This window comes from Apium graveolens, chromosome 10 (genome assembly GCF_009905375.1).
Source record: "Apium graveolens cultivar Ventura chromosome 10, ASM990537v1, whole genome shotgun sequence".
NCBI lineage: Eukaryota > Viridiplantae > Streptophyta > Magnoliopsida > Apiales > Apiaceae > Apium > Apium graveolens.
Genome location: NC_133656.1, coordinates 144,661,249 through 144,733,337, shown reverse-complemented (window position 1 = coordinate 144,733,337; position 72,089 = coordinate 144,661,249). Strand labels below are relative to the sequence as shown.

At 35.0% G+C, this 72,089-nt stretch overlaps 5 protein-coding genes across 8 annotated transcripts; 2 read left to right on the top strand and 3 right to left on the bottom strand.

Moving 5' to 3' along the window:
* The first annotated feature begins 35,844 nt into the window (after positions 1 to 35,844).
* LOC141690356 (uncharacterized) lies at positions 35,845 to 41,033 on the top strand. Its single transcript, XM_074495151.1, has 4 exons — positions 35,845 to 35,975; positions 36,352 to 36,489; positions 40,345 to 40,532; positions 40,631 to 41,033. Exons 1-4 carry the CDS (start codon positions 35,917 to 35,919, stop codon positions 40,822 to 40,824), a joined length of 579 nt encoding a protein of 192 aa, XP_074351252.1. The 5' UTR covers positions 35,845 to 35,916; the 3' UTR covers positions 40,825 to 41,033.
* Positions 37,677 to 38,474, bottom strand: LOC141689551 (LOB domain-containing protein 41-like). Its single transcript, XM_074493893.1, has 2 exons — positions 38,285 to 38,474; positions 37,677 to 38,209 (listed from the first exon to the last, which is right to left on the bottom strand). The coding sequence occupies exons 1-2, from the start codon at positions 38,472 to 38,474 to the stop codon at positions 37,677 to 37,679; spliced, it is 723 nt and encodes a 240-aa protein (XP_074349994.1).
* A 3,914-nt stretch (positions 41,034 to 44,947) lies between the features above and the next one.
* Positions 44,948 to 49,508, top strand: LOC141689569 (auxin-responsive protein IAA12-like). 4 transcript variants are annotated; one of them, XM_074493911.1, is made up of 5 exons: positions 44,953 to 45,466; positions 47,520 to 47,842; positions 48,197 to 48,332; positions 48,916 to 48,977; positions 49,064 to 49,508. In XM_074493911.1, exons 1-5 carry the CDS (start codon positions 45,099 to 45,101, stop codon positions 49,111 to 49,113), a joined length of 939 nt encoding a protein of 312 aa, XP_074350012.1. In that variant the 5' UTR covers positions 44,953 to 45,098; the 3' UTR covers positions 49,114 to 49,508. The 4 variants fall into 4 exon arrangements, with proteins under 4 accessions (XP_074350010.1, XP_074350011.1, XP_074350012.1 ...); XM_074493912.1 differs by having other exon boundaries at positions 44,954 to 45,466; positions 47,523 to 47,842; XM_074493909.1 differs by lacking the exons at positions 48,916 to 48,977; positions 49,064 to 49,508 and adding an exon at positions 48,620 to 48,884 and having other exon boundaries at positions 44,948 to 45,466.
* Positions 49,509 to 56,991: 7,483 nt separating this feature from the next.
* Positions 56,992 to 62,622, bottom strand: LOC141689567 (uncharacterized). The gene is made up of 2 exons (XM_074493907.1): positions 57,761 to 62,622; positions 56,992 to 57,536 (listed from the first exon to the last, which is right to left on the bottom strand). The coding sequence occupies exons 1-2, from the start codon at positions 60,420 to 60,422 to the stop codon at positions 57,130 to 57,132; spliced, it is 3,069 nt and encodes a 1,022-aa protein (XP_074350008.1). The 5' UTR covers positions 60,423 to 62,622; the 3' UTR covers positions 56,992 to 57,129.
* A 314-nt stretch (positions 62,623 to 62,936) lies between these two features.
* On the bottom strand, positions 62,937 to 65,973 carry LOC141689568 (xyloglucan galactosyltransferase MUR3). Its single transcript, XM_074493908.1, has 2 exons — positions 65,821 to 65,973; positions 62,937 to 65,421 (listed from the first exon to the last, which is right to left on the bottom strand). Exon 2 carries the CDS (start codon positions 65,362 to 65,364, stop codon positions 63,334 to 63,336), a length of 2,031 nt encoding a protein of 676 aa, XP_074350009.1. The 5' UTR covers positions 65,365 to 65,421; positions 65,821 to 65,973; the 3' UTR covers positions 62,937 to 63,333.
* Between the last annotated feature and the right edge of the window lie 6,116 nt (positions 65,974 to 72,089).

Here is a 72,089-nt window from a genome sequence, read left to right as displayed (position 1 = left end):
AGTCCCTGCAATAAATTACAGATTTGAGAACCACAGGCGGTATCTAATACCCAAATAGAAATTTGATTTAATGACATATTCACTTCTATCATGAACATACCTGAATCAGAAGCGGTAGTCTCACTACCCTTCTTCTTCTTCTTCAATTCTACAAGGTAAACCTTGCAGTTTCTCTTCCAGTGCCCCACCTTGTTACAGTGAAAGCAAACAACTTTGCTTTTGGGGTCTTCAGCTTTTGGTAGAACCGGTGTTTTCTCACCTACTATCTTCTTCTTGGAAGGGTTCCTCTTCCTTTTCTTAGGATTGGAACCTTCACCAATTAGAAGATCATAACTCTTCTTAGGGGAAAATTCGATTCCGCAGTCTTCAACATGTTATGAAGTTCAGGCAGGCTGACATCCAACTTATTCATGTGAAAGTTCACAATAAACTGCGAGAACGAACTCGGAAGCGATTGCAAGACCAAGTCTTGGCTCAGCTCCCCATCCATGGCAAAACCAAGTTGTCCAAGACGTTCAATCAAATTGATCATCTTAAGTACATGGTCATTCACAGATGATCCCTCAGACATCCTACAACCGAACAGCTCCTTCGATATCTCATATCGAGCTGTCCTCCCTGCCACATCATACAACTCTTGTAGATGCATGAGGATAGTGTGAGCATCCATATGCTCATGTTGCTTCTGTAGCTCAATGTTCATGGAAGCTAGCATGATGCATTGAGCAACATTTGCATCATCTATCCACTTACGATACACAACATGTTCATCATTATGCGCATCGCTAGCAGGTTCAGTAGGCTTAGGTGAGTCAATCTCGTATTCCAGCTTCTCAATCCTGAGAACAATTCTCAAGTTTCGAAGCCAGTCAGCATAATTAGGACCAGTCAATTTGTGAGCATCTAGTATGCTCCTGAGTGATAGTGCAGAAGACATAACGTACAAAGTAAATCTGTAAATGATAAACATATAACAACACTTAACAAATATTCGATTTCATTTCAAAACACTATATGAATCGGGTCTTTATTCATAAGTGGCTCCCACTAGTTTACCTAATTTATTCAACCCCCTACGTGAAAAATTAAGCATTCATAATGCTAGTGGGAATAGGGATCCTACATTCCATTACACAACCCCGGCTGTGGCACGAAACGCCATGTAATGTTGAATAGGCAGACAACTCTTGTCAATTACATCTAATGTTATTCCCTAATCAAACTTTAGCCTCTTGAATAATTGAGTCACGGCTGTGGCACGACAAACTCAATATTCTAAGTCAAGTCTAACCCAACATTTCGTACAATTGAATCAGTCCCCAAAGGCCCACGGCTGTGGCACGTAACGACCTTTAGATTCTTATTCAATGTACACATCTCTATTTAATAGACAAGTATTTCTTATTTCGAAATCAAAGCCCTAGACTGTGGCACGAAACGACAATGATTTAAAAATATGAACTACTTTCTATCATGTTGGAAGGCTATGACCGACACAAGCCCGTTGTGTCATTGGCCAATTACTACTTGATATTATTTAATTTTAGAGGGATTATATTACGTTACAATCATAATCATATTATAAAGAGATTCTCCCTTTTAAATTAAATATTTCAAATCAATAATCGATAATCAGATGATTCCCAGATCGGGTGGAGCATTGTCAAGAGGCGTCACTTAATAACCCTTTCTTACAGATAGAAATATGTTGTTGACAGAATCATCCTTTCTCTCATATCGAAAATTCATATTCAATTACGTGTTTCATAAACACAAGAATCTCATGATTGTATTCATAATATTATTATTAAGGTTATGAAACAATTTTACTATACTAGGTTGTTTAACAAACGCCTTATGTTCATTTAAGTTCACCTAAATCTATCATCGCATGATAAACTAAGCATATATCACATATATAAACATGAATAAATATCAAGGTAGACATGTTACATCATCTAGCATATTAGTCTAAGCATTATACATCTCTATGTATCACATGAAGCATTTAAAAGCAGTTAAAACAGTTAAAAACAGCTTTAAAACACTTTCGGAAATATAAACAGTTCAAAACTTTTATATAATCTAAAATTGATCACTCCATTAGATCCGTCTCGGAAAAATGAATCCAACGGTATATTGCACGCCTAAAACGGAGTTACGAAACTCCCAGAAAATCAATTTTAATTTGGACAGTCGGGCTGTAACGCATTACAGGAACGCGTTACAAGCCCTGTAACGCATTCCGGTGATGCGTTACAACCCTTTTAACCAATTAAAAGGTGTAACGCATTCCGTGAATGCGCCACAGGGTGTAACGCATTCCCAGAATGCGCGACAACCCTCCGCGCGCGCGTGCACCCCACGCGCCTGCAGCAGCCGCCGTTGCTTTCTTCGCACGGATTTCCGCGCCTGATATTCTCTGCCGTACCTGTTCCTTGCTTTGCTTCCCGTGCCTCACCATCACATCAGTACAGCCAAGCAGCAGCAGCAGATATATATATATATATACATACTTACAATTCATATATATATATATATCTTTATTTAATTACGAATTTAATTGCAAGAACTTCAAAAAATTCATAATAAAAAATCTATACATCATAAAATTATGAAAAAAATACCCAGACGATCTACAACACTTGTAGAACCCCGATCAACATTCAAAATTATTCTGAGAAATGATTTCTCATCAGACAAAATTAAACAATGATATAACTTGTAAAAATCATAATTAATTCATACAAGCACATAAAATTCTGAAATTTTTACCACAGATCTATATGCATACAACCTATGCTCTGATACCAATGTTGGAATTTAAGCGCAGCGGAGGCATGGTAAAACACTTTTACACATATAAAATCCAAATAAAAGCATATAAATCGTGGTAAGAACGTAGGGATCGATTACTAACCTTTAATATGCGATCTAAAAGCAACGATCGGAGATCCTTAGCAGCTGCTCCTCAAACGTGAAGCACTCCACCGGTATCCACCAAGAAAATGACATTAAGGAGGAGAAGGAGGTGGAGAGAATTAGGTTTTATAAAATTTTGGGGTTAGAATAAAAATGGGTTTATAATAGTATATTTATAGGCAAAATTTTCAGCTGAAATTTTCCCATAAATATTATTATTATTATCCCATTTATTATTCTCATTAATAATTAAAACACCTTTTAATTATTAATCCTTTTTCTAAACACTTTAGAAATAATTCTCTCTCTTGATTTAATTTCCAAAAATTAAATCCTTAATTAATAATATTAAGAACTTTTCTTAATTAATTTATAATCAAATAAATCTCATTTAATCAATTATTAAATTTGCCAATTAATTATTTATTTCACAAATAAATAATTATTAGCCATTATTAATTAATTCCTCCACCATTAAATCATTCTCTTTTTTATGGTGTGACCCTGTAGGTTCAATATTAAGCCGGTAGTAGAAATAAATAATAATAAAACTATTTTATCATTATTTATATAAATTCTCTAATTTATTAAATATGATTAATTAATTAATCACATTTATTCTACATCGTGAGGGATACTTCTCAGCATATCGCGACTATCCGGATAATATGAATTCACTGCTTAGAATACCAAGAATATATTCAGTGAATAATTACCGTACAATAAACTCCTTCTACCCTACAATGTCCTGATTAAATACAAGGCATGGATCTCGTGTCAAGCCTATCTAATTTAATCACTTGCTTACCATTTACTATGCTCAGTTCTATGTAAATTAGAAACTCCTTTCTAATTTCATTCACTCTGGCCAGAGATTCCTGAACTAGCATAAGTGGATCAGCCTTGAACATTCGCTTCCTTCACTGGAAGGGGTAGATCCTTTATTGATCATACACTATCTTCGTGTACAAATTCCTATACCCAGTAGAGCCCTAATAATTGTCCCTGGAGACTAAGAACTAAACCAAAGCATAGTTCAGTGTACACAAGATGACTATAATGACCTCAAGTCTAAGGATACTTGTACAACTATCACTATGTGAACAACTGCTGACACGTGAGTGAACTCCATCAGTTGTTCAGCTGTGCGAGTCATGTTCAGTGAACTTATTCTATAATAAGCACCTACATACTAGCTATAGTGTCACCACACAAATGTCTATTAGAACAGACATCCTTCATAATGAAGCAAGCATAGTATGTACCGATCTTTGCGGATTATTAATTACCAGTTAGTAATCCTATGATCAGGAACTATTTAAGTTTAGAGTTATCATCTTTTAGGTTCACTATTATGATCTCATCATAATCCAAAAAAAGCTTTACTCTAAACTATGGTATATCTTATTTAAACACTTAAATAGATAGAGCCCGTAATAAAAACAAAACAAGTCTTTTATTAATATCAATAAAATCAAAACATATTACACAGGAATTTATTCCTAAATCCTAATACATGATTGGACTTAGGACATATTCCTTTTAGGAACAACCTCCACAATATTGATGGGTAGGAACCGTATGCAGTTTGTGTTATGTACAGGCCTGTACAAACCAGTTGTAGGCATGATACTTATGTTCCTTATACGGTATAAGGTTCCTGGATTCAAAAGTCCGGCAAATTGATTTCAAATAGCATGTGACACAACTGCAACCATGTGCGTATTCTGTAATCGAAACATAATATATGCATGAATAATGTATATGAAAATACAAACATATTGCACTGAATTACTTCCAACAAATTAAAAGCAATCACACCTCACAGTCGAGCAAAATAAGATTGTGCCTCGATACCTCTCCATGACCATTTAGTGACCTCCACATTCTTGTCACCCTAACTTTCAACATCCATGCAATTTGAGTGGCATTCAGATCGGACAAATGTTGATGGTCATCCATACTTGGATGAAAGATGATAAATGTTTATAGGATGAATGTATTATGTATGGTATTTTTTGTTGAAATTGAAGAGAATGTGTACAAACATGTATGTTCTTCAACAATTTTAGTGTAGAACAACTATGAAAGATACTGAATATATAGTACTGTCTAAGTAGAAGTGGATCGATTTTGAATATGGTAAAGATACTCAATCACACCAATTTTTAAGGAAGATATTGTCATCTTAATTGTAGGCAGTTAGGATAATTTTAAGAGGCTGTGGTATTCTCTGCAAATCACAAACAATAAGCACATTTTATCACAATCCTAAACAAACCAATGATTGAATCAGGATTGACATAATTAAAGTACTGATTTATATTAAAATTAAGGAGCATAATTTGAGTTTATTCACGGGCAATATCATGGAAACTTCTATAATGATACGACAAGTAGTTAAATTTGGTAAATTTCCATTTTGAGCAATGCAGGAAATTTAAAACATATAGTCTGACACTTTACTATGAATTTAAAGTTGCTCATCGTAAATGTTTCGAGTCAAATTAAAGAATCTATCTTCTCTTGAAAAAATAATCTTTTTGCTATACAATTTAAAATTAAACATTTCTTTCCTTTACAAAATCTTATGTCCATAAACAACATTGAATGTCAAAATAAATGGTGTATGACAGGGTCCTTGATAAATAAATACTACAACATAATAAAAGTAGTGCTTCAACCATGCTTCATTAAACGTAGATGATCAAGGTAATATTTAAATATTGTAAACCAAACTTTTATTTATGTGTGATGATGTTAATGACATTTATGAAGGATTAAAAATCAAATACATAGATAATAATTGATGGAAACAGAGTAAAAATGATGTTATGCAATCGAAATTACAAATACTGTCACGTGAACGATAACTCTAAAAATTAATTCGGCCATAAGCAATATGAAAGTTTTGGAAAATCCTCATAGTTGAAACATGATATCAACCTTCCTACAAGCATAAGTCACATATTCAGTAGTTAAATTAGGTGGAGATAGTTTTAGAGTGATAAATAAGTTAATTAAATGGTTAGCGAAAAACACTTTGGTATATAAGTACATAGGATGTCTAACATAGGATGATAGTATTGTCAGTACCTTTTTTATTTTTTTGGTAACAGATTTAGCAGATCCTGGAGTATCATTAACGTCATCACCTTCAGAGTACTACACATGCAAAGACCGTTAATAAGAAAGTCTGCAATATTTATTATTTAGCAAGGAATACTAAAGAAAGAGCAAATGTAAAACCACATAATTCACTCACTTTAAAACCCATGTTGATGGAATAATCTTCGGACAGAATTGGAGATTCAGAAGGAGTTGGAGTGTTCATCGTTGGTTCATATAAATCTTCAGCATTAAAGAGGTTGTTATCCTCAGCAATGTTTGATTTTGTCAGACCGAGTTCAACTGAAATTAGTCTTTCGACTAATGATTTAATCAATACTGGAAAGGCTTTGGAGGGATCCTGAACACAGTTATAGAAAATAAGAATGCATATGTGGTATAACATGGTGACAGTACAGCTGTATTTGGATAACAGTTCTTTACCTTATCGTAATTAGAAACCACCTTTGTAACACTTCTTCCAAGAACTCTTCTAGAAACTCGATCATTCAGAACAACATTACAGGCAAATCTCTCATCCTCGGCAAGGACCATGATACGGAACCTTGAGATAATAGCTATTTTTTTAGGCTTTAATTTAAAGTATCACACCTACAAATATTTTCAACAAATTCAAATTGTTTAGTTACCTCTTCGGAGACACGGGAATATTTTGAGGACAATGGGTACATTTAGATACTGTGCCAATGCGCTCAACCACATGCAGATATTTGTTATAGCTATAAAACCACCAATTTGTTTCCTCATCGACCTTAATGATCTTAAAGGTGCAGCAGATTATTTTATGGGTTACGATGAAAATGTAATATTTAATAATAAAAGGAAACATATATAAAATACTTTTTCTTAAAATTATATAAAGGCAATACCTTGAGGTGATCGTATCTCAGATTCTCATTAAAGACTTTGAGTGACAATTTTTTAAATAATGTAGGAACCAGTTGATTTTGTTTAGCTTGGAACAATTTACCTCTTTTCATTATATAACCTTCCTCAAGCAACCTAAACATATAGAAGAAAATAAAAATAGAGCAAAAGGTTAATGAGTTAATTTTAACTTTATATTTACTTGTTACCTCTGCCTCATATCAATCACAGATTCATCATCTAGATTTATATATGGATGAGTAGATGATAATGTACCAATCTGAACAGAACCTGGATATGGGAATAAAGTTAATTATTTAATCAGCAAGTATATAATTGTGTAATAGGTTTGCTTGCAGAACTACTTACTCATAAACGTAGTCACTTTTGTACTTGTTATAATAGCAATGATCGGTTTTTTGGGATTTCCACCCATCTTGTCTTTGAACGACACAACAAGATCACCCCAAACAGTTACTTTGTGGGAATTACTACAAAATAGGATTAGATATGAGTAAGGTTAATAATCTATAGAAATATGCGATGTAGATTTGTAATTATACTACTGATTAAATATACTTATGCACACAACCTTGAATCACATATTCTAAACTTCACAATGTCCCAATCTTCGTATCTAGTAGAAAGCTTGTCCAAACCTTCATACTCCTCCACAACTCCAATAATATATGTTTTACACAAAATTTATTTACACAATATTAAAGTATAATGTCTTATAATTGTATCATGCTTGTTTTATATGAGTAAATTAAGACAATATTGAGTTAATAGAGTGTGTTACCAGACCTATTGCAAATTCAGGCTGCTGTTGAGGAAGACATTTATTTGCTTCTGCAAACAAATCTACCAGGTCCAAAAACTCAAAATTTTGCAACGGAATCATGCCATCATCATCGGCAGTCCTAACAGTAGTGGAGCATGTAAATTTGATGCAGAGCGTTGACTGCACAGGTGTTAGGGCGAAAACACGCGCTAAAATTCACGCAAGTATACGCGTTCGCAAGTAGTATAAGATATAAATCAGATTCGTTCCCACAGAGACTGGTTTAGGTTAAGTTCAATTTATGCACCTATGCAACAATGTATGGTTATCGCTCAATGCTAAGACAAATAACAAATTGGGTTTTTATTAAACTAAGAGATTATACTAAATAACATTAACTAAGAGAATTGAGGTTGAATTACTATATATGACAAACATGGGATCCTAACTTCATTACTACTTCATTCAATAGCCTTTTCGTTCTTAACCTTAGCATGTGATGGTGATGACACTAATCACATAACACGAAACTGATAAACGCCAACTTTCGTTGCACGAGTACCATTCTACCAGACATCCACAAAAGAGATAGAAGCTGAATAGGCACCAAATATATTGAGACCCTATATGTCTATAGAATTTGACAACATAACGGTTTAAGCATAAGTTATCTATCTTGATTACATAGGGCAAGTAAAACGGTTAGAATTACCCACGAATCATGCATAACAAATACATGAACCTATGCTAGCATGGCAAGTTCTAAACCTCTATATTCACTGTCGCTTCAATAGAGATTAACACGCTATCTTATATGTTAGCTATGCACATAAGACGAATAAGCACAACCAATACTAGGATATCAATCAATCACCACACACCAAGATATCAAAACAAATTAATTATTGAAATCCATAAGTAAATCCGCTAGAATCCCACGATAACGATTAGCCCATAATTGAACTCATCGTCACCATGGGTTCCAATGAAAGCATGGTATAAAACAAGGTCTTACTAAACTGAATAATAATCAAAGTACGAATAATCGAGATCTAGGTTCAACAAGAACGAAAACGAGCATCCAAAGTTACAACTAATTCAAAGAATCACAAGTTGAAAATAAGATCTTCTTCTTCGGAGTTGTTATGTGCTTCTAGGTCTTCTCCTTGGTATTCCAATCTTCCCGGATGATGAAAACCTTTTTTTCTAAGTATATATACGCCCCTAGTGGACCTGGACCCTTAAAATCGTCAAATTCCACTCAAAAAAGGCTTTTCAGTGAAATCAGCGACCAGCCGCGCCTTGGGCGGCCGCTCAGCTCTCCGGGCGGGCGCTCAGCTCTCTGGGCGGGCGCTCAGCTCCTGTCTGGAAAAATTTCTGATGAATCTTGTTTTGGCCATAACTTGAACTCTACTCGTCAGAATTAGGCGATTCAACTGCCCACACGAAGCTATTGAGATTCTCTACAACTTGACAATGGCCTTGGCTTCCAATTCTGATCACTTTTTATCATATTTCCTTTAAAAGCTCTTTTCTTCATATAACTGATACCTGAAATGCAATAACACAAAAACACATCAAAATACCAACAACTTGAGTCCAAAACACCAATTTAAGCTTGTAATAAAGCGTTCCAAGTGGATATAAAATCCACTTATCACACCCCCAAACTTGAATCGATGCTTGTCCTCAAGCATAAACAGACTCAAAACTACAAAACAAACCTAATGCATGAATGCAACTACGTGAATGCAACTAAATGATAATGTCATCGATCCCCTTAGAATAACCATAACCAAATGAATAAGTCAATGCCTCTAAGAATGCAATAACTTGAAACAGAGTTCGAATAAATCTCACAAACCAACTCACAAACCAGAAACGTGCGTGTGTGGATGCTTAACAGATATACTCTCGATACTAGATCAATAACCATAACTTATCTATCATCGAAACAATCAAAAGTTTATAAACAGAATAGACAATAAACACATTATGACTCACAACACCTCCTTTCTACTAGAGTTATACAAGGATTCACACTATTATTGAACACATAGCAAAGATGCTTATTTGACCGTGCAATGAATGAGGTCCCAAAAGACTTATGCAATAATACCCATGTAGCGAGCGTTAGGTTAGCGGATCCCAGACTATAAAAGCCTTAGGTCACTAGGAACAAAGTCCCCAAGAACTTAATAACTTGAGTATTAAAGAGCTCACTCTTGATCAATTATGCATAAACACATACTTTTTTCTTTCTTTTTTTTTCTTTTTTTCATTTTTTTCTTTTTTTTTCTTTTTTTTTTCAACAATTTCTGAATGAGTGTGTTTCGCTCCAACTCATTCAACCCTAGACTACTCATAAAAATATGAGATGACTACTAGACATTTGACGCCTAGCCTTACAACAACTAGCAATGAAATCCAAGTTTTTCTCCAGATAAAAAAAACAGTATTTTTACGTCATTACGAGAATATCACAAATTCTAAATATAACCAAGTGATTAAATCTCAACAACAAACAAGTATGATCATGATCTAGATCAAAATCAACCCTATAAGACTTTGTGAAAATATTTATTTCTGGCATGCAAATCAATTCATTAAGACTTAAACATCCCTCTATTCGTCATCACCACACTGAAATCAACATCAACTTATCAAATATCATAGTTCATCTTAAGGAATCATGCTAAATATGCATACAAATACAACTATATGAAATCACATAAAAATAAACAAATATGTCCTAGATGAACAATCATGCAAAAATAAGAATGAACTACAACTAAACATGCAATATGAATCTATATGAATCTATATGGACACACACTACTAATTCTTACATTATCACCCCCAAACTTAAAAATTTCAATGTCCTCATTGAAGGTAATAATAAGGATTTCAAGCATACCTAGTTAGCGGGAGAGTCACCCTCGTCGGATGGAGGATCAGGTGGCCAATCAACCTCGCCACCAGTGTCTCGAACAACAATACCGAAAGTGTGTGTCAAATCTACAGCAAAACGACAATGAATGTCGTGCATGGCCTCCATACGCCTAATTACTCGCCTGTACTGCTCATCACCAACACCAGTCCTATCAACTACCTGCTGCACATGAGAAGAACCCTCTATAGGCACTGGAGGATCCGTTCGGCTACCCTCAACATCATCAAAGATATATCCCAACCCCTTGTCAGGGGGTGCACCTAAGGATGAATAACTCAAGTGATCTGGCTTTTGGTTGAGCTCAAGTGTTGGAGCTTCTTCACTAGATGGTTCAACACGCTCCTGAGATATTTTCAGCTCTGCTAAACCAAGAGAATCGAATGGCATATCCAACTTCCTCTTCCACGGAGGTGCATTCAAAACCTGCAGTTGCTCTACTTTAAAGCACTCCTCTTTAACTGTGGGTAACTTTATTTCCTTGAACACATTAAAAGTGACCTTTTGATCGTAAACCTTCATCGAAAGCTCTCTTTTTGCACATCGATCATAGTTCGACCTGTAGTCAAGAATGGTCTTCCCAAGATGATGGGAATCTACTTATCTTCCTCGAAATCAAGAATTACAAAGTCAGCAGGGAAGAAGAGTTTATCCACCTTGACCAAGACATCCTCCACTATACCTCGTGGATAAGCGATGGAACGGTCAGCTAGTTGCAATGACATGTATGTAGGTTTCGGATCAGGCAGACCAAGCTTCTTGAAGATAGATAAGGGCATCAGATTGATGCTAGCTCCTAAATCACATAAACACTTGTCGAACGACAAGTTTTCGATGGTTCAAGGAATAATGAAGCTTCCAGGATCTTTAAGCTTCGGAGGCAACTTCTGTTGCAGCACATCACTGCATTCCTCCGTTAGAGCAACGGTCTCTAAGTCATCGAGCTTCACTTTCCGAGAGAGAATACCTTTCATAAACCTCACATAGCTAGACATCTGTTCAAGAGCTTCAGCGAAAGATATGTTGATATGAAGTTTCTTGAACACCTCCAAAAACTTCTCAAACTGCTTATCCAGCTTTTTCTTTTGTAGCCTCTTAGGAAAAGGAGGTGGAAGATAGATCTGTTTCTCCCCTGTATTACCCTCAGGAGGAGTGTGTTCCACAGTGGTCTTCCTTGGTTCCACCTCTGCTTCCTTTTGCACTTCTTCTTCAGCCACAACTTCAGATTCTGGAACTTGAGACTTTTCAGGCTCTTCGTCTTGCTGAATTTGGGGGCTTGCGTGTCACACCCCCAACTTAAATAGCAAAATAATTATAGCTATTACATCATTTTAAAGAGTATTACACAACCAAAATCCAAGATCTTTACAGTTTAGGGTTTGAAACAGCCCAACACTACCAACTATTACATCTGATTACAAATACCGAGTCCTCACACAACTATTATTACTTATTCTACCTGAGCTCGAACATAAGCGTCAGCATCACAGATCTTACGGGCAGTCTGCTTGAATCTAACCATGGCTGCTAGCTGTAATATCAGGGTAAAGCAAGAAGTGAGCCAAAAGCTCAACAAGTGCAAACAATACAGCGCAAAGCATAAATCGAGATATACCTTTAGGAATGGCAATGGAATGACATAATCAATGATAATCGAGAGATAAAACTTACGTGAGTTGGCATCATTTTGCTTGCATCAAAACAAATTTTAAAACCATTCTTAATCAAAATCATTTTATGACGCTACGGATTACAGCCGGTGATCAGCCGCGAAGTAATCCCGAACCTCGCTGGGTTCTAAAACATTATTGGGAATCCCTAGGCAACTTTTAAGCCTAATATAAGTGTGGAAAGGACTCGCGTCTCAGTCCAGATCCACCATTCAAGAAAACATTTGTCCCCCTTTGGGACTGAAAAATCCACCTTTTATTCATTTTGAAAACTGATGCCGATTTATGACAAAATCTCTTTTGACTGAAATCATTTTTATCAGGGGATTATAGATCAACTTGAAACACTGGAAATATGACACTAAATCTCAGGGCCATGATCCACTAGACTTTACTATATTAGGGTAATCGAGAGATTTCCATAAACAAGAACTTTGACAAGGAAATTAAGCAAGGCTATTGGATAATATGAAAGAGTAATGCCAAACTAGGCTTAAAGCAATGGTTGTAGACAAGGTATAGGTATTAGAACATCAAGAAGATAAGCATCACTGGTTCCAATAGGATAGAGGGGTTAAAATATAAAGAAAGCGATCATCAGCTCAAGATATAACAGGGTATCAAGCTTTTAGGGTAAGGATAGGATTATCAAACAATCATGAATGAATTTAAGAAATGATTGGCTTTTAGGTATCAAGATAAAGTTTCTATCGAGGTTATTTCAAGAGTTGAATCAAAGCATCAGGGTGCAATATCAAGATTTCTCAGGGATCAATAGCATGATAATCAAAAGGATCAATAAGGTATTATAACAAATCTCTATTTTATCATGGCATTAAACTATCATGAAAGACTTTTGAACTACTTGCAATACGTACTCGAGGGTTCATGGCATCTCTATGTAATTCAAAGATAAACAAAAGATACTCTTGATTTAAATATATCAAAATGACTCAGGATAATTGCATCGATATATATATATGAACTGTTTACAGTAAATGCGAAGGTCAAGTTGAATCACTTGCCTTAAGATAGACTGGTCTGGTCTGACTGGTAGGAGCAACAACTGGAGCTTCACTCGACTTTTAAGGCAAGTTTTCCCTCGTCTCGAGATCCTACATAAATAATAATAATCCTCATTATAATATATTCCTTCCATCTTAACCTATTTACAACCCGAAATTAAACATGGATGGCACTTAGGCCTATACATACTTAATTCATATCCAACATTTATATTTTTAAATGTACACACGTAGCCACATAATCACATATCGTATATTAATACCAAATAACATCATATACACCATAATGCCACACTAGGCTTGGATGATCTCGACTCACCACTCAAGTTACTTGGTTGCTAACTAAACGAAGTCTTCGAATTTGGGCTTCCTAACTCAATGTGCCTTTCTTAAATTATCCAAAACCTATTGACCCTCACTTGTGCCTTTTGTTCTACTGACCTTACACTATCTTACAACTATGGTGGTCGACCTAATACTCACTTCTAAGTGTCCTAAAACTATGTGATAAGTGAAAGTGCTCACTGGTGCAAATTTCAGAATGGTAACTAAGGTTTCTTGAGTGCATTAGACACTCTTAAACTACAAGTTTTTCTTCAAAATTTTTACACAAGACTCTCCTGACCTAAGGGCATCTCACAAGCTTGATGTGGCTCAAAGGCCTGGCTTGGGCCTTCTTGGGCCTAAGCTAAAAGTCCAAGGTTCCCCTGTTTTTCTGGGCAGAAAATGCCCTGACTTGAATTAACTTGTGACACATGGTTCTAGCTCATATCCTATGAACTATGGTTGGAAAAACTTCTCTGACATACCCTCTAACTAAGGCCCAATTGGGCCTAATGAGGGCCTACCCATGACATGGCCAAATCTCCCTATTTCCAAGTTGCAACAAAACTGTCCCCTGCTGGACAGATTTTGTTATTCTACTTGTGCACCTAACCAAATGACATGCAAACCTCCAACCAACTCCTAAAACCTATTATATACTCCCCATACTAACTTCTGGTGGCTTGGGCCTCAAAGTGCCCATCAATGACATGGTCAAAACTCACTCTAAACTCAGGGTACTAAACTGATTTTTCTGCAGAAACTATAACTCTCATTTTCCAAGGTTTTGACTTGACAAACCCAATTATCAACAACTAAATACTTAAACCAAGACCTATACTTGGTGTTCTACTGAACTAACTCTTTTTTTTCTCAAAATACCCTTGGTGAGATCATCCTTACCTATGGTGCAACTATGGCAAAATAAAAGAGACTACTCTTTACAACTCATAAACCTTTATGCTTTTGAAACAACATGATATATATTTTTATAAAAGATAACCACAAATTATTACCATGCAACAAGAAGCATAAATCCATATTATCACATTATTCCTACTGAAATTAAGGCTCACTAACAAAATCTTTTCCAAATGATCAAAATCTTACAACAAACTAAGAGAATTCCACATGCATGCATGCCTTCGGGTTTTTCAACCCAAAACAACCCATTTTCTACATATATTCCATCTTAAAATTGATATGCAAGCCTAGCATAAGGTATACCTAGATGATCACTTAGCATGCAAGGAGTTTTATCAAATTATCATCACAAAATTTAAGTCATTATCACATAAACATGCAAAAATTGATCAAAACAACAAGAATGATTTCAAGGACCATTCATTCGGCTCCCATATGGTCATGGCCGAATGAAATGGATGGAAATGGCCATTAAATCATCAAGATTTTCCTTCTCATGACTTGGCACTTATCCATTCATTGTAGTCCTCTCAAAAACAACCTTAAATCCATAAGAATCAAGATTGTATATTTGAGTTTCACTAAAACCTTAACATGCAACTTTAAAACTTAAACTTTTTACTCAAAACTCTTTGGAATATAAATGATCATGATATAGGAAGTAATATTTACTTGTATGGGAGGTGGAAACTTGAATGTGGAATGAAGAAAAGGGGAGGGGGTAGGGCTTCGGCAAAAAGCCGAGAGGAAAGGTGGGAGGAGGGAGAGGAGAGGGAGAAAAAAATGTAGAAATGGTGGAGTGATCATCTTGATTGTTTGGTTTTTATTTGCCCACAAGTGAGTGGATGTGAGAAATTACAAGAGTAACCCTCTAGCCAAAGTTAGGCAAGTTTGCATGCAAGGTCAAGGAGGTAATTTGGCTAGCAATTTGTGAGTTAGTGGGGTGGTTATTGACTCTTTAGCCCTTTGGTTAAATAGAAGAGAGTTTGCATGCAAGGTTATTCATGTAATTTGATAATTATTAAGCAACTAATTTCCAAAGATTTATTTTTATATAATAAAGTACAAGTTCAAAAATTATAAAATTTATACCATAAAATAACTTGGATTTTTAGAGACTTTATAAAATCATTTTCAAAATTTGTGTACAAAATGTCTTTTAAAAGAAAATTTTTCCAAAGCTTAGAATATTCCTTATAAATCAAAAATAAAGAAATTAAATAAATTCTTGCTTTGAAAAATCATATACTACCCAGAGCAAATTTAAAATGCAAAAATTTTCACTCACACAAACGTACAAGCATTGAATATATTTTTATTTAACTTAATATTATTCACAAATAATATTTCATAAAATGCCGGTCGTAACATCCTCTCCCCCTTAAGGGATTCTGTCCCCAGAATCTAAGAGAACAGATGAGGATACCGGGAACGCACATCAGACTCTAACTCCCAAGTCGACTCTTCGACCTTAGGGTTCCTCCAAAGTACTTTCACTAACTTTACTGATTTATTTCTAAGACTCTTTACTTGCCAGTCGAGTACTTTAACCGGTTGCTCCACAAATGACAGGTCTGCCTGAATTTCTACAGGTTCATATTCTATCACATGGCTAGCGTCAGGATTGTACTTCTTAAGCAACGACACATGGAACACATTATGCACATGCTGATACTGAGGTGGTAAGGCCAACTCGTAGGCCACCTTTCCTACTTGACTCAAAATCTCAAAAGGACCTACGTATCTAGGTGCTAACTTTCCTTTCTTGCCAAATCTTATCAACCCTTTCCTAGGTGACACTTTTAGCAACACAGCTTCGCCAATTTGGAATTGAACATCCTTACGCGCTGGATCCGCATACTTCCTCTGTCTATCTTGAGCAGCAAGCAACCTTTTCTGAATTAACTTGACTGAGTCATGCAACTGTTGTACCAATTCTGAACCGAGAATTCTTCCTTCTCCTACTTCATCCCAACTTGTTGGTGATCTACATTTTCGCCCGTACAAAGCTTCATATGGTGGCATGCCGATACTGGAATGATAGCTGTTGTTATATGAAAATTCAATTAATGGCAGGTGGTCGTCCCAACTTCCAGCAAAATCGATTGCACAACTGCGCAACATGTCTTCAATTGTTTGAATTGTTCTTTCACTCTGGCCATCAGTCTGCGGGTGATACGCCGTGCTCATATTCAACTTCGTGCCAAGACATTCCTGGAATTGCTTCCAGAATCTTGAGTTAAATCGGGGATCTCTGTCTGAAACTATTGATACAGGTACTCCATGCCTTAATACGATTTCGTGCACATACAGATGAACCAACTTGTCCAGTGACGACTTCTCATTTATTGGAAGGAAATGCGCCGACTTCGTAAGACGATCAATTATAACCCATATTGCGTCATGTCCGGATTTTGTTCGCGGTAGTCCTACTATAAAGTCCATAGCGATATTTTCCCATTTCCATTCTGGAATCTTCAGGGGCTGAATTAACCCGCTTGGTCGTTGATGTTCTGCCTTTACTTTCTGACAAGTATAGCACTTCGCAACCCATTCTGCCACGTCTCGCTTCATATTTGGCCACCAAAAGTTCTTCTTTAAGTCTTGATACATCTTGGTGCTTCCCGGGTGGATTGAGAATTTCGAATGGTGGGCTTCATGGAGGATCTCATTCTTTAATTCAGATACATGGGGAATCCATATTCTGGATGAAAACCTTAGTATTCCTTGCTCATCCCTTTTAGTATTAATCTCTTCTCCAGATAACTGATTTTTCTCTTTTTCCATTACTTCCTCTTGATACTTCTTTATCTTTTCCAGTAGTATTGGCTGAAAGGTCATTGCATGACAAACTTCTTTGACTTTCCCATAAGCACAAAGTTCCAGTTCAAATTTTCCGATTTCTTCAGATAACTCTTTTGATGTTATCATTGCATTCAATCTTTCCTTCCGACTCAGCGCATCGGCCACTACGTTCGCCTTTCCAGGATGGTAATTTATCGAACAGTCATAGTCTTTAATCAATTCCAGCCATCTCCTCTGCCTCATATTGAGCTCTTTCTGAGTAAAAATGTACTTTAAGCTCTTGTGATCCGTGTAGATTTCACACTTTTCTCCATAGAGATAGTGTCTCCAAATCTTGAGTGCGAACACTATGGCGGCTAATTCCAAGTCATGCGTCGGATACTTTACTCGTGCGGCTTCAACTGTCTTGACGCATATGCTATTACCTTACTGTGTTGCATCAACACACAACCCAAACCCTTATGTGAAGCGTCGCTGAATATTACAAAATTCCCTTGATCATCTGGAAGTACTAACACCGGAGCTGTTACCAACTTTTGTTTTAACTCTTGAAAGCTATTTTCACATTCTGCACTCCATTCAAACTTTTGATTCTTTCTGGTTAACTTGGTCAATGGTGTGGCGATCTTCGAGAAATCCTTGACGAATCTTCTATAGTATCCGGCCAATCCTAGAAAACTTCGCACTTCCGTAGGAGTCCTTGGCCTCTCCCAACTCATAACTGCATCAATCTTCGCCGGATCCACTTTAATTCCATCATTTCCAATAACATGCCCCAAAAATTGAACTTCCTTTAACCAAAACTCACATTTGGTAAACTTGGCATACAACTTCTCTTGTCGGAGTATCTCCAATGCTATCCAGAGATGCTGCATATGTTCTTCTTCCGATTTAGAATAAATAAGGATGTCATCAATAAATACCACGACAAATTTATCCAAATACTTCTTAAATACTCGATTCATCAGATCCATGAATGCGGCCGGGGCGTTGGTCAATCCAAACGGCATTACTAGGAATTCATAATGCCCATATCTGGTCCTAAATGCGGTCTTGGGAATATCTCCTTCCTTGATCTTTAATTGATGGTATCCCGATCTCAAGTCAATCTTCGAAAAACATTTTGCTCCCTTTAACTGATCAAAAAGGTCATCTATCCTTGGTAGCGGGTAGCGGTTCTTGATCGTTACTTTATTCAACTCCCGGTAATCTATGCATAGACGCATACTCCCATCTTTCTTCTTCACAAAGAGAACAGGTGCTCCCCATGGCGACGTACTTGGTCGTATCACTCCCTTATCCAATAATTCTTGTAGCTGGCTCGCTAACTCTTTCATTTCTGCTGGTGCCATCCTATACGGAGCCTTTGAAACTGGTTCCGTGCCTGGAGCAAGGTTGATCTCGAACTCAATTTGTCGATCTGGTGGTAAGCCTGGTAGTTCGTCGGGAAACACATCGGGGAACTCATTTACTACAGGAATATCCTCCATGCTGGGGCTGCCTCTCTCTGAATCCACTACATATGCTAGGAACGACTCACAACCTTTTCTAAGTAACTTCTTAGCCTGAATAATTGTAAGAAATAGTCGCTCTTGCCTCTGTCCCTTAAATACTACCTTCTCTCCACTCTTCGTCTTTAAATTCACTCTCTTGGTCTTACAATTTATCTGCGCGCTATTCTCTCCTAACCAATCCATTCCTAAGATTATGTCAAACTCTCCCAGCTTGAAGAGTATCAAGTCGGCTGAGAACTTATATCCCGAAATATCAATCTCACATTTTGGACAAAATTGATTCACAGGAATCTTCTCTTGGTTCGCAATTACCACATTTACTACCTCACTCATAACCGTTTTATCACATTGGATCTTATCAACAAAGGATTCTGATATGAAAGATCTTGTGGCTCCCGAATCAATCAATACTTTGGCTTTGACATTATTGAGTAAAAGTGTACCTGCTATCACCTCAGAATTCTGAACAGCATCTTTCATCTTCAGGTCAAATGTCCTTGCTGTTGCTTGCGGGGTTGGTGCGGGTGGTGGAGGTAATGCCAATACCTCAGCTGGCACGCTTGCACTGGTACTTGCCACGTTCATCAGAGCTCTGACTGGTCCTGTTGCCTTACACTCCCTAGCCATGTGTCCAGTCTTCCCACACTTGTAGCACGTAACTCCTGGCCTCGGCATCTTGCACTCATTTGCCAAATGTCCCTTCTGATTGCACCTATAACAGGTCATACTCAGCTTATTGCATACTCCGGGGTGCCTTCTTCCACAGTGCTTGCATTCTGGCCTCTGGAACCTGTTTTCTCCAACTTGCCCTTGGCTTGCCTGATTGTTCCCTTTTGATTCTTGCCTTTTGCCCAAATTTCCTTTCCTTTGAAAATTTCCGCCCTTCTGGAAACCAATCCTCTTTACATTCCGATCTTGCGAACTTCCAGCTTCAGACTTTTCTCCATAAAATGGAACCTTCCTCTTCTTGTTATCCCTCTCTTTCCTTGACTGCATCCCATTATTCTCAATTAGAGCAGCTTTCTGTACTACTCCCACATAAGTCTCAAGCTCAAACATAGCCACCCTATCTCTGATCCAAGGCTCCAATCCTTGCTGAAATTTCTTTGCTTTTTCTTCCTCAGTGCTAGTATACTTTGTCACAAATCTTGACAACTCAGTGAACTTCTTCTCATATTCCAGTACAGTCATGTTCCCTTGTTTTAACTCAAGAAATTTTAGCTCCATCTGATTCTGCATGTACTTAGGGTAATACTTGTCCAGAAATAACTTCTTAAATCTCTCCCAAGAAATCTGCTGAGTGACTTCCATAGCTTTTACTGATTCCCACCAATAAATGACTTCTCCCTTCAAGAAGTAAGTGGCATACAGCGTCTTCTGATCGTCCCCTAACTGTACCAACTCAAAAGCCCTTTCCATCTCCTTGATCCATGTGTTTGCTATCACTGGATCAGTGGTATCATGAAATACAGGTGGATTCACACTCTGAAAAACCTTGAAAGTGACAATTTGTCTTGGTGGTACTGGTGGTTCAGGTGGTTGATATGGCTCACGGTTATCTTGGTTTTCAATTCGTTGTTGAAGAGTTAGTTGTTGTTGAGCTATAGCATTGGTTTGCTGTTGCAAGGTTTCCAGTAGTTGAAGAATGTTTGGGTCTGTGGTGAAGGTGGTTGTTGGGTTCTTCTTTTTGGGAGGCATGATCCTGAAATAAGAGTTGTGTTATAACAAATATGAATGATAAAATGATTCGAGGGTATCGCATGGCATTCTTGTTTACATATGGGGTCACGTTTCCAAATTAAGCAGATATGATGATAAAAACATAAAATAACAGTTGAGAGCAAATGGAACAATAGCACATAATTATTGAAATTTTTAAAGGTCACAGTACATAGGATTGGGACATAGTCTGATTCTAGAAATAACAGGCTTATTTAAAGGAAAGACAGAAACAACTGGGGATTCCTTAGAGTTTGATAGTACAACAACATGAAAGGTAAATGGAAAGAACTAAGGCTCCACTCCATCTGAACGGGGCTTGGTAGACTTTTCCTCTCGAAGTGTCTTCACAATGCTCTGGAGCTCATCCGCCACCATCTGAATGACATACTGGCTGGTACGGTCCCGGTGCGCTGGCATCTCTTCAAGCTTAGTGTTGACGTACCCAACCAAGGTCTCAAGTCTCGCAATCATCTGCTCCTTGGGCTTCCCTTCGTAGTTTCGGCTGTCCGGATACACGTTCTTCAGTCGGTCTATCAGTCGGTCGTACTTGCCCTGAAGCATGTCGAACTCGCGCCTCAACTCAGCATACACGGAGAAAGCAATAGTGTCGTCCGACCCAGAGGATGACGAGGAATGCGCCCTTTGCTGACAACCAATAAGAGGAGTATTAATAATAATTTACTTTACCTACTCTCTCGCATAGTATCTATAACCTACTCACAAGTCCTATAACCTATTTGGGCTGTTCAGGGACTCTAAACCGTAGCTCTGATACCAAAACCTGTCACACCCCCAACTTAAATAGCAAAATAATTATAGCTATTACATCATTTTAAAGAGTATTACACAACCAAAATCCAAGATCTTTACAGTTTAGGGTTTGAAACAGCCCAACACTACCAACTATTACATCTGATTACAAATACCGAGTCCTCACACAACTATTATTACTTATTCTACCTGAGCTCGAACATAAGCGTCAGCATCACAGATCTTACGGGCAGTCTGCTTGAATCTAACCATGGCTGCTAGCTGTAATATCAGGGTAAAGCAAGAAGTGAGCCAAAAGCTCAACAAGTGCAAACAATACAGCGCAAAGCATAAATCGAGATATACCTTTAGGAATGGCAATGGAATGACATAATCAATGATAATCGAGAGATAAAACTTACGTGAGTTGGCATCATTTTGCTTGCATCAAAACAAATTTTAAAACCATTCTTAATCAAAATCATTTTATGACGCTACGGATTACAGCCGGTGATCAGCCGCGAAGTAATCCCGAACCTCGCTGGGTTCTAAAACATTATTGGGAATCCCTAGGCAACTTTTAAGCCTAATATAAGTGTGGAAAGGACTCGCGTCTCAGTCCAGATCCACCATTCAAGAAAACATTTGTCCCCCTTTGGGACTGAAAAATCCACCTTTTATTCATTTTGAAAACTGATGCCGATTTATGACAAAATCTCTTTTGACTGAAATCATTTTTATCAGGGGATTATAGATCAACTTGAAACACTGGAAATATGACACTAAATCTCAGGGCCATGATCCACTAGACTTTACTATATTAGGGTAATCGAGAGATTTCCATAAACAAGAACTTTGACAAGGAAATTAAGCAAGGCTATTGGATAATATGAAAGAGTAATGCCAAACTAGGCTTAAAGCAATGGTTGTAGACAAGGTATAGGTATTAGAACATCAAGAAGATAAGCATCACTGGTTCCAATAGGATAGAGGGGTTAAAATATAAAGAAAGCGATCATCAGCTCAAGATATAACAGGGTATCAAGCTTTTAGGGTAAGGATAGGATTATCAAACAATCATGAATGAATTTAAGAAATGATTGGCTTTTAGGTATCAAGATAAAGTTTCTATCGAGGTTATTTCAAGAGTTGAATCAAAGCATCAGGGTGCAATATCAAGATTTCTCAGGGATCAATAGCATGATAATCAAAAGGATCAATAAGGTATTATAACAAATCTCTATTTTATCATGGCATTAAACTATCATGAAAGACTTTTGAACTACTTGCAATACGTACTCGAGGGTTCATGGCATCTCTATGTAATTCAAAGATAAACAAAAGATACTCTTGATTTAAATATATCAAAATGACTCAGGATAATTGCATCGATATATATATATGAACTGTTTACAGTAAATGCGAAGGTCAAGTTGAATCACTTGCCTTAAGATAGACTGGTCTGGTCTGACTGGTAGGAGCAACAACTGGAGCTTCACTCGACTTTTAAGGCAAGTTTTCCCTCGTCTCGAGATCCTACATAAATAATAATAATCCTCATTATAATATATTCCTTCCATCTTAACCTATTTACAACCCGAAATTAAACATGGATGGCACTTAGGCCTATACATACTTAATTCATATCCAACATTTATATTTTTAAATGTACACACGTAGCCACATAATCACATATCGTATATTAATACCAAATAACATCATATACACCATAATGCCACACTAGGCTTGGATGATCTCGACTCACCACTCAAGTTACTTGGTTGCTAACTAAACGAAGTCTTCGAATTTGGGCTTCCTAACTCAATGTGCCTTTCTTAAATTATCCAAAACCTATTGACCCTCACTTGTGCCTTTTGTTCTACTGACCTTACACTATCTTACAACTATGGTGGTCGACCTAATACTCACTTCTAAGTGTCCTAAAACTATGTGATAAGTGAAAGTGCTCACTGGTGCAAATTTCAGAATGGTAACTAAGGTTTCTTGAGTGCATTAGACACTCTTAAACTACAAGTTTTTCTTCAAAATTTTTACACAAGACTCTCCTGACCTAAGGGCATCTCACAAGCTTGATGTGGCTCAAAGGCCTGGCTTGGGCCTTCTTGGGCCTAAGCTAAAAGTCCAAGGTTCCCCTGTTTTTCTGGGCAGAAAATGCCCTGACTTGAATTAACTTGTGACACATGGTTCTAGCTCATATCCTATGAACTATGGTTGGAAAAACTTCTCTGACATACCCTCTAACTAAGGCCCAATTGGGCCTAATGAGGGCCTACCCATGACATGGCCAAATCTCCCTATTTCCAAGTTGCAACAAAACTGTCCCCTGCTGGACAGATTTTGTTATTCTACTTGTGCACCTAACCAAATGACATGCAAACCTCCAACCAACTCCTAAAACCTATTATATACTCCCCATACTAACTTCTGGTGGCTTGGGCCTCAAAGTGCCCATCAATGACATGGTCAAAACTCACTCTAAACTCAGGGTACTAAACTGATTTTTCTGCAGAAACTATAACTCTCATTTTCCAAGGTTTTGACTTGACAAACCCAATTATCAACAACTAAATACTTAAACCAAGACCTATACTTGGTGTTCTACTGAACTAACTCTTTTTTTTCTCAAAATACCCTTGGTGAGATCATCCTTACCTATGGTGCAACTATGGCAAAATAAAAGAGACTACTCTTTACAACTCATAAACCTTTATGCTTTTGAAACAACATGATATATATTTTTATAAAAGATAACCACAAATTATTACCATGCAACAAGAAGCATAAATCCATATTATCACATTATTCCTACTGAAATTAAGGCTCACTAACAAAATCTTTTCCAAATGATCAAAATCTTACAACAAACTAAGAGAATTCCACATGCATGCATGCCTTCGGGTTTTTCAACCCAAAACAACCCATTTTCTACATATATTCCATCTTAAAATTGATATGCAAGCCTAGCATAAGGTATACCTAGATGATCACTTAGCATGCAAGGAGTTTTATCAAATTATCATCACAAAATTTAAGTCATTATCACATAAACATGCAAAAATTGATCAAAACAACAAGAATGATTTCAAGGACCATTCATTCGGCTCCCATATGGTCATGGCCGAATGAAATGGATGGAAATGGCCATTAAATCATCAAGATTTTCCTTCTCATGACTTGGCACTTATCCATTCATTGTAGTCCTCTCAAAAACAACCTTAAATCCATAAGAATCAAGATTGTATATTTGAGTTTCACTAAAACCTTAACATGCAACTTTAAAACTTAAACTTTTTACTCAAAACTCTTTGGAATATAAATGATCATGATATAGGAAGTAATATTTACTTGTATGGGAGGTGGAAACTTGAATGTGGAATGAAGAAAAGGGGAGGGGGTAGGGCTTCGGCAAAAAGCCGAGAGGAAAGGTGGGAGGAGGGAGAGGAGAGGGAGAAAAAAATGTAGAAATGGTGGAGTGATCATCTTGATTGTTTGGTTTTTATTTGCCCACAAGTGAGTGGATGTGAGAAATTACAAGAGTAACCCTCTAGCCAAAGTTAGGCAAGTTTGCATGCAAGGTCAAGGAGGTAATTTGGCTAGCAATTTGTGAGTTAGTGGGGTGGTTATTGACTCTTTAGCCCTTTGGTTAAATAGAAGAGAGTTTGCATGCAAGGTTATTCATGTAATTTGATAATTATTAAGCAACTAATTTCCAAAGATTTATTTTTATATAATAAAGTACAAGTTCAAAAATTATAAAATTTATACCATAAAATAACTTGGATTTTTAGAGACTTTATAAAATCATTTTCAAAATTTGTGTACAAAATGTCTTTTAAAAGAAAATTTTTCCAAAGCTTAGAATATTCCTTATAAATCAAAAATAAAGAAATTAAATAAATTCTTGCTTTGAAAAATCATATACTACCCAGAGCAAATTTAAAATGCAAAAATTTTCACTCACACAAACGTACAAGCATTGAATATATTTTTATTTAACTTAATATTATTCACAAATAATATTTCATAAAATGCCGGTCGTAACATTGCGACCTTTCCAGACCTTAAGGTGATGGCGTTCACCTGTTCTTCAACTTCCCTCTTGCCTGGATTGGCTTCTGTATCACTAGGAAGCATTCTTGGTGGTCGATTCAATAAGGCATTAGCAATTTGCCCTATTTGGTTCTCCAGAGTCTTGATAGAAATAGCCTGGCTTTGGCATATAAGAGCCTGGTTTTTGAACATAAGCCTCAACTCCTCCAATTCATATTTTTCATTCAAAGATAGACCTGCATCATGATTTTGTTGTTGAATTTGGAGTTGTTGTTTTGGTGCAAATTGTTGCTGAAAATCAGGAGGGTTGAATAGCTTATTTCCAAACTGCTGGAACGGCTGTTGCATCGCATTCTGATTGTTGCTCCAGCTAAAGTTAGGATGATTCCAGTTGTCAGGATAATAAGTGTTTGGAACTAGTTGCTGCGATCTCTGAAAGTTGCTCACAAACTGAGCTGATTCACTAGATATAGAGCATTGCTCTGTCACATGCGGACCTGCACGCTATCTTATATATTAGTTACGCACATAAGACGAATAAGCACAACTAATACTAGGATATCAATCAATCACCACACACCAAGATATCAAAACAAATTAATTATTGAAATCCATAAGTAAATCCGCTAGAATCCCACGATAACGATTAGCCCATAATTGAACTCATCATCACCATGGATTCCAATGAAAGCATGGTATAAAACAAGGTCTTAATAAACTGAATAATAATCAAAGTACGAATAATCGAGATCTAGGTTCAATAAGAATGAAAACGAGCATCCAAAGTTACAACTAGTTCAAAGAATCACAAGTTGAAAACAAGATCTTCTTTTTCGGAGTTTTTCTGTGCTTCTAGGTCTTCTCCTTGGTATCCCAATCTTCCCGGATGATGAAAACCTTTTTTTTAAGTATATATACGCCCCTAGTGGACCTGGACCCTTAAAATCGTTAAATTCCACTCAAAAAAGGTTTTTTCAGCGAAATCAGCGACCAGCCGCGCCTTGGGCGGCCGCTCAGCTTCTGTCTGGAAAAATTTCTGATGAATCTTGTTTTGGCCATAACTTGAGTTCTACTCGTCAGAATTAGGCAATTCAACTGCCCACGCGAAGCTATTGAGATTTTCTACAACTTGAAAATGGCCTTGGCTTCCAATTCTGATCACTTTTTATCATATTTCCTTTAAAAGCTCTTTTCTTCATATAACTGATACCTGAAATGCAATAACACAAAAACACATCAAAATACCAACAACTTGAGTCCAAAACACCAATTTAAGCTTGTAATAAAGCGTTCCAAGTGGATATAAAATCCACTTATCAATAGGCTTCAAGTTCCCAACCAGATCTTTAACTACAAACTGGTCAAAAACATAAACACCGCCTTCCACAATTTTTGTGGTGAATCCATTCCAAATTTTATGATAGGCAAAGGCATGAACATGGTTATCCTACATTTAAATAATTTAAATAATATAAATACATATTAGTGGAAAGCAGGATTAACAGTAAATAATGCAAAGATAAATAAATTTAAAATATACATCATCGTCAAGGAGAATAAGATTGTAGCCTTTCAATGAGTTCATCTCCAAAGTCATGTTAGCCCACATCCTGGTAACCGTGACCTTAATTTTCCAGTTAGTGCTTGCTTTGTCGAGATTGGATAGACGATCAAATGATTCTATTAAAAAGATCACTATTAGAAGAGCAAGAAAAAAGAATATTTAAACATTGTAGATAAACTCAGCACGTAAGATATTTATACATTCGATATTCTAAGAACTGTATAAATCGCTTAAAGAATTGAAAACTTACAAAATGGTTGAACTCTTGAGAGAAAAAAAAAAGATGATGCTTAGCAAATGACAAAGCTCTTGTAAAACTGTTGAAAATATACTTCACCAGCAAGGCATTAGGGAGATTCCAACAATTTAGTTCAAAATTGATAGTGCAAATCTATTCCTTTAAATGAGAATTAGAGTAATATCTCAGTTTAATTTGCTGATAATTCTTAAGATTAGTGTTTGATGTGATTATGACAACTAACCAACCTTATCATTTGGGTTTCTTCCAAAAAAAAGGAAAACTGTAATCCCTTGATTAACAATAAAATATGTACAATATATTTAACAATTAAGAAAATCTTCTTAATCAAACAAATTATATATATTTTTAATAGACAAATTAATTGGAGAGATTTTGTTATTATTATGTTTATACACAGGTGAAACACATAAAAATATGCAACATTTTAGATGTTGAACTTACAACATTGATATATCAAACACAATAAATCCAGAGTAAATCAGGAAATATAGAAGTATGTGATCAAATATTCTTAATATGTCAGGTCAATTGTCTACACTTGGAAGATTGTAAAACACTTCCTCAAAAACTACATTATTTGTAATATTTGTGCTACTACCATCATCACTATCTATGAGAATATGGAGGCCTTCAGGTCATGTCACTCTAGATATAGCAACATAAATATGTCCATGCAAGAAAGCTGATCTAGGAAGGTAAAGCCCAACCATATCAAGTGATTGTCCCTGAATTTTGTTAATTGTCATGGCATAATATATTTGAATCGGAAACTGAACGCGTTTAAATTCAAAGGGCCAGTTCGTGTCACTTGGAATCATCTCAATTCTAGGAATTAGATGTTTAGTTCCAACATGAAAGCCACACAATATCTCACATTCAATATTGTTCTTCCTACAGGATTTCACAATCATTTTTGTACCATTGTATAATCCCATAATCTGGTTCAAGTTTCTCATAAGCATGATGACAACTCCTACCTTCAATTTTAACTCATGCTTAGGAATGCAAGGGATATTGATAGAGTTTAGATACTTAACTGGAAATACGGATTTGAAATCATTATCATCATCACCAGCATCATCAATTGAATCCTGACGTATAAACCATGCTTGGAATTTTTTCAAGTATCGTTGTATTAATTTCATCCACCACGATATTGGTAGGTGTGAGTATGGCCCTTGATCTGAGGTATTCATATGAAGAGATATTATCCAGAAAATCTGGGTATGTCACTTTAAAAAGCTTCAGGATTGGATCTCCGGACGTATGAACGATATATTGATCAGGAATCTTTATTAACATTTCACCACTGTCTGGACTTGGAGAAATATTGGTTTCCTTACCATCACCAACAACAAGGTGCCACTTGCTAAAGTCCGCTATGGTCTTGTTCTTCAAATATGTATTTCCTACATTAAGCCGCATGTTTTGCTTTAATAAAAATACCTCACGGGATTCCCAAAGCTTGGATTTATTGAGGGTAGAGCAGACTACTTCAGCCCTTGACGCTTTTGGAATGACAGAAAGTATCTGTCGGAAATCTTCACAAAAAATAATGGTTATACAACCAAATCGCTTTTTAGCTCTTCTTTTATCAATAACAGACATAATATCTCTCAAGGATCGATCAACGCATTCAAAAGCATGAAGATGTTGCATAGGAGCCTCGTCCCAAATTATTAAATCAGTTTGCTGAAGTAGCTCGGAAATATCGGTCCCGTGTCTTAAACCGGCAGAACAATTTTCATCAAGTTTGAGTGGAATGTAAAAGCGGGAGTGTGTAGTTCTTTCACCAGGAAGCAACACGACAGATATAGCACATGAGGCCACAGGAAGCACAATATTATGCTCTGATCGTAATCGACAAAATAGTGTCTGCCACAATAAAGTCTTTCCACAACCTCCACTTCTGTAAATAAAGAAAACACCACCTTTTTCTGGTTGATATTGTCAAGAATGGAATCATAGACTATCTTCTGGTCATCATTGAGAATATTGTGATTTCTTGCGTGGATTCTCTTCATTTCTTCTATATCATAGGATATTTCCTCGAGAATTAGTCTATTCCCATAGTTGGAAAAAAAACATCTCCTAGAAATGGCATATCTGGGAAGTTTCTCAGGCTTTTACCGATATCATTCAACAATTTCTCTATCTCTGTCATAACATTAATAAAAAATGATAACATTAAGACAATCCTGGAACATGTAATATGTATAAAGCATTATTAACAGCTCATACATGCAAGAGCATAATTCTGGATCTCAAAATATGATAGACAAAGGTTTAAATTCTCAGTGAGGTGTCACCTCACAAGAACAATATCATCTGACATGCATCCCCAATGAGCTTCCCAAAGGCTACGCGGATGAGAGATTGGATTGTATACTAAAATGTTGACAAACATGGCACGTAGTTGTGGAGGCATGGATGTATGCGCATTTTTAGCTATAGCTTCGTGCCATTGCTGGTCATTTTGGAGGATACCTAGCCGGCATAGATTTTGTGAAAAGAGTTATAAACATGGACGTTGACTGTCTTCAAATCATCAAAACATACAGCACCTTTAATCCTAAGCAGGAGCATGTGGAGATATAATAGTTCATCACTAGATGAATGTACTTCAGCAAGCCTACCAATGACATCACCTCTTTTCCTCTATTTCCAGATACCAGGTTGTGGATGCCATGTAAACTTGCTTGGGAATTCTGAATAGGTTAAATTTGTGGCCTCTGCATATATTTTATTTGTATTAAACCATGCTTCTAATTTGCTTTTCTTTGTTCCAGCATTGTAGCAAACTTCCTGTAGATTTTGTGAGCCCTTAAACGACACATGCTTGTCATTCGGTAGATGTATTGGCAATCATTCAATAGAAGGCCAACGGGAATGGATGTCAAAACCAAATATCTTCCATGATGCTTCAGATGCACAAACATATCTTCCATCCAAGTATTGTTTGACTTCATCAAGCGGACGTTTCTCAGGAGTGATTGGTGTTGTGCACCCATTTTTGTTTGTTTTTTTCCTCAGACACGTGGTGGCGGTATCATGTCCATTTAAACAATACTTGAATAGATATTTCAATGATCTGGAGTTGTTACAAATCTCTAGATTTGTGTGACATTGAAATCTTATTAGAAGATCTCGATTGTAGGGGACAACATACCGATTATCCAGGTCAATTCCCTTTTTCTTTAAGGTAATTCCAGTTTTCCTCCTCTTATAAATGGGAAATCCACAGTCGTTAAAGTATGTGTGAGAATTATAATTGTTAAAAAGGAAAAAATGATATTTCAAATTCATTATAATAAATCTAAAAAGACTATTTTCCTAAAAGGTGATTCAGAAGGTTGTATTCTTTCGTACGTCTGTGGAAAATTTAGTTTATGTAAAAGATGAAGAATTACCTTTTAGGAAAATGTTTAATACAACGACCCTTAACCATACATGGAGACTTAACACAGTCAGTGCCACATGGTCTATGGATCATGTAATTCTTAACAGCTTTATAACCCACTGGATCAATACCTGGGTGGGGAATTTTTGCAGAAACCATTTTATCTATTTGTTCAGTTGTCTTGGGACGATCGTTTGGATGCAACCATATTAGCATGTGAGCATGTGGCAATCCACACTTTTGAAACTTTATGACATGCATTGCTGTAATATGACAGATAAATAAAATAATTAAATCAAGCCTGACATACATATTCTGTTAAATTTAACTAAAAATTTGTTGGTGGCAGAAATCTTGAAAATAGCATACCTCCAATACAACGTCCAAAGCAGTTCTTATTTTTTATTTGATCAAGCAGCTGGTCAACTTTCATTTTAAATACCCTTGCAACGACGTCGGGAGCATCAACAACATCAACACCAGGTAGAAACTTTAACATTCTCTAAATTTCAGGCCATTTTGTGTTAGTGGTCATCGTACGGAATAATGATGGGTGTTCAAGTGTTCGACAAATTGCCATTGTGTCCTTGAAATACTAATTCATGTACCTTTTACTGTCAGTGAAGGAGGTTGGTAAAATTGTTGTCGTGCCGACATTTTCAGGATTGCGATCACCCTTACTAAGTGCATCTCGTATGTTGTGGTACATATCAGAACGAATTGTAGTTTGGTGACCTCTGATCCAGTCAAGTATGTATTGCTCAATCGCAGTAAATGCATCAACAACATGTTGCTGCCATAAACGACCTCTGAGATGTGGATTCAAACCTGAATATCCATGAGTGAATCAATGAGAGACTTAAAATTTGAGATAAAACTAATAGATAAGTGATAAAATTTAAGTATTGATTTTGAATATACCTTCTGAAGGCCGTATCATGAGTTTATAATTGTAATATTCTTTCATGGTGATGAATTCTCTCTCCCCTTTTTCATCTGGATCTTCATTTTCGGTATTCTGACGTTGTTTATGATTTTTTTGATTTGGCCTGTTTAAAGGGATTTGACGGTAATATCCGATATCTCCATGAGGAAAAAGAATAGGATACTGAAGCTGCATAAACCGTGGATCAGTTTCAAAAATTCTCTCCAATTCATTAGTTCTTGAATGGATTATTGTATCCCTGTATCCTTTAGCATAGTCGTCAGTGACAATCAACCCATCAACTTCATTCGATGGGCCAATATGGTTAGGTCGATCAGATGCGGAAGAAGAAGATATTAAAACCAATCTAAATTCATCAACTGCATTCTGACTAATTCTTTCACGTGCCATACGAAAACCTTTGACCAGACGATTATGTTTATCCAACATTTCTAACAATGACTGAACGATATCTTCATATACGACATCGCGTCCTCTCTTAACAGCGTTTATTCTCTTATGTACTTCATCTTCAGTGTCAAATATGTAGAGTTGACAGAATTTGGGGATCTCACCATCAAGTGGTACAAAGCTTCCCATACTGTGGTACTTTACACCTTTGACCTTGAAACAGTAAGGAGCACCGCCTCGATTGATACTACGATCAATTTGACCTCTAGTGGAAGACATGGAAAACATACAGTTGTACATTCTAAAATTTTCCTTGAAATGCCTAAAACGGGAACCACCACTAAGGAGTGAAGCGAGAGGTTCGGGAGGTTGCTTTTCTTTCTCAAGAATTATCTGAACATTTTTACAACAAAGAGAGAAAGTTGGAGGCTTTCTGGGTGCACATTTATTGTTCCTTTCATGATTCCACATAATCGCCTGACACTTTGAACAAATTTTATCAGGATCACCGACATCGAGGTACTCACTCCACTTAGTAACAGTATTATCAAATTCATGTACATCAACATCGTCATAATCACCTACAAAATTTGAAAGAAAAGGTTGATTGTGGAACATCAAGGCAATTAAGTAGTGATTGGAATTTAAGTTCATACCGCTAAATATACAATCGTTGTCGATGCTGTCACAATCTTCAACATTGTTAAAGTCTCCTAATAAGTTTTTAGAACCTGAACTTTCTCCTTGCTCATAATTACTTTTTACGGAAGATGTATCAAATGACGAAGAACCTGGACTAATTTTGCCACATTTTTTTGGATATATGTTTAACAGTGATATCACTGCTGGAACCTAAAGTTACTTGTGGTCGTTTAACTATACTGGATGCGGGCAGTGTAAAAGTGACAGTAGTTTTAGCACTTTGATGCATTTTTTGAGATGCCATATTTCGTTGTTGTCCTGCTACAACAACACCATTGTTAATAAGTTCAACTTCTACTCTATTTATTTGCATAGATAGTATTGGACTGTAATTTACACTTTTAATTATGAAACGCACCTTCAAATCCGATGGGCCGTAATTAAACGCATGGAGTATTAGGAGTTGCGCATGTTTCTCCACATATGTGTACACCTACATAATTGACCCAAAATTTATCAAATTATGTGATGCATTTAACTTCGTTTCTTTCTGGTTTTGGCAATATAGCAATAAGACCATCCTGGACGGATCGTGTACAAAAATATAATAATTTGTATATATTGACCTGATGTTTGAGAATAGTCTGAACGTGAAGTGTTCCCAACAGGCGTGTATGGTAAATTATCGACTAATTCTCTGGCATGCTGAGTCTTTCCGCATAATTTATTTTTTCTTTTACCTGGAAAAAAACATAATAGTGACAGCCAATATCATTTAATTTAAAAAAAATAATTTTTTTCAATAATTAGTTCTGTAAGCTGTTCCTGATGTTTGAGAAGCATCCGAAGGTGACGCGTTTTCTACAGGCATGTGCACAATGCTTTCGATAAAAGTTGGATCATCCGTCTCTGTACCCCGGAATACTTTGTGTTTCTTATAACTGCAGTTCTTTCGACGCTCCCTCATCTGGGTTTTTTCCTGCAATTTCCAGTAAAGACATTTATATTAGCAAACAGTATTCTTTAGCATAAAAATAAATAACTGACCAGAGTAATTATTATTTACCAGGTTGTTTAAGCTTTGGTATTGCATTTGGAACAGTATTGAGGTAACATCTGTCGCTATCCAGTTTTTCAAAACTTGGTTGGAAATTAGTGTCAACCTGAACTTCATGGAGACTTGACATTAACATATGTCCTGTGGCTAAACTCTCCTTATCACTGGATTGGTAATTACTAATAACTGGAACTGCATAATCAACATGCATTGTTAAGTTTAAGTATTCTAAAGCTATAAACTAAAATTTGGGAATTTACCAGCCTTTGTCGTGTCAAGATTGCGCCGAGATTGTTTGCCTAAATCTTCCAAACACAATGACAAATCTCTAGAGATTGGTTGATTACATATTTGAACGTTAATATCTTGTGGCTTTGTGTTTTTAAGATACCTATTTTCAATTTCACTGAATGCTGAACATGGTATTGTATAAACACAACATTAGTATTACATTAAGAAGCAAACAAAAACATGTCAAAGTGGACTAACCTGCAGACTGTAATTTCTGACTACATTCGAGATTTGTTGATAGAGGTGCCAGAGGAGACTAGCTAAAAGAATTATCTGCATCCATGAAAGGGGAATACAAAGTAAACATAAAATATCAGGCCTAATAACATACATGATTGTTCTGCAATTCACTTTACCATTAATTGTTTTTAGAGGATTACGACTAAGATATTCAGCATTATTCGTCCTCAAAGACTCCTTCAACGGTGAAGGTTTGGTACATGTAACAATCACAAATAAACGACATCAACTATACTCAAATCGTTAGAATGTTCGGAAGCAAAATTTTAATTGAACCGCAGTAGACGCCAAACTTTGGCTATGTTCAAAACTTGATCGACTGAGAGATGATTTAGTTGACAGAATTACTGGATTCTGATTCTCCTTGCTACTATCTGACAATGCATTTCCACGCATATTTATTGGATCATATCCGGGTTTAACTAAAACAAAGAATAAAGAGAAACTTATTAACGTCTACAACATAACTTTTAGATTCAAACTACATCAGTCAAAGGACAAATATTACATGAACATTGTAGGAGGATTTCATCTGGTAATTATCCACACTCTCGGAATTAGTCATGTCTGTAAGAATGGAATTTACATTCCTGCCACAGACGCGACGTTTTTTTATGATTGGACAAAACCAAAAAATTAGTAACAAATACAAAACAAAAAGTGTAACAATGCGACATGGTTATCAGATTTCACACATAGATTACCAGAGGTATGCGATGTATTCAAAATATTTTAAGTATTACGAGCACGCACACGTTTGGATCCTACCGTACAACATAATTGTCCACAATGTAATGTCCGGTTAATCGCATGAAAAAGTCACAGATAATAAGCAAACCGATTATGAGTCAACATTGGTTAGAAGCAATACCTTTATATTCCATGATTCTGTTATGGTTTCCGTGCCTAGATTTGAATTTCAGATGCAATGGTCATCCATTATAGCCTCTAATTCGCGCGAGAGAGAGTTTGGAGAGAAGACCGAAAGAGTGATGTAAAAGAATGGAGCAAATCATGCATGATTTGTTCTTTTTGAAATTATTTTCTATAGCTAAATTGATTTTGAAATTCAAAAATAGGTAATTAATAATTAAGATGGGTCAATTGAAGTTAATTTGATAGTTTATAGATATAGTAAAATATATAGGATTTGGGTCATGGGTTATAGAGTAGTTATTAAGATATAAAGATTATAAAATTGTACAAGCAAATATTTTGAGTATATTACACATTCTTTTATAACTAAAATTAAATATAACTAAAACTTTAAGACGTTTCCTGTAAAAAATAGAGATTTTTCAAAAATGTGTTTCTTGATTTTTTTTTAAAAAAATATGATTTTTTTTAATTTAAATTTGTGAAAATATGATTTTTCATTTTTTATATAAAAATACGATTTTAGCAAACTCAAATGTAACACTATATAATCTCAAAGGCAATTTATTTATTTTTTTCAAAAAACGTAAAAAATATTGCACATATAGTTACTTTTTATTGATACCCATATTGTTGGGATTATTTAAAAAATAATAAAATCACAAATAAAATTAGAAAAACTCAAACTTTTATAATTAAAAATCGTAAATTTTGCTTTTGCCGAGTAAAACCCCAAACCCCTCTTTCATTTGATAAGATCGACGAGATTCATAACTGAGCAGGAACAAAAAATGTCAGCAAGAAGATTCATCTCCTTCTTCAGAAAAACCCCATCATCACAACCCCCAAGGTATCATTTTCCTACAATAAAAACTGGGTTTTCTCTTTTCTTTACTTATGTTTCATAAAATGTTTGAATACCCATTAATCTGTTTTCCAAGAATTGTGTAATTTTCAACTAAAGATTCAATCTTTTTGTCTTGTATGTATTGGGTGTGCATATATCTTGGTGATTTTCAGTTAAAGCTTTTATCTTTTTTATGTGTATATATTCATATCAGGCTTTTTATATTAAAGTTTCAATCTTTTTGTCCTATATGTAATATGTATGTATATATCTTGGTGATTTTCAGTTAAAGTTTTAATCTTTTATGTGTGTATGTGTATATATTAGTTATTTTTGATTAAATGTTCTATCTTTTTGTGTGGATATGTATGTATGATAGTTCAAGTGAGAAGCTGTTGGAAGAAAATAAGGGAAGGAAATGGGGAAGAAGATTGGTTTCCGGGGCATTGATTTCTTTGACTGGTGGTATTGCGCTTAGTGCTCTTGATGATCTTGCCATTTTCCATGCTTGTAGCAGGTTCTTTTATTTATCTTTTATGCTTTTTAAATATTTGTGCATCTAATTTTTTAGATTTTTTTGTGTAATAGTTGCATATTTTTAATGGATGTCCATATCTTTGCTGAGAGACTGAGTATTCGTCTGTGTGAGTATTAAAAATTTATGTAATTGGCAATCACTAAATTTTTTTAAAGAAGAAATTTTGCGGTTTGATTGCTGCAAAATTTATCAGCTTGACTATATACTCTAGAGAATTTGATGTCAATTTATTGCAAGTTTAGACGACCAATTATTGTTTCCTGGATACCCCCCCCCCCCCCCCCCTCAAGTTTATGCAATAATCTAGTGGTTAAATATTATAGAAACACATATGGAGCCTTTTACACTGCATAATTTGTTTGATAGAAAAGAAACAACTTATCAATTTATTAGAAGTTCAACTGGTTTAATTGATTTTTTTCTTCCGTTTCTTCTTATGGTAATGTGTATGCAATAATCTTGTGGTTAAATATTATAGAAAACATAAATGGAACCTTTTACACAGCATAATTTTCTGTACCAATAAAAAAAACTTACCTTTTAAGATACAAGATTGATTTTGCATTTTCGCTTATTAGAATTTGAAATCTTGACTTTTTAAGTTTTCTAATCTATGCCATGTAAATTTAATGCTTTTATAAAGCACTAAGAAGAACTTGCACCTTCTTAGTCTCATTAAAGTAGATATTGTTTCTTGCATTCTTTTACTATTCTTGAAAATTGAGAATTTTCCAGTTTGAAATTATCGTTGGATTTTTTAGGTGAAATTATCTGTACTTGGGTTTCATTAGAACTAACTCATGTTCTGAAAAAAGAGCTTTTTTTGTTGCTTACACGCGGATAATAGATAAAACTGCAAACTCCATGGGAAAATGCAGTAGCTTAAGAAATTACTTGTTAGCTTCTAGTTCCCATAATAAAGCTAGACTTCACAAAGCTTAAAATCTTAAATACATAAGTTAAAATAATAATATCATCTATCTTTTTTGGCCCTCTACGATCATGTACCGTAATGCTCTCTACTTCATGTATGTATAGGCACATATGTGTACATCATTTCATTTCGGGCCAAAAAAGAATTAGCACTAATCTAACATTACTTAAAAGTTATAGCCTGATTATTATACCAACTCAGTCGCCCACATAATTAAATCCCAAGATCCACCTTAGATGCTCTTTCTTTTATTAACACTAAGTGTCAGATCCAGCTCAATCTCTTCACTCTCAGCGTCAGCAACATTATCATTCCCATACGGAACAAAACAATCCGGCTCAGCTCTAAACAAAGCTGACCCCTCAGCCATCCCAGCTGTCATTAAACATTCTGTCTCTCTACCTCCCCCTTCCCCATTCATCACTGCCTTTGACTGATGAGTGAATGACGAGTCATGATTGATTGGCTTATTTAACTCTTTCCCAGCAGACCTCTTGAACCTGAAACGATTCTTGACACGGTGATGATTGTTCAAGTTGTTTCCATCTTTGGGAACATGTCGAATGTCATAAGCCTTGAGAGGAGGCCCATTATTCACCTCAGTAGCATCAATTGCGACAGTCTGCGTGATTGGATTCCCTTTTAAAACTGCCTCCACAGCATTCTGACAAAGCTGCCAGTTCCCAGACCATAATAATCCGGCCGATCCATAGACTGGGTTCACTAATCGACCACAGGCATCATATAGAAGTGACCTAAAAATTTCTGCAATTGAATACATACAAACAGTTGATTAAATAACTTTAAATGATTTATGTGTTACATATGAGAATAACTGACCGGGACGAAGGTGGTCAGGACCGCTATTGATTAGGTTCATAAGGCCGGCACGGCCGTAGAACTTGGCAAGGAAATTGGTGGCATGTGCTTGGGACTCAGGATTATCAATCCATTGCAAACAAGGCCTGATGATACAGTCTTCAGTACAGCCCTTGCGGAGCACTCTGCATCCATTACAGCTCATACGCATTTCGAATGTTTTGTGATAAAATAGTTGATTTCTACGTGGATGTGTGTTTAATATATAGTAGGGCCCCTGGGTTTGTAATCTAATACTAGTGGCTGCAGCTGTTTCCAAAGAGCGATAGAGGTATTGAAAAACCGGGTGTCCACATTCATGGGATATATAGATTGGGAACTGCACTGTGATACTACGTCGTATTAAAAAAACATGGAATGTTAGTCCATTTCCACATCAGCGCATGGATACACAACCTGGATCATTGTATATAATGTAAATTCCCTATTGGTCAGTACAAAACTAGTAACTGTCAGCCCACGTTAAACAAAACAGGCCACCTGATAACCCCACTAAACTGCGGCTATTGTGGATTTGTATAAGGCAGCATAGTGATTATTTACCACAAAAACGTGGACGCGGACAGATGGCAAGAAAGTGGGGATCTTGTCGGTGGTGCCATGCAAAAGAATCCAAAGGGTGTGTTGCATTGAAAGTCATGTGATGTGTTTGAATGCAGACAAATTGCTACATGTCACGGGGACCATGGGCCTACTTATACGTTATGTCCTTGTTACCGGGAAGTAATAGTCTGCTTTTGTGATGGTAAAGCAGTTAAAGCAACTCTTATACCAAGTATTTATGAATTATTATTTTTATTGTTATTATCTATATGTAGTTAATATTGCATATAATCAACATCTATATATAATTTCTGAAGTAACACATGTCCCTATTCCATTGTTAAGTATTGATTATGTTGATTATCATTATTGTGAAGTTTAATAATGTCTTTTCCACATTTCACATCTAGTAGAAAATTACATTTAAAGTAGTGAGTTAGAGTACTGCCTCAATATGTGAAGAACATTAACTACCAATCGCATTGGATGCTGAGAATAAAACTTACGGAAATTTTAAGATAATCAAAATTCAAAAGATACTAGCAATTCCTTTCTCATACTCTTAAATTAGTTATGATACTAAACCAAACTATATCCCTTTAACGACCGTATATATGTTTATGTTTTGTTTTTCCTCACCTCATCTGCATGTGATGTTGGATTTTACTAGGATTGTGTTGAGTAACCAGTTCATCTAAAACCTTAAGGTGTTAGAGAAAGGCCCCAATAGGATCATATATTTAACACTCCCCCTCACTCGAAAGCCCATTTATGGGTCGAAGAGTGGAACAAAGTAACCAGCTCATCTAAAACCTTAAGGTGTTAGAGGAAGGCCCCAATAGGATCATATATTTAACAGATTGACTCTTCACTGTGTACCTATGAGCTTAATGTATATAGGATAAGGTATAGAAGCAACTTCTATTTACAAGCTTCTCTTGGAGGGAGGAGAAGCTTTTTCCTCAACTATTTACCCCTTTTTGCCATTATAACTTTAAGTGAAGTCCAGTTGTGGACATATGTTCTTTGTTTTCATACTGAGAGACATCTTTCTTTGTACTTATTCAATCTTTATCAGGGATGTAAAATCACACTCGTTTGTATATTTTTAATAATATTTCTTGATTTGTTTCCTTTTATGATTTTCATAATTCTCCTGATAGTTATTTTAAAGTTGGTTTGAAAATAATAATATAAATTATCAAGAGGGCAGTTCTAGTACAACATCGTTTTTGGTTAGATCCACAAGTAAGTCGGACTAAAAAGCATTTGTGGTGTATTGTGTATGCATAATGGTCTGTACTCAATGGCGGGATAATAGTTACCTATGTCATATTATCAGCTAATTTGTGTGCCGATTCTAACATTTTCGATTTCTATAATATATTATATGCATCTTTTCTAATATTTGCTGTTGCAATAATATATAATTTCCCATCAAATTGCCTTGACCTTTTACCTTGCTGAAATGCTTATAGTAAAGCCCTTGAGAAAGCTAGCACGAATGAGGCAGTTATAACTGCCATAGGGGAGCCTGTTGTGAGAGGTCCCTGGTATAATGCATCACTTGCTGTAACTCACAAGAGACATTCTGTGTCGTGCACCTTTCCTGTTTCTGGACCTCAAGGCACAGGAGTCTTTCAGTTAAGGGCAGTTCGTGATAAAGGTTAGCTCATCATTGTAGTTCTTGGCATACTCTTTTCTTAGTCCCTTCAGATCACACATCTTTATAACTTGCATTCATTGTAATGATATGTTGAGCAGATGACAAGTGGCTAACTTTTTTCCGACCCCGTGACTGGGAAATTCTTATTATGGAAGCCCTCCTTCACGTTCCTGCAAATGAAGGGAAGCATCAAACTTTCCGTGTTAGTATAACAGACAAATTGGTACCTCCGGCTTGTAAACCCTGTATGGATTCCAAGCCTGAAGGATCAAATATGGCAGAAAACAAATGACCAACTAGTCACTAATGAGAATATTTGGTTTTTTTATTCTTTTGCTGATGGATATAAAATATACTTCATGTATCAAAACCCATTAGGAAACAAATACGAGCTGCTTCATAGCCATTTATGACATTGAATAAATTTTGTTAGAGCCATCCGAATATTTATAGCAAGTTTGATCATTTGTATGAAATAATGAAAAGAAATCTTTTTTACAAGGTAGCACTTGCAATACTGACAATGTGTGCAGTGACCAGTGAGGCGTGCATGAAGGGTATTCACTTCTCAAGCACCTGAATACTGCATTATGGTTGTGCGAGCTTAGTTTATGTACTTCTACCAGTATGGATGCAGGTGATACCGTGTGACTTAAAATATAGTTTTGTAAATCTCTACTAGTTTGGAAGCAGATGTGACATTGTGTAATATAATATTTTGATAGCTGTAAATTTTATCGGCTGTCTGGGGTTCGGTAACATCTCGTTCCTGGAGTTATCAGATTCAGGAAGATATCTTCGAAATCTCTTTTATATTTCTGACATGATTTCTGAGTGGAATTGTCCCCTAGGGACTCAAGACGCAAGGTGAATTCAGCTTCCCATTTGCTAGTTCAGGCTGTTCATACTTCATTCTGTGTGTATTCTTGAACTGTGGTTTATCCCACCACCATTTTTACCAAACACGCTCTCTTCTGATACAGCAATGTAGTGAAAAAAGTTCATGGAAGAGTAATGCAGCGAAGGAACAAAATTGTCTTCAATGAATAAAAGGAGATTAGTTTAGTATACTCCAGAATTTGTTAACCTGATCATCTTACACTACCTCCAACTTGATTAGTATGGGATCTAGTGTAAAATCACTCAGTCTTCTGCTTAAAATATATAGGTGTATGTAGTTTATGACGCTCCCGTATCATCGAAATCCGAATAAGTCTTCCCGTTAATTTACATTTATAAATCCGATAGGTCTTCTCGTTAACGGATAGCAAGCAAACATTTGAGCATTAAGAGCTTATTAGAATGCAAATTCCATAAATCTACTTCATTTGCTTTTTCTCAAAATTCCTGTTTTTATGCCATATATCTGTGATCATATTTAGCTAAACTCCTACCTAAAAGTTAGGCAATTAAAGGGATTTGAAGACTTCATGCTAAACAAGGTGTTTAACTTTAACCCTGTATTCCTCCCTGTCTTTCCAATTCTTTACATCTTTTTTTTTCTTTAAAACGTTGTTCAATTCAGACCCTTTATGTTCTTGGTTGTCCCTCTGCTTTTGTCCAGCTCTCTTTCTTTCACATACTAGAGGCAATATACAATAAAACAGAAGGGGTGTAATAGTAGACCATAGTCATGATGATGTGAAACTGTAAAACACAAACAGTAAAGACCAAAAGTATTAAAAAGCCAACTGCAGGCTTTACCTTTTGATTCTTCTTTTTCCAGGCAGTCTGCATTTGGTAAAAGTGAAGTATGAGTAATTGTGACTGATTTTGGTTGTTATGATTTTGTGGGCTGGGTGTAAAAATAAAATACATGTAGATACAATGTAAAACTGTAGTACATATCAACAACAATTACAGTTGAGAGTTTGCTGTCACTCTTTAAAGAGTAGCAGTATAGTGAAAAGAACAATCAATTTTAAACAGTATGCTAAATAGCTGACTTTAAAGTAGTAGTAGTATCTTTCAGTAATAAAGCAAGTTGGTCACAATCAATAATACCACTCAAAACTCATCAGTTTTATCACAGCTTCTTCTTTCCCTTTTTTTTTTCCTCTTCTTCCTTCTAACTACTTTACTGATGCAACACAAGAAAGTATAGACAAAGCATGGTAATACATTATTATGAAAACTGTATCTTCTCAAATATTAGACCAACTCTCTGTATATCCTTTACTCATCAACCTTGTCTCATTTATTTGTGTATGTTTGAGTAAAAAATACTCATTACCAAAAACGAAGCCTCTTTTAAATTTATATATCATGTACATTGCTTGTTACAGAAATTTAAATACTCTATTTATTCATATAAATTTTTGATCTCACGGTTCCAAAACGAAAATATTTTATTTTTTTAATATGAAAAAAATGAATATTAGATTCAATAAATATGTACTCGAGTTTGACGATGTTTGAGTGAGATCGGTTGCGATATTGAACGGATTTGAGAGTGTGAAATTAATCGGGGGAACTCAAACATGAGTACAAGACATGCAAGTGGTGTTGATACTTGTTGAAGAAGAGTGAAAGAGGAAGAGAAGAGTATTAATTAAAAATGTTGTGAGTGGGGACAAGAGGACCTAAAGGGAGGACCCACGTATTTTAGGTAATATCACAAGTTTCTCGCATCCCACGTGGCCCCCCTGCTTTCAACGGACATTTAGTGTATTACTAGTATGTGAGTAGAGAGAAGCGGGGTATTGTGGGTCCTACTTCTTGTCGGGTTGTCGTTGGGAGACGAGTCTAATGTTGTCCCCATTTCCACACTGTCTCACCCCCTTACAATAAATTTTTAATAAATATCGGCTAAATAAAAAAATTCGTCAATTAATTTAACTTTTTCATTTTCAGCATAGTAAGATTAAAATACTTTTCATTTAGCTATATAATATTATTATTATTATTATTATTATTATATTTATTTTGCATTAAGTATATTCATATAAATCCCTAAAGAACATTAATTTTCTTACTAATTAATTATACATACAAGCAATCGAAATCTTGACTCACCCTAATTCTTTGTTAATATGAACGTTAAATGTAACATAAAAATATTTTGTGATCAATACAAAATATATATGTAGAAATATACACAAACTTAATGTGTTGGCATACTTGTTAATAAATAAAGGATATAATTATAATAATATATTAAATAATATTTTAATGTTAAAATATATTCAATTTTTATTTTAATTAATTTTTAATTATTCTTAAATCAATAATTCAGGCGATTACGTCAATTTTCTGATTTTTACCAGGTGGATATATGGTGAGCATCACATGTATATGATGGATTGTAGCAGCACAGGTTACAACTATTTGACTTGGAATAGTCAAAAACACAGGCTAGGCTCACCCTAACTTTTGTGGTCCTCTACTACTTGAATAGTTGAATGAATAGCTCGAGTTATGAAACAGTTGTTGATGGGGATGCTTAGCTGTTTCATGACAAAATTTTGGTCGAGTACATTTTTTGTTATATTATATTATATACTGTATTTTAGTGATGGCCAAATTCTGTTATTTTTACATAAGTGGCATTTCACGCATTTTTTTTTAAAAAAAAAATGTTACATCATGTTTATCTTTTTAGTTGTCAGGTTATTTTTAGGCACGTAAAAAAGTAAAACACAATTCACAAATGTGGTTATACCATCGTATGTTGAATGATATTTTTAAGATTTTATAGTATAGTAAACTATGTAAATTAATTAGTTTCGAGATTAAACGTATACTGTTTCTATTTATTGGGATAACATGTTTATATTAGAAAGATTAATTATTAATCATTATTAAAACGAGATTTACAGTAAAAATGATTTTTGAAATGTGGATCTTAATCTATATTTTCGTATTAATAAAAAAAATCGTCTTTTGATAGAACACATATCTAAATATGAAATTTAAACCTAATATTATCAAAATTTTAAATTTTGATACTTATTTAAGATAAACACATAAAATTCAATTTTCTGTGAATACTAATTTAATATATTTAATTTCGGCCGTGTTTCGGTTATCTACTGAGAATATAACTAAATATCAAAACAAATTACAAGCACCGTATGTGTGCATGTTCCCATTTTCTTGGCAGCATATATATTTACTTGGGGTAAAAAAAATAATTTCCGGAGAGCCGAGAACCGTAAGAAAAAAGGGTTAAAAAACTATAGTCAGTAGTCACCATGAAAAGACAAAAGAAAGGAAGTGAAATTTGACTGTTAATAAAGGACCTTCAGACATCACATACACAAAGTTTGAAGGCAAAGAGTTGAAGTTAATGTTGTAGTGGGGACAAAGGTAGGAGAAATCGATGATGAGATTGTGCCGCACAAAGCCGACATGTTGGTCCCACTTTCTTAGCCTCCACTACTACCACCCACACCTACCTTTCCCTTTTATTATTATCATCCTTCTTTCATTCATTCTTCTCTCCCCATCTCTCTTCTTGATTTTCCTCTAAATTTTCATTTTCTTCATTTAAAGTTCAAATCTTTCACATACCCTTTTCAAAATTTTGAGTTCTGATTCTGTTTTTGAGTACAAGTTTGAATCTTGATGGAAAATACACTTGGTTTGCTTGAAAACAGTGGTGGTGGTATAGGTAGAGAAGTGCCTTCTGGTGGTTCAACAACAGGGTCAATGTCAACTGTGGATAATTTGGTGTTTTCTTCTGAGGTTTCATCTTGCTATCCTGATGAGAATAATGATTCTGATGAGCTTGAGTTGGGTCTTGGTTTGAGTCTTGGTGGTGGGGCTGCTGCAAACAAGTCCTTAAAGCCTCCTTCTTGGGCTAGAATCTTGACTGCTAAAGATCTTCCTTGTTTGGTTTCAAAGTCTTCTTCTTCATCTTCTCCTACTGTTCCTAAAGCTAGTCATAAGAGAATTGCTGCTGATTCTGTTTCTCCTCCTAATGGTGCTTCTAGGTATCTAACTATTTACATACACACAAACACATATGCTTGTTGAATTCTTTTAGCTCCTACGTATGTTAAATGTTCATTTCCTGATGCCCTTTTTATGTTTTGGTTCACTTTTGTTGTTGGAATCAATTTTGTGCTATGTATGTCCTTGTTCTTTTGAAAAATTTCTTCTTTTGTGTGCTAATTTTTTGACTTGTTGATGTACTTCTGTATGAGTGTGTGTGTGTGTGTGTGTGTGTGTTTTCTCAACTATATTTGATGACCTGTTTTTCTTTTGTATGCCTTTTCTTTGGTCTTTTGAATTTGTGTGGTTGGGTTTTCCAGGATCTGATTCCCATTATATTTTTTTCTGTTTTGCCTTGCCTTTTTTGTTTTGCTTTGCTTTTTATATATTCTGATTCTAAATAATCTTCTATTGGTTAGCTACTAGTGAATCATCAGTAACAGATATACATAAAAATTCTTTTGTAAAGCAAGCATAATTGTATGTGATGAGGAGACCATAAATCATTCATGTTACATTGTAAACCCCTGCTAAATCTCAGAGTTGACTTAAAGGATATTTATCATTTTATTTATATTACAAGAAAAATTGATGCTTCTTTAATTCATATACACTGATTGATAACACAATTGAACTGGTTCATGTCCGGGAGAAAAATTAACTGTCCTTTGTTGGCCATATGCTAAAGTAATGTCTTCGAAATATATATTTACATTCAGATTTAGCAGTCCAGGCAGTTTCTCTGCAAACTGTGTTATAGCCAGGGGAATTTCAAAGACATAGGTTTTATATCTTTACTTAGATTTTAATTCTTTTAAAACATAAGATTCTCTTTCATCTTTGATTCAAGTAATGCACACATCTTCTTTAGTGTTGTGCTCCACATAGATATATCACCATCCAGTATCTCCACTAACAAACTGTGGCACAATCTTTACTTGTCTTGCCTTGCGCAAGTAAAGCCAGTGCAATGCTAACTATATTCATGGTACCAAAATTGATGTGGATAAAGAAGACTTAATTATAACTTAACCCTTAAAGTATAATACAATGTACGCATAAACCCCTGAAGAAAAAAATTGTATATTTTAACCCTTCAACTATGAGATTCGTACACTTTAACCCTTTTCTTAAATTTTTTACCGAAATCATCCTCGAGGGTTATAATGTTCACAATTGTATACTTCAAGGGTAACATTGTTCGTAAATCATTATTTTGTCCCTTTTTATTAATCAAAAAAAATATATTTATTTTAAAAAATGAATTGTGTATTAAAAAGTGATAAATGTCCACAAATTAATTGTTATTATAAAGATCTATTTTGTAATAAATTTTTATTTGAAATACTACCTTCATTAACTTTATTTACAAATTTTTGATACTTTCAAAAAAAATCTTTCAATCTACACAATTTTTACTTCATTTATATATTACATACTATTATATATTTTTTATTGTTAAGATATAAAGAGTTTCAAATCCAATCAACTAATTTTATTATATTATGATAAAATTATTAAAGGGTTAAAGTGTACAAAAGTAATAGTTAAGGGGCAAATATATACAAAACTCGTAGTTAAGGGGCAAAAATATTCAATTGTGAGGGTAATATTGGATTATATTTTAACAAAAGGGTTAAAGTGTACAAAACTTATAATTCAGGGGTTAAAGTATACAACTTTTTTCTTTAAGGGTTCATGTGTATAATGTGTTATATTTTAAGGGTAAGATTATAATTAAGCCGGAAAAAGAATTAACAACACATGGCCTGCTCTCCTGATTTCATAGAAAATATTGGATTAAGTATCTGTTTTTAAAGCTGATTCAATATAAAACCATCCATAAAATTTGAAGATTCCGTTATAATTATTGAAAGCCTGATATAGTCTAATGTTGTATAATTACAAGTATATGGTTTTCTTGGACTGAAAAATACTTTTATGTATACAGATATCTGTGCTTCTGTTTGTTATTAACGTTTCTACCCTGTAAATTTTTGTTTTTATCACTTTTAAGCAATAACCAGGATTTCCTGTTTGGTGTTATTAAAGCAGCCAGGTTGTGGGATGGCCTCCTGTCAGAGCTTATCGAATGAACAGCCTTAACCAAGCTAAATTGTCAATAACTGAAGATTTTAGCTCGATTGTGGACAAGAGTGAAAATGCTGTGGTAAATAAGGACAATAATAGCTGTAACAAGCAAGGAAATGACACAATCGATAAAGGGCTTTCCAAGGTTTCTCTGTTTGTCAAGGTCAACATGGATGGAACTGCAATTGGACGAAAGGTGGATCTGAGTGCTCATAACTGCTATGAGACTTTGGCACGAACTTTAGAGGATATGTTTTGTCGATCTACCAGGAATGCTAACACAAGTGAGCTACTCTTCCATTTTCTACTATATAGCACTAAATATTTTCTGCCTGAGAATAATATTATATTGTGTATACCAACTTAGTTTAATGGAAACTGAATGGCCTAGTAATGATGTTTGAAAAACTATGTTCTCTAAATTGAATAATGAAATTAAATGTTCGGTACCTTCCGTCTCGGTGAAAATAATGCAAGTTATTATATAAATGTATGTGGCTCAAGATTTTCTTCCAACTTCAGCCAGAATTTACATGGCTGCATGGGTGTTGTGAAACTTATGTTCAAATACTTGAGATCATGTTAAGTTTCATTATCTTTTGCTTGTCGTGATCAATGCTGACATTTTCTGTTATCAGGATCAAACATGCAGGGGCACAACTTAATGGTAGAAGCAGGGGGGTCCTCAAAACTGTTGGTTGGATCTTCAGAATATGTACTTACCTATGAAGACAAAGAAGGCGACTGGATGCTTGTTGGAGATGTTCCTTGGAGGTACATATTTTTTTACACAAAATGCGTAGAAGTTCTCGCCCTTCTATTTTCCCAGATAAAAGAATCTCTACTGTTTGTTAGTGTTTTGCTGTCAAGCAAATAAATATATTTTACACATGTGCTTGCTCCATTGGAGTCTGTTAAAACGTCTAACATATCCATGTGTTCATTATATCCAAGAAAATTGTTAGCCATTAGTAAATAGTTTTGGCGTATATAAAATACTCTGCTCATATATTTGTTTTTTGTCCATTTCGTGAAAGCAGGGTCTTCTCTTTATTCTGCAGGGAAAAAGGAAATTCTTCTATAGCTATCTTCTTTTTTGAGGGCCCTTGTAAATATATGGAAGAGTGTTCATATCCTCTTTTGGTCGAAACTTTTGGATCACTAGGCCAAAAAATGACAAATATTTGTGTTTTAACTTTTATCTTTTGACCATATAACTATTTGCATACAAGTATGAAGTACCAATAAACCAGTAATCAATGTAGGATGAAAAAGTGTCCATACATGAGACTAAATGAAACAAATTTTGATTCAAGAAGTGTCGGTCTAGAGACTTATGCTTATTTTTGTATTTCAGGATGTTTGTTTCATCTGTCAAGAGGCTTAGAATAATGAGGACATCCGAGGCAAATGGACTTGGTACACAGTTTAGAATTAATTATATACTCTCAAAGCCTCCCTGTTATGTACATCATACTTACATATTGTACTTTAATTCATTACAGCTCCAAAGATTCAAGAGAGGCATGGGAGACAGAGAGCTAGAGCCATCTAGCTTGTTTTTCTCCCTTTTTTTACTAAATGAAAAGTCGTGCTTGGATCAAGAGTTGCAGAAATCTTAATACGGATACTGATAATGGTCACTGATGTTCTCATCGAAGGGATGATTTTCACCATTGGTTTGTTATATTTTCCAGAGTTTGTCATTAACTAGCTCCCGGGGAAGAGCTCTTTTGTTTGGAGGCCGCAAGCATCCTACTTACTATGTCCTACACACATGCATGTCGAAAGTTAAGTATCTAATATTGTAATTATAGACTAGAAGAAAATGTGTTTTTATGTTTGCTACACTCTTAAGCTGGTTTGATTCCATCTATATTAGTAAAGAAAAAGAAACATGTCTGGTTTCTGTATGTTGAACAGCATATATGGGTTGTGTTACAAGTTAAATATCTGAGATGTCTTCAACTTTTTCATGATAACTAGATACACCCCTACACATTTCGCACGTAATATTTGTAATATCAGCACGGCTTGCATGTGTGATTTAACACAAGCGTATGAGCTGTGTTTTACTTATCATCAACTGATTCATATTAGAAATTGTATTACTTCGCAATTATCAGGTGCTGTTCTTCATGATGAAACCTTCCGTGACTGACAGATATCTTGAATACGCGATTTGTCCAACTCCAACACCACCATCACCTAAATTCTATCTCCGGTCTCCCTGTAGGAAATTTTCAAAAAATTTAAATAACAAATGCTTCCTAACTGTTATAAGAAAATTGTATCCCATTTCAAAGATTAATACCCCTTCTTATCTCCAAAAGATAAGAAGGGGTGTTAATTGTGTTAATACAAAACAATTATATAGTATCTAAGGAATATAAATATCATATATTATATAATATAGTTCATAATATATTATATTAATTTTTGTTTTATAATATAAGTTAATCATATATTAAATGATTAACTTATTGTTAATAACCTATATGACATTATATAGGTTAATTATAATTGTACATATGTTAATTAAAAGTGATATGTATTACAATAAACAAAAGGATCTTTTTACTTATCTATCTGATAGTCTGATAGTCTTGATCTGACATAGTGAGTAGATGTTGTGTGATGTTTGTAAGGCCTGATAGTTGACATCCACTCTGTTTGGTTGAGATTGAGCATTGTGTAACCATTGTTGGATTAGATGAGAGGGTTGTTGTGAAGGTTTTGGATGTTGAAGGAATATTTGTAGGTTGTGATGTGAAGGGTAGATCTTTAATAGAATCACCGGTGACAGATGTCACGGGTTGACTCACTGATTCAACTGTGGTTATGACAGTTTGTTGTTTACCACTTATGGTGGGAACCTCCACTGAAATTGGAGGGAAGTTAACAAGGTTACTTTCATGTACTCTAGTCTCACACCCTTGCTCATTTTGCAGTGAGCTTGCACTTGAATGTGCTAAACTTGCCTCCCCAACAGCAGGATTATTGGCAATTGAACTCCTAACTTCAATTATGAGAGCAATTCCAACTAGGGTTTTGAGGGGAGTTATTCTTTCAATTGGAACCTCCAATTAATTTGGAGAGGATTTAGATAGCTCCCCCTCAAAAGTACCACCCTCAAACCTTACAACTTGTGAAGGTTGATTTGCACATGAAGGTGCATTGGAAACTACCACGGGGTCTTCAGTAAAAACTGTTGAAACCCATGTGTTTGTGTTGGGGTCATCAAGGTCTACCCCCAGCATGTAGTCTCTCACCAACTAGATTTGGGTCCTGGGTGGTGAGCACGGTTTATCTCACTTGATGTTGACAACACTTGGGAATTAGATTCAAGTGTTTGATTAAATGAAGAAGAAATTTTAGAAATTAGATTTTGAATTTCAGAGTTATGTGTTGGCATCTCCCCCTGAATAGATGAGGGAGTTTCAAAAGATGTGCTCTCTTTGTGTGTTTCATCCTTATTTATCAAGGATTTACCATATTGTGAACAAAAAAAAATATAGATATAACAGAAGCAAAAAATGTTACATAAGCCAACTCAAATACGTGCAGTATTGTATTGGAATAATCACTTCAGACTTCTCTGACCAGTTTCAGAGATGACCATTTTACTGCATTAGAGGTTGAGAAACAAGAATATTCTAAACTATTTCAATTCTTGAATGGATTGGATACATCTTTAAGAAGTCAAATCTGGATGATGATGATGATGATGATGATACATTTACCAATTGTCGAAATGATGTGTTCATTTATCTAACATGAAGAGTCATAGAGAGAGACAATGAATATGAATATGCAAGGACATGACTTAGCTGGTATGTATAGCAAAGTAGGACACTTAACTTTGAATAAGACTGGTGCATGTACAGGTTGTGGTAAGAAGGGATATAACAGTGATGACTGATGATTGTTGGAGTGTTTATTATCCTAAGTGGCACAATCATGGATCAGAAAGATTCTGCATCCACAAATGAATGACAGCAATACAAAGCCAATAAGATCGTAAATGTTGTTCAAGGTTATGAATCTGATGAACAAGTGTTGATTACAGAAAAATAATTGGAGCAACTACTAATGTTATGATGAGATCAAACAAATAACTATATGTTCAATTACGATTATTTTGTTATCTATTTTCCTAATCTATGATGAAACATTTTTTCAATAGTGATCTTAATTAGTTGGCCTCGAGTTAAATTTGTTGAGTGATTGAATGGGAAACTTGGATCAGGAGAAAAATCTAAGATTGCAAGGGAAAAAAACACTTTATGGATTCTGGTTGGTGGTGGTAATAGCATAAGCATAACTTCGAAACGGGCTGATATTTTTTTGGGGCTTACAATCACACCTTCAACACAATTTTCAGTTATTGTTGTAAATGGTTAGAATCTCAAGTGTATTGGACAGTGTTCGAATGTTCCATTCTCTATAAAGAGCACCCGTTTGAAGCAGATTATTATGTCTTAGGCTTATACTTGGGGCAGACGCAGTACTTGGACCAGCTATGCAAGAAATACTTGGAGAATTTTAAAAATTAATGTAATATCCCGTAATTTTTAGAATTAGATTAATAATAGAATAATAGAATTAACAGAATTAAAATTAGACAAGGACTAGGATTTAAAATTTAATTAGACTAATGGGCCTAAAATTTGGGTCAGATTATAATATCGATAACTTGTAGGTTAAGATATAGGGTTTTGTATCGTTATGAATACATCATATTCGTCTTCCTCATTTTTAACATAAAAATTCGTAGGGCTCTTCTCAGCAAAAATCAGCAGTCTTGTAAAATTCATTATAAGTCAGAATTCAGTGATTCTAGACTTTTCGAAAAGATCTTTTCGTTCTATACAACTTTCGTGTTTCGTGTTTTTCAAGATAACGTCGTTTAGAGGGTCAAAATGCTATATTCAGATCTGACCAAGCTTTGGGGTAAGTACTTTTTGACTTACTTTTATTTTCGAAAAAGTTTTGATACTCTGATTTTCGAATTTCGTATAAGATATAAGAATTCTGTTTCGAACTGTATAAGAAATAAGATACGAGAATCTTTTGAAACCCAGTCTCTACGTTTTCGAATTCGTTCGTAATTTAGGATATAGTTCCAGAACTAGCCTTAGATACCCTTATTAGGCGCACAAGTGTGCAACTTTAGATACCTATTAAGGGCGCGTAATTATTGAACTTTAGATGCCGACCATCGGCAAAGTGTGGTATAAAGAATAAGAATAAGAATTAGATGCCGGCTACTGGCAAAGTGTGGCCGTAGATCAAGACTGTGGTATTTATAAGAATTATCGTTTCGTTCTGTTTTATTCTGTTATGATCTGTTGTAAAATATGCTCTGTTCTGTTTTAAATTCTGAATTTTAAAATATAAAACTTTGGATTGGATCTACTGTAGAAATTGTTTTACAAAATTATTATTGTTTTGAGAAAAATCGCTTTATTAAAACACCCATTATTTTCTGGTTAAATAGTTAGTCAATTTGTACTTGCTGAGATTTGTAGCTCACCCCTTACAATTTCAGGTTTCGTCTGAGATTCGAGTTGAATAGCATTGGAGTTCGAGAACCATAGTTTGGCGTAGATTGACTTTTGAACCGCTTCCGTTAGCTGCGTTTTTGTAATAGTCACCATTGTAATAGAATTGTGGATTAATAATTGTATTTTGTTTTAGTTTTGATTTAGAATTAATAGTCCGGAAGTGCGGGCTGTTACAGTTGGTATCAAGAGCAGGCTGTTCTTCGGAGTGTATTAGGTATGGGACTGGTACATTCCATAGGATTCGATCTTGTGGACCATAGTTTAAGTTAGACCTATAGATATTAGAGGGCCTAGACGTATAGGTTTGATATGAATTTGGGGACCAAACTAGGATTTAAAATTTAAGTAGACTAATGGGCCTAAAATTTGGATCATATTATAATATGGATAACTTGTAGGTTAAGATATAGGGTTTTTTATCGTTATAGATACACCATATTCGTCTTCCTCGTTTTTAATATAAAAATTCGTAGGGCTCTTATCAGCAAAAATCAGCAGTCTTGTAAAATTCATTGAAAATTCATCGTAAGTCAGAATTCAGTGATTCTGGACTTTTCGGAAAGATCTTTTCGTTCTCTACAACTTTCGTGTTTCATGTTTTTCAAGATAACGTCGTTTAGAGGGTTAAAAAGGCTATATTCAGATCTGACCAGGCTTTGGGGTAAGTACTTTTTGACTTACTTTTATTTTCGAAAAAGTTTTGATACTCTGATTTTCGAATTTCGTATAAAATACAAGAATTCTGTTTCGAACTGTATAAGAAATAAGATACGAGAATTTTTTGAAACCCAGTCTCTACGTTTTCGAACCCGTTCGTAATTTACGCTATAGTTCTGGAAATAGCGTTAGATACCCTTATTAGACGCACAAGTGTGCAACTTTAGATACCTATTAAGGGCACATAATTATTGAACTTTAGATATCGACCACCGACAAAGTATGGTATAAATAATAAGAATAAAAATTAGATGCCGGCTACTGGCAAAGTGTGGCCGTAGATCAAGACTGTGGTATTTATAAGAATTATCGTTTCGTTCTGTTTTATTCTGTTCTGATCTGTTATAAAATATGCTTTGTTCTGTTTTAAATTCTGAATTTTAAAATATAAAACTTTGGGTTGGATCTACTATAGAAATTGTTTTACAAAATTATTATTGTTTTGAGAAAAATCGCTTTATTAAAACACCCATTATTTTCCGGTTAAATAGTTAGTCAATTTGTACCTCCTGAGCTTTGTAGCTCATCCCTTACAATTACAGGTTTCGTCCGAGATTCGAGTTGAATAGCATTGGAGTTCGAGAACCATAGTTTGGCGTAGATTGACTTTTGGACCGCTTCCGTTAGCTGCAATAAGAAATAGTTTTAAAGATTAGATCGCAAGAGGTCTCAGGTTATAACAGATAGCTTCAGGAATTTTTGTTTTGTTTGGGGTACTCTGCAAACTCTATTTTTTAAATAAAAAAAAAAATAAAGATAAATATCATACTTGGTGCATAAGTAACGGGAGGGTTTCTTAACACTTTATTTTTCCTAATTAGGAGGCCCATTATAGAAGTATATAAATAGCAGCAACCACATTATATTTTTTTCGATACACACCAACATACACACAGAGAGAGAATACACTTAGGGCGCTTAGAGAGAGAAAACACCAAGAACACTAGCGTATATTGAGAGTTGAAAGAGTGCTAGAGAAATTGAGAGTATTTGGTTAAGGAATTTGAATGGAAAGAGAAGATAGTCGTAATAGTTGTGCATGCAAGTGTTTGAGGATACCAGGGTTCTGTTTCCAGCCTTCTGATGAAATACTTGTTGGATATTATCTACGACACAAAGTTGAGGGCATGTAGCTTCGTTATGATCATTATGTAGCAGAGTTCAAGATTTACGATGATTGTCTAATGCCATGGGAGATTATTAAAGATGATGATCATCATTGGATCGCATCTTCTTCGTCTAATGATTCTTGTACCAAGATTACCAAGACTATTTACGTGTTCACCCAGTTATGCAGACATAAAACACGCGTGACTAGGAGAAGTGGCGCTGGTTCTTGGATGGCTCAAAACACTCGCGTTGTATATAATGTCGCAAGGGATAAAATAGGGTACAAAAAATTGTTTACTTTTTATAGAGATAATGACGATAAGCTTAAGAAGAAGAAGAAGAAGATCATTGACGTGGATCATGGTCATTGGATTATGCACGAATATTCACTGTTGGAGATTGAAGATTATGTGATGTGTGAGATTATCAAGGAAGTGGAGATGTCCGATGAAGCAGCGACAACAAAGCAAGATTTCCATACTCATGGTCAAAATATACTATCCCGAAAAGAAGTAGTTCTTTCGGTCACAGATGTCATTGTCGCAACAGATACTAATGCAGATACTTATCCTCCATATGATGTGGAAAATTTGAATGTGGTGTTAGGTGATGAGAGGCAGTTGGGAGGCGGTGATCATGATGATCAACCTTTTGATGAGTCGGGAGTAGACTGTGACCAAAACGGTTGGAGCGGTGAATTAGATAAGGAGCTTGGTCTCAATATATTGGATGATAAAAGTGTTAACAAATGCTTGGATGCCTTTGGAGATGATTGGGATACAAATGGATGGACCTCTGAATTATTTAAAGAGTTTGATGGTGCTGAGAATCATGATCAGAAAGCGATTTTGGATGATACAATTGTTGATGTTGTTCAAGTTGAGTTACCTATACTTGCAGTTGCAGGAATGAATGAGCCTCCACAAGTTAAGAGTGTTCCTAATTGTTGTAACATATTTCAAGAGCAACCCCGCAAGAGGATGAGGACTGATGTAGATGACTACCAGAAATTTTCCAACGAGAAGAAGCAAAGCTATCTTCAGATATAGTTATTATAGCTGTTGGAAAAATTCCCATCACTAAATGGATGCAGAAACATAGCTTTACATAAAGAGATGCAACTTGGATGACTATGTAGCAGACTTTGATTATCCTGTCAATGGAGATAAAAATGGATAAGATAATAATCAATTTGTATAAAGTGACAGGTAGGTTGATGATAATAATCTGTATATGGGGAAGGATACTTATACAGGGTGGACAAATGAAGTCAGTCTGGAAAAGCCAAGATACATAGTAAGTTGGGAGGGGGGACTCCGCCTGTGTCATGTCTTAGACTGACATTGCCGGTCCCAAGCCCGGATAAAGGAGGGACCCAAGCCCGAATAAAGAGATGCAGTTTGGATGACTGGAGCAGATTGGAATGAGAATGTTGAAACTACCTTGTCCGGAGTACTACTGAATGAACCTCCTTATATATCGACAATCAACATTGATGTTGTAGAAGATGTTAACAAGATAGGAAACAGCAAGACTTCTAGGTTTAACCTCAGCAAAACTACTAGGCGTTGCTGGTACCAATTCTAGATAAAGGAGGGTTATTCTACTGGTTATATCTTCCTTGTTTCATCACTGCAAGTTCTACATAGTTTGTGGTTTGGTAAAACGTAAACGTAACCGCTGCACAAAGCTACTGCCCAGACACTTTGAAGATTTGTTTGTAAATATCAACCTTTTTTTTTTATTTGGCAAATTATGTAAACTTTTGACTGTGTTTTACGAGATCATAGGGACTGTTAAGGTAATATGTTATCCATATTTGAGCTGCTGTCTTCCAAGTTACCTGTTTCTCTTTTGTTTGGTCAAGTGAGTTATGCGATTGGTTTGTCAGTATCTTCATCAACCTAATAATGGAAGAATGTCTTATCTTTCAGGAGTTCATAATTTCACAAGATTCATGTGAAATTAATAATATATATATATATATGTATGTATGTATATTATATATATTTAATTAATGTTTAATCTTTGTCGTCAATTTTAGCATTAACACATAAAACTTAAAAGATAGATTATTTTCCTAACATAGACCTTTGCAACTAATAAATCTACATACAAACAAATTAATGACTATTGACATCATAACATCTACAGGCACCATGGCGCTCTCTTCGTTTTTACAGAAGGCCATTTACGGGTGAGGTGCTAAATATCGGTTCATCTTTGTTAGCTACATTTCCAGCACTATTGCTACTACTTTTTCTTCGAGGTTTTGCCTCTTCAAGCATCGTTATGACGTCTCTCATGGAAGGCCTGTCCTTAGGAAGCTTTGCTGTACAAAGGATAGCTATTCTAAGCACTAAAAGCATCTCTTCTTTAACAACTTGGCAGCTTCCGATGTTAGGATCTAGTGTTTCCTCTAGAGCTTTGTTGTCTAGCCTTTTTCTCCGTATCCATTCAACTATGTCTACAGATTCTCCAAATGCTTGATCTAGTGGCCGTTTTCCAGTTAGAAGCTCCATTAAGACCACACCATAGCTGTAAATATCGCTCTTCTCATCCACCTTCAATGTGTACCCATATTCTGCAGTTCATCACATCATATGAAAAATAGTTAATGCTTGTTCTGATTATTTTTTTTGACTTAATGTACCTAGTTTATTTATCACTGTTCTGATATCATTATATCAACATACAAATGTTCTGTTCTATATTTATGGTTATTCTGTTTCCTGATTCTAATTTAATCCTCAAGTGAGAAAATTTAATGAATTTATATAGATGGTGAAGTGGTTAAAGTAAGCTCACCAGGGGCTATGTATCCATAAGATCCTGCAACCATTGACACCGTCTCATTCTTTTTAGGCATCATCTTCGCCAATCCAAAGTCAGCAATTCTTGCTTCCAGATTTGCATCCAGTAATATGTTATTTGACTTGACATCACGGTGAATCACCAAGGGGTGACAGTCATGGTGTAGGTAAGCAAGTCCCTGAGCAACCCCGACAGCTATATTATAGCGCAAAACCCAGTCCACAAGCATTCTTCCTGCTTCCTTTCCATGTAAAGCTTCTCCAAGGCTTCCATTCTGCATGTAGTCGTATATAATCATGGCATTGGTATCGTTGTGAACAAACCCTAATAACCTAACAATGTTTCGATGCCTTAACCTGCCTAGCAAATTCACCTCTCCCAAAAGATCGTTACTGTTTCCCATTTCAATATCTTCTGTTGTTCTCCAAAGTTTCTTAACTGCCACAACAGTGTTAAGCCTTTGTATGTCAGCTTTATATACTATCCCTGTTGCCCCCATACCAACTACATTTGATTCCTTTATGGACGCTAAAATATCATTGCTTGTGAAACCAATCCTCTGGAATGCCATTAATCTCCACGGCCATGCTCCTTTACCCATTTCATATCTCTTTTCAAAGCAAATTCCATTTACGTACCATTTTTTGTACAGAATTTTTGCGCCAAAAGCTGCTATGGCAAGAGCTAGTAGGGAAAAAATTCCGATGAACCATCCTGCAATAATGTGTTTTGCATGCGATCTTCCTTGCCCAGATGTATACGCCATGGTGTGTGAGCATGGAGGTAGTATGCCACCACAGAGACCAGCATTGCCCACAAGGTCATTTGGATTGACTGTTCTGAGCATTCCATTTACTGGAACAGGACCTTCTAGCTTATTGTAGGATACATTTAGCACTTCTAAAGCTGGAGCATTCCCAAAGTTTTCGGGAATTTCACCAGTCAGTGAATTGTTGGATAGATCAAGAATCGCCAATGTGTGCATCATTGCTAGTGCTTTTGGAATTGGACCAGAAAATAGATTGTTTCTGAGATTTAGATTGACCAGTTTCTCACACGACGCAATACTAGCTGGAATCCTTCCAGTAAAATTATTAGATGAAAGATCGAGTATGGCAAGTAAAGGACAGTCCTGAAACTGATCTGGGATATCACCTACCAATTTATTGTGAGATACCAGTAAATTTTGAAGATTGGGCAGTGAGAGAATGGAGAAAGGAAGAGAGCTTTGAAGATGGTTATGTGAAAAGTCTATAGAAGAAATTGATGTTGAAGAAGCAAGATCATTTGGGATCTGTCCTGTGAGACTATTATTTGCTAAATCCAGCCTCTGAAACTTAGGGAGTTTCCCAAATCCCACCGGTATTGACCCAGTGAGATTGTTGTTTTGCATCCGAACACGAACCAAGGACATACAACTTGATAAGCCTGCAGGAATTGGACCTGAGAAAGCGTTGTTAAAGAGAATGAGCTTAGTAAGATTACCTTTATTGCACAAACTTGCTGGAATTGGACCAGAAAATGAATTAGACGATATGTCTAACCATCGCAAAGGCGAATTCCAACCAAGATTGCTTGGCAAGGGACCTGAAATGGAGTTGTTCCATAACTCGAGAACCTCCAATGCAGGCAAGCCTCCTATTCCAGAAGGAACTGAGCCAGATAAGTGGTTGCACATCAGATTTAAGAGCTGCAGCTTCTTCAAATCACCTATCGCTGCTGGAATTTCTCCAGATAACAGGTTGTCAGACAGATCCAAGAAGGTCAGCGATGCCATGTTGCCTATTTCAGGTGGAATCTTTCCTTCAAGATTGTTGTCGTACAGGTAAACTGTATCAAGTAACTTAAGCCTCCCCAATTCTGGTGGAATTGGACCTTTAAGATTTCCAACAGCCAAGTCCAGGTACTTGAGGTTGGTAAGATTTCCAAACTCTGCTGGGATTTCGCCTTCAAGATCATTGTATCCAATAACAATGCTTTCTAGTGAAGAAAGTTGGCCAAGCTCTGGAGGTATATTGCCAGATATATTATTACCTGAAAGACCAAGAAATTTTAACTTACCCAAGTTCTTAAAAGACTTCGGAATGGAACCTTCGAAAAAGTTCCCTCTGAGATCAAGGCTCTCTAGAAAGGTTGCATTTCCAAGATCCTCAGGAAGGTAACCTGAGAAGTTATTACCAGAAGCATTCAATGCAGCTAAGCCAAAGATATTTCCAAACCCCATCGGAAAGCTATCGACAAAATTGTTCCGGCTGAGATCAATGATCTTGAGTGCATTGAAGTAGGATAAGGATTTTGGCAATGGGGATGAGAACCCATTGCAACATAAGTTAAGAGAAGTAAGACCTTGTAGTTTCTGAATTTCAGCTGATACAATGCCGCTGAGATTCTTGTTGGAAAGATCAAGCTTTTCAACATAACCATTAGAGTTACAGCTCACTCCAGTCCATTTACAGTGAACTGAGTTACTCTCTATGTTACTGTGTGGTGCTTTCCAATCTTTGAGCTGATCTAATGGATCAATCAGCTTCTCTTTTATCGATAGTAAAACTGATACTTCATTATCGACGTCCACCTTTCCCACCACCTTAGCAAGACTGAAACTGTTACAGAGAATGTAACAGTAGAACAAGAAACAGGATATCTGCCACTTCATATTTGCAATTTTTGTTCAATCTTTAACTTATTTCTTTGTATCAATAATCAGCTATCCACCATTTCTCGGAAGGGCTAGGTGAAAGCGTGTGTGTGGGGGGGGGGGGTATACTATAGACAGTACTTAGTTGAAAACGAAGTAATGGAGAGAATGTGTGAGATTTAAGTGAGTATGTTTGAGATTAAGTAATAACAATGGGGATTATTTTATTGAACAGAAGTTCTCGAGTTCTTGGATTTCCAAAGAGCTGTTAATGTGCAAATAATGGAGGAAAATTTGGACTTACTGTGATGAGTTCCGACATCAAGCATGGGGAGAAATGTTCTTACATAGTGGTACATTGTTTTTTCTACTTAATCTTTCTCTAATAGTCAACTTGATTAGGCAATAATGATATAAATCTAGTTTATTCTTCTTTATTTAATAATAGCTCATCACTACCCTTTTGGTTTCAGATCTTGGCCATGGAGCTGTTAGTTAATGTACCTTATCTGTATTTGCAAGAATAAGTGTCATTAGTTTAATAGAGATGAATGTATATGATGCAGTTCATAGTTCTAAAAAGATACCACAGGCTGAAATGCAGAGAATAACTTAGGTCGAACACTTGGCCTTTGAAAAAAATAAGTTTGACAGACTATCGAATAGTACCTGTAAATGTATCCCCCGGAAGTTATGTATAGTAAACTTTTCGTTGTATCCGAAAGTTACATGATCTGAACTTTCAAGTTAGAACATTTCTAGATTTCTTTTCTTCGGGCTTTATACAAGTAACTTCCGAGTATGACAAGGATGTAGGTTAATGAGTTAAGACTACTCCATCCTGATGATTATGATGATCGGATCATACAAATTGTAGCTTGGCATTCAAATGTGCAGAGATGATTTTCTGAAGATGCGGAATGAGAGGGTATAAAAACAGAAAGCATCCAACTTTTGACTTTTACCAGGCGAGTATTTCTTTTTATGTAAAGAATTAAATTTTAAACATTTATGCACACGATTTAAAAATTGCCCGGAGTTAAATCCCGTATCTCTTGTTACCGAGAAAAAGAAATAGGATATTAGCGAGACTCCACCAGGCGCTCCCCAGGTCTTTCTTAAAATGATAAATGATAGTGATTTTACACAGAAGGGGGTGTTTTTCTACAAACAAATGACAACAGTTAGCACTTTTTATCACATGGAAACATGTGAAGAAAAATAAAAAGTGTTTGATGTGGTGGGAGAGTAGATGGATACCATGTTAGTCCGCAGCTTCACAGACGGAAAGGACGATCCCCTGTTCAGAGGGAATGAGGAACACTATGCAACTATGCATTTTAAACTCATTTGTTTCTACTACTGTGATCCTAATTTTATCGAAATTTTTACTTTGCTCATAAATTAGCAATTGGAACTTTGGCAACATAGTATTAACTCTAAAATGTTACTGTGAAATGATTATAGTGTGTTATAAAATCAATATTTGAATCTGATTTTTGAAATTTATATGGAAGCTGATTTTAAGTACATTCCGATATGGGATAATTGGGAGGAAGCAAAGGGGCATAAATGAGTACGTGCTCCACATGGAGATGAGGAAACAAATGGTGATTGCACATGTTTTGTATCACATGCATCAGGTTTTATGGGACACATTTCCAGTTTTACCCTACACTACATACCCCCAGATCTCATTATTTTTCTTTCAACTACAATTACTCATCCTCCAATAACACTCCCAAATCTCAATATCCCTTCATGTACTCTGAAAAGTCACACAGGTATATCTTATAAAAATTCCTGAGTAGGAGGAGTTCGCGGAGCGATCTTTTTATTCCTCCAAGTTGAACAAATTTATGTACATTTTATCCTATCCATACGAGCGAGAGACACTGAAACTTTTTAGCAGAAGTTTCGGTTACAAGTGTGGGTCGTCTAGAATCGACTATAAGATGAGTATATATAAGCATGTAGAACTTGATGAGAGGTGATAATATGAAATGTTGAACACAGTTTAGTGCTGGTACATTGTGTACATGGCAACAGGGCATTCAAATTGAAACTAAAATCGAAACAATTGGATTCGAACTTGGGCCTATATTTGTCATGTATTTCATGCATTAGATTAGATAGATATCGTACTGATGGAATGCGATTAGTGTTTGTCTTTCTACAGAAAGCCTATTGTCGACTCAATCCCAGGCGAACTTATGTTTTTCTCTATCTTTCCTGATGACTTGAGTATTCAGATATATTTTCTTTTTCAAGTAGTAAATATTCTTAATTAGATTATTCTGTAAAATACAAATCTCACAATCTTGGTCATACAGAAAAGCAACAATATCACGAGGACATCAATCATACATTGATACTCCATTACATATAAATTTTAACCAATCTATCAAAAAATCTAATTTGCTGCGTACTTTAATTGTTTTACAGTACTAGTCAAATTTATTAAGTCTAACTTTTACTTACGAGCACGGGCATACAGGCAAGAATATTACAATATCTAAAAAGCTCTCTACGGATAAAAGCAAAAAAGAAGTCTTATTACTGTAATCATTTATATAAAGAACACGAAATGATAAATGTATGAGTTTAGTACCAGACTTTATCTATAGAACACTCAGTACCAACTTTAGCTATAGAACATTTTGTATACCTATACTACTCAAAAATCTTAACAAGAATCACATAATTGAAATATTTAAATAAGCTACTGATCTTATAAAGAAATACGTACTTTCTGTGTCTGTGCATCCAAAACTTCTTGGCAGGCAAGGGGTCATCAACAACTTTCAACTGATATATTTAACCGGCTTCAAATGTCGTCAGCTTCTTTTCCTCAGTATTGGCACTCCAGTGACCAAGTCTGAATATGCAATTTGCACTGCTATCAATTTTATAATAAAATTAATCCAGCTCATGAATGTTGCCTTTGCTCATTCTTCCATGAATTTTTAGCTGCTTCAGCTGATGCAGCATCAGAGTCAGCATTGCCATTGTTCTTTGGTTTGGAGAAAAAAGGATCCCATTCATGATATCCAACCTCTTGCCCTTCTTCTAACAGTTCATATTTCCAGCTGATCTCCTCGATAAAATTATCATTCATACGACCTTCTGTAATGTCTTTCCTCAATTTAGTTACTTTGTTTATAACTGCCTGCACAGCTACATCAAAGGCATCCTTCTGAGTCTCCAATTTAGACCGCGGATCTGCGTATATCAGTCTTGGAATAAGATTTATAACCTCCTCCCTCATCTTCACTACCTGCTCAGGGGGGATTATACTAAGTCTCTGCATTATGCTGACATTTTTTGTGCGTATATCATCCTCAGGAATAAACACAGAGTACGTAGAGTAATTCTTCGGAAGATGCCAGGTGTACTGTACATATGCAGAGCCAGGATGGAAGAATACAGGAATGCAACCAGCTAACATTGCATCAAATGCTGATCTCCTTGTATACGAATCACCTTGCGGTTGTAGGCAAAATACAGAATTGTGAAACATCTGCATTATGCTACTTGGAGAGTGACACTTGCTCTCCCCAAAATCACATTCTAACAACTTTCCTACCTTCGATTGTCTGCACTCGTCAATGATCTTCCCCCTTATTGATTTGGGGTTATCTGGACGAGGTGCACCAGCAAAACAAAAAAGCCAATTTCGTTCTAATTTCCTCATACGGTCTTGCCACATGAACACATCAGCATCCTTTGCTGGATGAAAGTAAGTTGGATATGGGATACCAAAATCATTTGCATTCCACGGGCTCGACTCCACCACAAGCATGGACATATTTTTTGCAGCAGGTAAAAACAGGAGCTTGTTACCCCAGTCTGTTTCTGTGTCACTCAGTCTCCTGAAATCCCAAGTTATCCTGCCAGCAACGAGAAAATGATCTTTCCCGCCCATTACACTCCACTCTGGCCTCTTAGCAAGCCAATCAACCAAATCAAGAGAAGCAGCATCTCTAGTCGAGATATTGTACCCCCAAAGGTAACGTGCAATATCGAACCCTGCATAAAAGGGAACAAAAACAGCTGCTGCAAGTGAAGAATCCTTAGTCAGACACTCATATTGTTTCATTCGGTTACTGAAGATCACATCAACAGCAAACTGATTTGTGGCATACCATCCTGTATTTGAGAACACTCCTTCCTCATTTTCAAGTGGAGGGCCAAGGCCGGCATTGGTGGTAAATTTACACATGTTGGTCCAGAGGCTAAGACTTCTACATTCCTTAAGCATATCCTCATTAAACCTTGGAGGAAGATCGTGGACATAAATATACCTCCCACCACATGGATCGCTCTTATTCTCTGCAGTCCTCAATGCCTTCATAAAAGGGAAATTTTTAGGTTTTTTATCAACATTAGTTGCCGGGATCCTAACAGGTTTTTCCTGTGTATCAGTTGATTGAGTGACAACTGAGCTAGACTCATCAGAAATCTTAGGTTTGCTAGTAGATTGAGTAACAACCGAACTAGACTGACCAGAATTCTTAGCCTCAGTATCTGATTGACTGACAACTGAACTAGACTCCTGAGAATACTTAGCTTCACCATTTGATTGTTTAGCAACCGAACTAGACTCATCAGAAATCTTAGATTCACTATGAGTATCAACAGATTGACTTATAGGTTCAGTCCGAGTAATAACTGAATCAGCGTCATCTTTTGGTTCATTTCTGATATCAATGGAAGAACGACTAGTGGTCATTGGACGACTAACAATAATTTGACGGGAATCTCTTACAGAAGATGCAGGAATTAGTTCCGCAGACTCACCAGCTGTACTACCTCCTAGAACAACAAAATGAAAGTACAATAGCATAATCCAGAAAAATGCAGACAATGTAGCTAATAAACATATTCGAGACGGCTGAGTCTTTCCAGAACCTTTCTCCATTGTATCCGAAGGAGACGTAACCGGTAACCTCCTTCTCATGAGCCTCAAATCAATCAATTCATAATCACCCAGTTACACATAACCCCTAAATCAAACCTTCAATATCACAATCAAGAAAACATCAAAAACACCTAAAGATCCAAACTTTATCACTAAATCAAACACAAAACCTAAAACTAACACCAACCCAGATCACAAATCAACCCAAAATCAACAACTAAACAGAAAAACAAGCCATATGTAAAGATACAAAAATGTGTATATCTTCTTACTATTAACTAAAACCCCATCATTATAGGGCAAAGATGAGATTTTTATGAGATGGGTATGTGTAAAAAACTTAGCTTTGCTAGAATCTCGAGAGAACAAACTGATTTTATCAAACTTAATGCTGATTTATAGGAAAAAAACAAACAGATCATAAATAAGCTAAATTTATAATGATGTAAAAACAATAATAAGTGGTAGTAATAAAGAGTCAATGAATATACTTACGCGTGTATATCTGTAGACAGAGAGAAATTGTGGGTATATATGTATGATTTTGCTGTAAAGTTCCTATAAACAGGCAGTGATGAAGAAGGAGAGAGGCGCATGATAAGAAGGCGTATTATAAGGAGGTGTATGTTAGAAATGATCAAAGGGGTTTTGTTTGTTGACTTATTATTTTTGGTGTCGGTAGCATTTGTAATCGTGCCACGTAGATCTGAGTTCTTAATTTGCTCCACCAATCATGTGTGAAATTTCTAGAATATGTGTAATTATTTTTGTTTTTTATGAACAGGAGAGGTATGTTTGGAAATTTGGTTGTTTGTCGAAAAAAATCTATATATATACTATTATATTAAAAAAATTAAATATATTTGGTTGATATTCGGTCTGATCACCGTAATTATAATAATATTTAAAATAAAATATTTTTATAAATAAATTACTATTTACAATATAATTATATAAATACAAATTATATAAATACAAATTATATAAATACAAATAATATTGTGACATGTCTAATGATTTTGATTTAAATAAAATAATATATAATATTAAATAAAATTATATTATTGATCTAATCCTAAATAAAAAGTAAAAATAAATTACGTACAATTAGTTGGATATACAGCTCCAGATTAAATAAAAATAATAAAGACTGATAAAAATTTGAAAACAAATTTGTTTGTTCGATATAATATCATGAGAGTAAAACAAAAAAATAATCAAGCTAAAATAAAATAAATTGAAACTAAATTTGTTTGGTAAATATAATGGCATCAGACTAAAATAAAATTATACGTATTATCAATTCGGTCTAAAACATAATAATATTCATTCCTGGCTACAAACAAAAAATTAAATATAATTAGCTGAATTTGGTTGACACGATTGACACTAAAACCAAGATTTGCTGCCTCACGATTAAACAATATACTCCCTCCATCCCGGTGGGTTGTTTACTGGGGGACGGGGATCGACACGGATTTTAAGACTTCCGTAAAATATGGTTTCCTGAATAATTTTAAATATTTTTTTCTTTTAAATAAAAATATAATATTTAAACTTTTATACAGAAACAGAAAATTCTAAAAAAAATTATAGAACTATATTTTATAATAACCTTAAAGTGCGTGCCAAACATGAGCCAAAAGTATGTAAAGAATCCAGTGGGACGGAGGGATTAATAAATACTACCGATCCGAAAAAAAATATTTTATCAAACTGGGCTATAATATAATATGTTGGTCGATATAATGTCATTATGATAAAGTAAAATATGTTATCAATTCGGCTTAAAACAAAATAATATTTAACCAGGGCTAACATTAAAATTAAAAATAAATTAAATGTAATTAGATAGTTGATATAAAGAGCCTAAGGCTAAAACAAAATCTATATCTATCTATACTATTATATTAAATACAAAATGATGAAAGTTTGATTGATAGTCAATTTGGTCACCGCAATTGTAGTAATTTTAAAATAAAACACTTTTATTACATGATTTTTTTAAACTATAGTATCACCATTATACACTTATATGTATATTAATAAGTATTATCAAATTATATAATTAAAATTTTAAATAAATAAGTTTCATAACTTAAAATTTTTACTTCAAATTAAATTCAAAAAATTATGTAATATTAAAAATAATTTATGCATCGCACGAGTTTTAGGCTAGTACTACTAAAATATTTTTTATGAATTTGATTATATTTTGAACAATTATATTTTGACGCACACTATCGAAATCAATATACTTAGAGAGGGCGGGGGCATTTAGGTGGCAACATCCATGGTTATAGAAATCGGAAATCGGACTAAATCGGTTGTGCTACTGATTTGCGATTTATCGGAAATTGGGGATTTATCGAAATACTAAATCGGAATAAAATCGATTATATTTTAATATTACTTTAAAAATATATATTAAAATTTAATAATTATTATGTATATATAAATATTATATAATATAATATAATATAATATAATTATATTTCTAATACATTTAAATAGATATTGCAATGGGCCTCGTTGAAATATGACCGGTGAATATTGTTTGATTATGACCCATTAATTACTTGTACTACCCTACGGTACATAGGTATTATATGTACTTTTTTTTATTAAAAAACGTGAGTGACTTTGAACATTCATCTTCTTCCTCCATTTCCTTCCGTTCTTTTTTGTCTTCCTCCTTTATCAATTGGTTGTTTTGTCTGAGATGTTTCTATTTCTCTATTTTCAACTCGTTTGTCTCTCTACTAAATCATAGTACTCCGATTTCTTCAAAATTGAACCCGATTTTCAACGATTTTGATCATTTAACCAAAAAACGTTTTTTCCGGCGATTTTGTGTTATTAGATCGGAAGCTCTCCGATTTCCGATTTTTCGGTCGATTTATCGGGTAAATCGACGAATTTTAGAACCATGGGTGCATCTCACATCGTCTCATTTTATTTTACCAATTCTCTCAATTTTTTGAATTAAAAAATATCAAAAATTATAATTACTTTATATTTTTCAAAATATATTATCATCATTTGAAATATTCTCCTAAAATTTATACAAGATCTTTCACTAAAAATTTTAAATTCAACTTATCATTTTAATATTTTCCTAAAACTTCTTCTTTGTTTTTAAATTAACTTTCTATCTTGATGTTCTCCAAAATTTTCTTTTTTTATACAAATTCTCACCATTCTCCTAAAATCAACGTGCTATATTATATTTTCCTAAATATTTTCTTCAATTTTTAATCTATAAAATATTTTAAGGATAAGTATTTACAAACAAATTTTCTCAATATTTTTTAAAATCATTAATTCATTATATTATGTCTTATGTAAATGAGAAGATGAACCTGAGGTATCAGCTCTCTTATCGTTTTAATCTATTTTTGTATTTTTCTCAAATTTTTATATTATTAAATAGAAAAACACATTACATTGATTATTAACTAATAAATAATATAATTGCATGATATTAGATTTGTAAATAATGAGAAAATTGTTTATTAGGTTAAACATGTTTAACGAGGGAATAACTCTTTTAACTTATATGATTTATTATATTTATTGATTATTCAATAATTTAGAATGACCAACATCACATAGAAATACAAAAATGAAAAAAAAACGGAATATTATTTTAAAAGGTGCGAAATGCGGATTGATAAACTAGTTTTTTAAAAAATGTTAAGAAAAAGTTAAAAGTGTGATGATTGTTGATTTCCATCTGTATTTATAAAAAATGAAGAGAAGTTTAATAGTTAAAGAAGATGATGTAACTTTTTTTTCTGTTTTTTTTATGTATTTTTATTTTAAAAAATTTCTAATTTATGTAGACAATAAAATAAAATAAATGTGCCATATTAAAAAGTGTTTGTAGTAGATTTATGTGACAAAGATATAATTTATAAGTAATGCTAATATTTTTTGAAAAAATAATTACAAAATTCGGTGAAGTGATAAATGACAAAATTTAATTCATTCATTGTAAACACAATATATGCCCAGAGCCTATATCATTATCACTAAAGTTGTCACAAATTGTGTAACAATCTTTAATCTCTAACCTTTTCCGAAATTTAATGAATAATTCTCAATATCCCCAACAATTTTTTCACAACTTTTCCTAATAAATGATGTGTTGAATTTTTGATTGATTGTTTTTTCATAAATGTAAAGAATTGCATATGTGTTAATATAAATTTCACCAATTAAAACATACTTGATATATATATTTTAAAAATTATTTTAATAGTTATTTTTATATAATTTAATTTTGTAATAACCGCCCCCTTAGGTATTTTAAAAATTCCAAGGCACAAACATTAAAGCCACTAATGTGGATCACAGACAAGCTTGCAAATAAAGTTAAAGTAAACCTGGGTTTATACTGAATTTATCAATAATTTATTGTTGTTATAGCAGCCGTCCAGAAACAGAGACCTTTTCTGTTTTTCTAATATGGATTTACTATTGCAAAAGATAGCAAATGTTACTGCCAAATTCAAGCACTAGTGTGTGCAAATTTGGTTGAAGGATTCATAAAAATCGCTGTAATAACCAATTTTTCCTCGAGCAAATTAGAGGTTAGTTGTTTGGAATATTTTCTGAATACTGAATGACAAATTTTACCAATATACCAAAATTTTCTGAATCAGTGCCTTCACTTGAGTAACAAATTACTGATTGCTCAATTCCGTGATTCGACAGGTAACAAACTTAACCAAATTGATCGTTAACATTTTACTTGAAAATGAATGAACTTCAAATATTATTGATGTGGAATTTGTTCAAGTAGTTAAATAAAAGAAGTGTCTAGGAGTTGGGGATCATGTTCCTTGATCATTAAAGAGCATAAAATGTTAGTAGTGACTAACCACCATGTCCCCTTCATGTCCACTAGCTAGAGTTAGTTCTCTCCCCTGCCCTTACCACAAACTAAAAAGATTCATTTATTTTCTCCACATACAGACATGACCGGCTTTAAGTAGAATATGGGTCACTTGTCATGTTTTGTGTTTGCTATGTCAAATGTCAATTATTAATGAGCCGAACCAAGATCAATCTTGAATCTTTGCATGAAATTACATATGACGAGACTCATGAATAAATCAATCCGAAAATTGGAACCTGTTTAAACCAAAACTTGGAACTTGTTTGAGCAAGATCTAGCTGCACACGGATCTTAACACATCCTTTTATAACAGTAGAGAGACTGTTTTCGTTATAAATTTATTTCAGGATAAAATACAGCATTGTTGAGGCAGAATTGTTTCTATACAGGTGTGACAAGCACATGCAAATGTCCAATTTAAGGATGGCAACACAAAGTATATATTCCGTCCATACATACTTAAGACAGACTTGTTGACCCTGGAACCTTATCATACTGTGTAAATATCTTAAACTGAATGATCTGTTACATAAACAAAGAGCCATGAAATGATCTAATTGTTATTATTTTATATTTATCTGTATGTTTCAAATGTCAGAAAAACCATAAAAACAAGATCATAGGAAAAACAATGATCACAATACATAAAAACCCCAGTTCAGAACTTTCTCTGGCACCAACTTTAAAATCCTTCAGAGACAACCAAACACCAGAATCTCCCATATTTACCTTACTACCAACTAATATAGAATTGTTTATCCCTTGAACGTTGTTGTTCACATAAATGTTAATACATAAATAATCACCAGACTCGCCTGAAGAGTTGCGCCGAGTGATCATTGTAGCTCCACTATTTCTTGATTGCATGTTTATGCCCTCAAATTCTCCATGGCTAATTTCCAGGGTCATAATTAGACTCTTGGATATAGTTTGTTCAAAGTCTAAATATGTCTAAAACCAAATTATGCAGTGTCTACCACATTTTTTTCTTTTATTTTCTTGATATACTGGGTACTAATGAATCAACTCGGCTACTGATTCTTTTCGATTGATGGCAGCAACAGGTACTTTGTGCTTAGTCTATAAGATGTTTCTTTACTTGGAAAATAAGGAATTTAAGTACCATTCTGCAACCACAAGAAATCTTAAAGTTCACTTGACTTGGTGAACTGAACTTGCTTTGTTTTCGCAGTTAAAAAAGGAATAATAGCTAGAATGTAACATACAAGTTACAACTATTTATTTTTTAGAATAAACTATGAAAACACCGTAGAAGATTGCCTAAACCCAGCACTCATTCCTGGTAGGGACACTGCCTGTTGATTAAACCTAGTTGGGAAACTCCCTCCTGCGAAACCTCTGCCAATACTTATGATTTTTCTCTTTATTCCCTTCTTCTCTCTTTCCTTCTGCATTTGTTCACTTCCGGCTTCCGCAATTGTTGCCTTTTGCACCATAGTGGCATAGTCCGTAAGCTCAAGTATTTCCACTCTATTCTGTATCCACTGCTTCAACCCCTGTTTAAACCTCCTAGCTTTCTTCTCCTCAGTGTTTACAAACTCCGACACAAACCTTGATAACTCAGTAAATTTAGCCTCGTACTATGCTACAGATAAGTTATTCTGCTTTACCTCCAAAAACTTGAGCTCCATCCGGTTCTCCATAAACCTCGGAAAATACTTTCCCAGAAACAATTGACTGCACCTCTCCCAGGTTATGATAGCACATGTCTCCATATTTTTCTTGGCCTCCTACTAGTAGTTGGCCTCTCCCTTCAGAAGGTAAGTAGCAAATACAGTCTTTAATGTCTCATCGACACTCAGAATCTCAAAGAATTTCTCCATTTCCTTTAGCCATGTTC

What these genes read in the sequence shown, in the direction of transcription:
- LOC141689567 (XM_074493907.1), bottom strand. Translation starts at nt 60,422, where the DNA reads ATGAAGTGGCAGATATCCTGTTTCTTGTTCTACTGTTACATTCTCTGT. An exon ending in TTATGGATACATAGCCCCTG is followed by an intron (nt 57,537 to 57,760) that starts GTGAGCTTACTT and finishes GATGAACTGCAG; the next exon opens with AATATGGGTACACATTGAAG.
- LOC141689568 (XM_074493908.1), bottom strand. Translation starts at nt 65,364, where the DNA reads ATGAGAAGGAGGTTACCGGTTACGTCTCCTTCGGATACAATGGAGAAA.
- LOC141689551 (XM_074493893.1), bottom strand. Translation starts at nt 38,474, where the DNA reads ATGCGTATGAGCTGTAATGGATGCAGAGTGCTCCGCAAGGGCTGTACT. An exon ending in TCCTGACCACCTTCGTCCCG is followed by an intron (nt 38,210 to 38,284) that starts GTCAGTTATTCT and finishes ATTCAATTGCAG; the next exon opens with AAATTTTTAGGTCACTTCTA.
- LOC141690356 (XM_074495151.1), top strand. Translation starts at nt 35,917, where the DNA reads ATGTCAGCAAGAAGATTCATCTCCTTCTTCAGAAAAACCCCATCATCA. An exon ending in ATTTTCCATGCTTGTAGCAG is followed by an intron (nt 36,490 to 40,344) that starts GTTCTTTTATTT and finishes AAATGCTTATAG; the next exon opens with TAAAGCCCTTGAGAAAGCTA. An exon ending in AAGGGCAGTTCGTGATAAAG is followed by an intron (nt 40,533 to 40,630) that starts GTTAGCTCATCA and finishes TATGTTGAGCAG; the next exon opens with ATGACAAGTGGCTAACTTTT.
- LOC141689569 (XM_074493909.1), top strand. Translation starts at nt 45,099, where the DNA reads ATGGAAAATACACTTGGTTTGCTTGAAAACAGTGGTGGTGGTATAGGT. An exon ending in CCTCCTAATGGTGCTTCTAG is followed by an intron (nt 45,467 to 47,519) that starts GTATCTAACTAT and finishes GTGTTATTAAAG; the next exon opens with CAGCCAGGTTGTGGGATGGC. An exon ending in TACCAGGAATGCTAACACAA is followed by an intron (nt 47,843 to 48,196) that starts GTGAGCTACTCT and finishes TTCTGTTATCAG; the next exon opens with GATCAAACATGCAGGGGCAC.